This window comes from Panulirus ornatus, chromosome 43 (assembly GCF_036320965.1).
Source record: "Panulirus ornatus isolate Po-2019 chromosome 43, ASM3632096v1, whole genome shotgun sequence".
Lineage (NCBI taxonomy): Eukaryota > Metazoa > Arthropoda > Malacostraca > Decapoda > Palinuridae > Panulirus > Panulirus ornatus.
The window spans coordinates 20,112,171-20,184,259 of record NC_092266.1 but is presented as its reverse complement, the minus strand read 5'-3'; positions in this window follow the sequence as shown (position 1 = coordinate 20,184,259).

Below are 72,089 nucleotides of genomic sequence, written 5' to 3'. Positions count from 1 at the left end.
CGCCGCCATTCGTGTGCTACAACCCCTCACTTTACGAAGAGGAGGAGGAGGAGGAGGAGGAGGATATCATGTGCCTGTTATCAGAGCAACAGGATACTCTCTTACCCTTCTGCCTCCCTCAGTGAGGAAGGAGCTGCCAAGCACAGCCCACCCTGGCACTGTGGAGGTCAACCCCGTGGCTTGGCTGGCTGGCTGGCTGGCTGTCCTCCGTCAGAGCGGTCTTCGTGGTGTCAGCCACAGCAACGCGGCGCCGTGCCTGACGATGAGGCACGAGGATGAATTAGGCAGGTTACCTTCCGTGTCGTGTGGAGGACAAGGATAATACCAGCAGCCTTGGGTCACCGTAGCCGTGAGGCGCACCCAGACCTCAAACTGACGCTCCCCGAGGACTCCTCTCAGGGTCGCCTCACCTCACCTCTTAAGAAGACGGCAAGGGTCGAGGTTACCGCCACCCAGGGACGTCTACACCATATCAATCTCATCGACGTGACACCTCGCACCCGCTCGGCTATCAAAGGATGCCAAAGATAACCTTGAGTCTTTGGGGGAGAAGTTTGTGTCAACGATATATCCAAAAGCCTTAAAAACACGCGGTGAAAACATTCATTTAAGTACTTTTTTATACACTTAAACGTGACTTGCCTCACTTCAGGAGAAGTAAAAGTATCTGTGGACTGTAGAGATAAGGAGGATTATCGTCTCTCATAACGACGCTTATTCTAAGGAGGCTGTTGACCCAATCTCCACATGAATTGAAAACCTCATGGTCCGAAAAGTGCATTTTAAGTGTTTAAAAACGAATGTACGTACCGTATCTGGTGGGTGACGTCAACCCTGGGTGGCTGCCGTCATCGCCTGATCGTCCCCCCCCCACCCCACCCCCCCGTTCGTTATCCACCGCTGCTTCGTTCCGTCGTTGTTACCTCCTTCGTAACCAGTCGAAACGTGAGCCTCGGGAGGCTAATCCCGCCTCCTCCAAATGGACGTATAACTGCCGTGCGTGTGTAATTACCACCTCCCCAACATTTTACTCCACATTGGAGACCAAAGTACTGGATCACCCCCCCCTCCCTACCCCCCCCCCCCTCCCTTCAACTGCCCAACTATTACCAATGACGAGCGATGATTACCCCTCCGCCAAAATGTTAACGGGGGCGTCAGAGCAAAGTAATCACGCACGTGAGGAGGAGCGAGACTTTCCTTTCAAGTGAGAGGCTGGGCCTGAGGGAGGAGAGGAGAGGAGAGGGTTGTTGGGCTGGTCTTTAAGTCTTCCTGTGGTATCAAGAGCTTCACGGCTCCTGCCCGACGTAATGCTACTGCCGTGGCGGGAGGAACCTCACGCAAACCATCAATTCCATGATTATCACCCGCATCTGTGTGCCTCATCTGGCGAGGCAGACAGTAATAAGTGAGGTGTATTAGGAGGAGCGTGGCATGGTTTTTTTAAGGGCAGCGCAGGGTGTGGCTGTCCCGGGCTGTTTTCTGCCTGGGTGCCTGCCCGTCGTGCATCACCCGTGTCGTCACGCCGCCAATCGACCGTGAGAGGCACCGGATCCGCTTTCTATCTTCGTCCCGGTCACACACGATCAACCATACCCCCCCCCCCCTCTCCAAGAATGTCCGATGGTCTACACATGGACGCGAGATGAAACACACACCCGCGATCATCCTTAATATAGTCCATATCTGATGTGCGGTCCGTGGCCACATGCATCCTCTAACGCTGTGGTTTCTCTCGTCGTAACTTGGCCCGCGAGGAACGGGCCACACTTTCCACATCACCAGGGGTTAGAGGTAATGTCACCCGTCTTATTACAGGCAACCCAGGAAGGAAAACGGTATTTTACAGGGTCGTAACGTATCATTACCCAGAATCTAAGGTTACATACACCATGACAGCATTATACACTTTGCCCATTCACACACACTTCTGCAATCTTCACGACGCCTATTATGGGGCTCCTGCAAATTCGAGGCTGCGCTCCACTCGTAAGTTGGTTGAGGTGGGTCTCTTTTGGGGCAGGATGGCCCTAGACAATGTTGCACGCCCTTCCGTCCGGTGACGATGACACGTCGCAAAAGACCATTTTTCGTTTGAATACGCGCAGGCCCGCCATGGTTCGAATCCTGGACAAGGTAGTCGGCTCACAGCAAACCCCCCTCCTCCCTCTTGCTCATCCTCCTCTTGGGGCTGGTCAGTAGATGGCTGGGGACCGGGGCATCCATCCACATTCAGCAGGTTGTACCAAGTAAACCACATACATCAGCGTGACTCGGTCCCTACATTCACATCATTCACCGTCACCGATTCATCGCCAGCACCTACCACCTGGCCAACCATATCCCCCACCTCAACCACCCATACCAACCACCAGGCCCATCCACATCCCCACCTCAACCACCCATACCTGCACGTCTGATCCAATCATGTGGACTGAGCTTAGCCCTGTATGGTATGGCGGTGGTAGACGTGATAACAGGTTCCGTTTACTTTATCGACACGACCTCCCATATCTGTGGGCGAAGTGGGAGGGCAAGTAAAGACACGAACAGACGGAGAGTGACGGCCCAGAGAGAGAGAGATGGAACAAGCGGGAAGGCGGAGTGCTTAGTGGGAGAGATAGCGAGATAGAGAGACAGAGAGAGAGATAGAAAAGGAGGGAAAACGGAGGGATGGAGATGAGATGAGACGAATGTTTTGTGTTGGAAGGGAGAGACGGAGATAAGGGTAGGCGATAAGGCGAGGAATGAGATGAAAAGAGGGATTGGAGAGGTGGGAGAGAGAGGCACACGATAATAAGGGAAATGGACTGACAGAGGGAAAAGAGTGAGCGGCGCAAAGGGAAGACGAGTCAAAGGACCTGGCGTGTCAACGAAGATGGGCAAGGGCAGGGGGGGCAGCAAAGTAAAAACCTGGCCTCGTATACCCTGGGTTGTAGGGAAGCCTCACACAGACGCCCTCGGGTTCCTGTGTTCAACAAAAACCTCCACAACACACATTCCGTAATGATGGCACGAAGACGTGGCGGAATATGGGTTCTGTTACCCTTCATCGTCTCTTTCTTTACGAATACCCACTACGTACAACCACTACACATCCACACCCACCCACTCCACACACACACACACACACACACACACACACACACACACACATCACAGCGCTGGTGTGACATGGTTGCATTCTGAAGGGTGGGTGTAAACTTACGTCTTACAATGAGGTATGAGCAGAGAGCCTTGCAGGAGGAACTGAAGCTGAGCAAGTGCATGACATGATTCAGGATATGTGCAGCAGATGATTCAGTATGAGACCATCAGATAAATCACATGATTCAGTATGAGACCATCAGATAAATCACATGATTCAGTATACGTGCATCGGATGATTCAAGACACGAGTATCAGATGATTCAGGACACGTGTATCAGATGATTCAGGACACGTGCGTCAGATGGCTCAGGACACGTGTATCACATGATTCAGGACACGTGTATCACATGATTCAGGACACGTGTATCACATGATTCAGGACACGTGTATCACATGATTCAAGACACGAGTATCAGATGATTCAGGACACGTGTATCACATGATTCAGGACACGTGTATCACATGATTCAGGACACGTGTATCACATGATTCAGGACACGTGTATCACATGATTCAGGACACGTGTATCACATGATTCAGGACACGTGTATCACATGATTCAGGACACGTGTATCACATGATTCAGGACACGTGTATCACATGATTCAGGACACGTGTATCACATGATTCAGGACACGTGTATCACATGATTCAGGACACGTGTATCACATGATTCAGGACACGTGTATTACATGATTCAGGACACGTGTATCACATGATTCAGGACACGTGTATCACATGATTCAGGACACGTGTATCACATGATTCAGGACACGTGTATCACATGATTCAGGACACGTGTATCAGATGATTCAGGACACGTGTATCACATGATTCAGGACATGTGTATCAGGTGATTCAGGACACGTGTATCACATGATTCAGGACGCGTGTATCACATGATTCAGGACACGTGTATCACATGATTCAGGACACGTGTATCACATGATTCAGGACACGTGTATCAGGTGATTCAGGACACGTGCACGTGGGTCGTTTCCTACAGCCCGTATACCTGGACAAACGCCCTATCATCGTCCTCCTACACCTAGATCATCTTCTGCGGGTTTCCTCCAGTTACCCGGATTTGTTCAATGAATCTAAATTACGTGACTCTCTTTTTCGAGAGAAATTCTACTCCGCCATAGACTTCTAAAACAGCTAGATTTCACTGATTGGTGTAGTTCCCAACTTCGTTATATTTGATTTTAAGAGGGTGGAAGACCAGGTAGGTGTGGCACAGTTTAAACTGGGGCGGACGAATGAATTGCACGGGATGACGAGGGATTCTTATTTCTTCTCCAAATCTGGTGCCAGGTAAGTGTTCTGAGGGCGCTTCGTTTCATGTGCTGCTCTCGTAAAGTCTGACGGAGTTCTGAACCACTATCAACCGATACAGTCGGCCGGACATGGATGCGCCCCTTGTCATTATTATTCCCCTGAAGCGAGAAGAGAAACAAGATAGAGGGGACGAGAAAGTTGAGCAGTCACCATTTGCGCCTAAGATTACAACCTCCAGCCCTTCAGGACTCCATCTTCGAGGAGAACTATTCCCTCCCCTCAAGAAGAAAATTAATATATGAATGCGCGTGAATTAAGCTGGGGAGAGAGAGAGAGAGAGAGGAAAGAACCTTTAACGTTACGGTTGAACAAGAACGTCGTGAGTGGCTGAATGAGACATGACGTCACGCCTGACGGACGTCGTGAATGGATGAATGAGTTACGGCGCCGTATCTCATCATCAGACGCTGTTTATAACCTGTACGTATAAATGTGACGTGGGAGACGTAAGAGGAGGGTTGGGCGGGAGCGACGCCACGTCTCACGCGATGGCGGAGTGGGACGTGCTGGCCCGAGAGACGAAGCTAAGCCACTTGTGCCGGCTCGCTGCTCCTCGCCGCCCGCTGAAGGGAGGGGAGGGGGGGGGGGGGGGTTTGGTGAGGGCTGGGCCCACCAGCGACCACCCCCCTCCCTCCCTCCCCCCCTTCCCAAAGCGGGGTGTGGGGCGACACTGCATGACCCCTGACCTCCCCTCTGCACCGAGCACGCGCAACCTTACCAGATGTGTGGGAGAATTTACCGGTGGACGGGCAAGTCGCGCCTCGCCTTGCCTTCTTATCAGCCCAATCTTTAATCACGAGTCCCAGTTCTTGCGCACTAAGAGAGAGAAAAAAAAATAAATAATCTTTTTTTGCGTGATGGATGTCCATCCCTACCAATCTACCGATCGACTCACTCCATCACAGGAGGTCCTCTCTCTCGTGATCAGACCATTTAGCCATGGCCGGGTCCTCCAGCGATCAGCAGGCAATGATTGAAGCCCCTCTAATCACACGACTATTGAGGGCGTGCGAGATGACTATCGCGGCAGGGCGAGCCTAGATGCTTACCTTTACGAGTCGCCAATCACCAATCAGCAGGGTAGTCACCCTCCACACCGCCACTAATCAGACCTGCACAGAGAGATAAGTCGATGGTTTCAAAGATGGGGAAAGCCTGGTTGAATCTGACTGGCATGAGAGAGATGGCGAGATAGTGGTCTCTGATCCTGGAGGGAGAGAGGGAAGGGAGGCTGTGGGCGGACGGGCGGTCGGGAGGTGAGGAGCGGATGGTGCACGAGGAATATGGGTCCTGGCAAGACTTACAAACCTACGTGGAAGGCGGGAGACAAGACGGAGGCACAGCCAGTCTTGAAGAGCCTTCCTGTCCCCTCTGCGTACGTGAGGAAGGTCCAAGTGTTTGGAGACTGAAGAACAAGAGTTGCGGAAGGAGGGCTCCGGTGTTGGGGACTGTGTTGGAGGGGCCAATTAAATGGTGAGGGAGGAGGTCTAGCATGGTGCCTTACAAGAGGAAGTGAAGGAAGGTATAGCCCTGGTGAGGCACAGTTTCGTACATACAGCAATACGCAGCTCGTAAGGACAGTCATGCAGCAACACTGTGATCTACTGATCCTGTATCACACACGGAAACAAAACCTTCCTTACAATTATGCAAGATGAAATAATAAGAGACATCCATACGATGTACTTTAGGAAAAATAGCTGTAGTTTATATAGTGAAGGACAAGTATAAGTCTCAAGATCCATAGAGGTCAAATGCAAGGAAAGAAAAAACATGTCCACAAGAGGTTCGAACACTGTGCTAGGTACAAAGGAGTCGAGATCACAAGGTATAGGTTCCAGCAAGTGACCAGAGAGGATTTTCGTAGGAGCGATGGTCATGGTCGGAGATGCACAACAGGGAGTAACGAGATCCAGGATAACTCAAGAGGTGAAGCCTGGGCGTTGAGGAGGCAAAGGAAGGTCGGTCGAGACGTACCTTCCCAAATGTGGGGACAGTGAATGCTCCATGTAAGGAGGAACGTGGTTTTACCAAAGGTTGAGCAGTTGACAGTACGAAAATGAAAGCCAAGTTTTGTAGACGAATATCTAATAAGGAGTTCCAAGATGTGGTTTGTGACCAGCCTAAGAATGTCGGGGAGAAAAAAGTGTTGCCGGACACGATAGATACCTAAAAAAAACAATTTGCCTGGCCCGCGAGGAATGAACTAACATTGCTCGAGGTTCCAATACACCGACTGGGTAATAAGCAAAGGAGTTTCCCTTTAAGTAATGGATGCGAGGTAAAACCCGAGAGTACAGGAGAGGCCAAAACCTGCTGAGCAAACTGACAGATCACTGTGGTAAAGACTATTGTCGTCAGCAACAATTTTACGGTTTGTGCTTACGGAGTTCACCGCTATGAAAAAGACGAGAGGCTTTGGGCAAGAACAGACGACCCCCTCCAGGACACACATCATCACTGTGTGAGGAAAAAAAACACAGGTGATGCGCCTCCTCCTCATGATGCATAAACACTGTAAAAAAATCAAATTAAATATATCTGAAACAATTTCTTTTTCGTATGCTCACGTGTGTACATCTACGTGTATGAACGAATGAAAGATGTAAAATTATAGTGAGATGGTGGATGTGAGGTACTAGGGTCTACACCGCAAAGAAACGTACAATATCACGTGAGTACAGTAAACGTCTATCAATGCGACTAGAGTTATTTGTGTATGATAGACTCCATAATGTAAAGAATAAATAACACGAGAAGAACTCTAGTGATTCGCAATCTCTTGGGAGGACCTTTGATCATCATCATCATCAGGAATGGGAGTCGTCTGCAGGAAAGTAAACTTTCCAGAAACTGAGACTAGTAGCGACAGGCAACGAAAGTCTACAAAGGTTCAAAAGTTAACTATGAGAGGAGGAACTGCTCCTGAGGAAAGGTAATTCCATCCAGACACTAACACACACACCCTCTCCCTCCCTCGAGGCACTGTTACTGTGGAGGTGTCGGATCAGATCAAGCGGCGCAGACTTACAATTCCATGGGTCGGCATACAGCAGGACAGGTGTGGTTAGCGTGTGGCAAGAGATGATGATAACCTGGAGCAGGCGAGACCCGGGTTTTTGCAAGCTTTAAGACCCGGGGGATCTGCTTCCCTCTTAAGAGCTGCCGTTTGAGTGCTGAGGTCAAGGGGCGTGTGCAGTATAACTGATTAACTTACTGTCAATTGACTTGGCTAAAGACCAGGATTTGTTACTGTTGAACCAAGTGTGAAGAAGCTGCATCATGGAGCGCGCAACAGAAAATTCATCACAGGTGATGGCGCAATTAACTCGGGTTCAAGCTGTGATGTATGCCCTGTGTGTGTCGGGCTAGCGGTTACAAACTCCGGTGTTAATTTGTAGCTTGTTTGAATTATGCCACCCCCCTCGGGCGGGATCAAACAAGGAAGCAGAGGCGCGACGCTTTTCTTCTTTCTTCCTTTCTTTCTCCCCCAAGCCAGAACGGGAATAAAATGTTACCTCTTCCAATGACACCGGCTTCAGGTGTAATTCTGGCGCAAGTGGAGGATGAATCTGTGCGATTCCAGCGGGCTGGACAGCTGAGTTCATCATGATGATCAGCCCCACCGTCGTCTCGGGTGATGAAGGGTTTTTAAGCTGAACAGCGTGTGGAGGAGCCATGGGCCAAGCTGGAGAGCCCACATGCGATGGTCAGCGGACCCAGGGGGTTGAGAGAGACACAGGTAGCGTAGAGGCTTAGGCCAAGTGTGAGGGAAAGTTCAGGAGTACCTGGCTCATGTCCAGGGCGGTTAAGTACGAGGCGCTGGTTTGTCGATCAGGACAGGACTGGCGATGGAGAAACTGTCTCCATCTGCTCCTCCTTCAGAGTCAGCGAAAGAGAAAGTCTCGAGACCGTTAGACATCATGCATGGTGAAGTCGCCCAACTCGCAAATTTCTACATGCAGCGAAGGGGAGACAAATTGTGTCTGATTTTCACAGAAAAACCAGCCGGGAGGGAGAGACATGATGCTGAGGTGGCGATGCAGAGCGAGTGAGAGTGGATATTTGCAAGACAATGATGACTCAAAAGTCTTAATAACCAGATCGAAATGTACGAGGGATCCGATCCTTCCCTCACGCTCCAGAAAGCACAGACACGAGGAGTCAGAGTCGAGAAGAGGAGAAAGGGTATAAAACCAATCTGCAGAAACCAATATCATGAACCTTTCTACGAGGTAATGACACGGTATAGGATGAGGGTCTGCATGTGGTGATGTTAGTGCTCGTTATCTCTTATCATCACAAAACTCACATCACCTGGCTTGATGAAGATCAATGTCTTGCGGGGGTACCCAGGAACCAGTCTGACCTGCTGGCAACGTTACTCGATATATAATTGACTTCCATATTTAGGCTCGCTTAACTGTGGGGGGAGGGAAGGGGGGGTGTGGGGAAGGGGGGGAATGTGTATCAGCAGTAAGAGTCATCCATTCCATCTTTGTTCTGTATGGAATGGAAGTGATCAGCCTGGCTGGGGACATCCATCCCCCACCCACCCCTTGAAATCGATGACAAGGACACCATCCAAGTCGAGAGCTGCATTACCACCGTCCCACAGATGATTACGTGCCTCCTCCTGGGTGGACGACCTCCGCAAGTGCTAACATGGTGTCTGGGTCCGAAGCTGACAGCGTTTCAGTGTATTAAATTCTAAACCCATATTTTTCGACAGGTACGAAACTCCACCCATCACAGAACAGTGGGTGAAGATAACAAAGAGTTGAGCAGTGAGAATATGGTACAGACAGCTCTGTAAGGACAAACCACACAGCAAACACAGACGTTCGGAGCGACTGTATCCTCTGCGTGTGTGTGCGTGTGTGTTAGGTAGCGTGCAGAGGGTCTAGTGTATAGGTTAGGCCAGGGTAAACCACAGGCAGGAGGCGAAAGAAACAACAGTAGCGCTTAATAGATGACAATGGCATCCAGTCTGACGGAGGGGAACCTTACTGCTGGGGGAGCATTGGTGCGGTGTGGGTGGTGGTGACGAGAGGCCTGCCTGGCCCTGGGATATGAGACTTTCATGTGAGGATAAGTGGTGGTGGTGGTGAGGGAATGTATGACTCTTGAGGTAGAAGACTATCATGGAGCACTCCTAGGGAGGGACTACTGTCTCCGAAGCACGGGGTTGCTAAGGGTCTAATCTTTGAGACAACCATGAGTTACTGAGGCTGTCGGGGGCTGTCTTGTGCACGCTGATGGACGGTATAATGCTGGCGCTGATGAAGCACTGGGCCTTACAGCACTATACTGACAATGATGAAGCACTAGGGTTGGTGGGGAGCAGTGCTTTGTTGACACTGAGGGACAGTACTCCACTGACAGTAATGGAGTGCCAGATGTACCGAAGGAGACCAGAGTGCTAGGAACGTTGATGAAGAACATGCTGGGGCACAGGTGATGGGGAATAAAAGCCAGGTCCTGGAGATCATGTTGGGGCACAGGTGATGGGGAATAAATGCCAGGTCCTGGAGATCATGCTGGGGCACACAGGTGATGAGGCATGAAAGCCAGGTCCTGGAGATCATGCTGGAGCACACAGGTGATGGAGCATGAAAGCCAGGTCCTGTAGATCATGCTGGGGCACACAGGTGATGAGGCATGAAAGCCAGGTCCTGGAGATCATGCTGGAGCACACAGGTGATGGAGCATGAAAGCCAAATCCTGTAGATCATGCAGGAGCACACAGGTGATGAGGCATGAAAGCCAGGTCCTGTAGATCATGCCGGAGCACACAGGTGATGGGGCATGAAAGCCAGGTCCTGTAGATCATGCAGGAGCAAACAGGTGATGAGGCATGAAAGCCAGGTCCTGTAGATCATGCTGGAGCACACAGGTGATGGGGCATGAAAGCCAGGTCCTGGAGATCATGCCGGAGCACACAGGTGATGGGGCATGAAAGCCAGGTCCTGTAGATCATGCAGGAGCACACAGGTGATGAGGCATGAAAGCCAGGTCCTGGAGATCATGCTGGAGCACACAGGTGATGGGGCATGAAAGCCAGGTCCTGTAGATCATGCAGGAGCACACAGGTGATGAGGCATGAAAGCCAGGTCCTGTAGATCATGCTGGAGCACACAGGTGATGAGGCATGAAAGCCAGGTCCTGTAGATCATGCAGGAGCACACAGGTGATGAGGCATGAAAGCCAGGTCCTGTAGATCATGCTGGAGCACACAGGTGATGGGGCATGAAAGCCAGGTCCTGGAGATCATGCTGGAGCACACAGGTGATGAGGCATGAAAGCCAGGTCCTGTAGATCATGCAGGAGCACACAGGTGATGAGGCATGAAAGCCAGGTCCTGTAGATCATGCCGGAGCACACAGGTGATGGGGCATGGAAACCAGGTCCTGGAGATCATGCTGGAGCACACAGGTGATGGGGCATGAAAGCCAGGTCCTGTAGATCATGCTGGAGCACACAGGTGATGGGGCATGAAAGCCAGGTCCTGTAGATCATGCCGGAGCACACAGGTGATGGGGAATGAAAGCCAGGTCCTGTAGATTATGTCTGAGTTCAGGAAGCAAGTTATGCAACAACAATGGAAATTACAGAGGGAGAAAATTAGAGCACGCAGTATGGTGTGGCCAACAGCAACACAAGGGTGGCCCGCTGTGATGTCTATTCCTTCACTAACACTGCTAAACTGTGGATCTCTGGACCTCCTCGTGTGCTTTTAATCTTTCATTCATGCCCTGAATTCCTTGCCAACCTCAGGACATAATAAGAGCCTTTGGTATATCAAAAAGGAAAAAAAGAAATGATGGAGGACAGTAGGAGACGAGGCCAAGATTGAGAACTACGGTGTAGTAGCAAAATAAGTGAAAAGGAAAGCTGAAGGAACGGAAGGGAGGGAGAGAGGGGAGTGGGTCGGGTCGAGGGCAACTTGAGGTTGCGTTGAGTGTTGCCCTGCAGGGTTGGCCACTGGCACCGCGGCAGGTGACGACGCCCCAGGCCACGCACTCTGCCACACTTTCACACTAATTTTGCTGTGACTCACACCGCTGACGACAAGCATACTCCAACCTCTAGCTGGGGCTGACTACACGACCACCTCCAGGTGATCTGGTGCAGATACAATAGCACGGAGGGCAGTCCTGAAGTTAGGGACGCATGTACAGGATTGCTGTCGTACCTGAAAGCTGCATCACAAATCCAGTAAATCCGTGATGGATATAATGATATGAAGCAGTCGTCAGTCACCTCTGTCAGTGATTAATAACTCCTTTCTAAGAGTCCTATCTTATTCCAGTTGCTTGGCCACCAGAGATATTACGGCCACACACACACACACACACCACACAACTTTCCTCTACAGTAATGCTTCTCGCTGGCATATCATGTTGGAACACTGGGTAATGTCGTAACACTGGGTAATGTCGTAACACTGGGTAATGTCGTAACACTGGGTAACGTTGTAACACTGGGTAATGTCGTAACACTGGGTAACGTTGTAACACTGGGTAATGTCGTAACACTGAGTAATGTCGTAACACCGGGTAATGTTATAACACAGGGTAACGTTGTAACACTGAGTAATGTCGTAACACCGGGTAATGTTATAACACAGGGTAATGTCGTAACACTGGGTAACGTTGTAACACTGGGTAATGTCGTAACACTGGGTAACGTTGTAACACTGGGTAATGTCGTAACACTGGGTAATGTCGTAACACCGGGTGATGTTATAACACAGGGTAATGTTATAAAATAATTCAAACATCTGGCTGTCTACTGACAGAAACAGAGCACCAGACATATCAGAGTATCAGCCTCTCCGAACACCAGAATCTTAGAGCACAATTCTTAGAATATCTGACACTTAGAGCACCAGATACTTAGAGCACCAGAGGCTTTGAGCACCAGAGACTTAGAGCACCAGAGACTTAGAGCATCAGAGACTTAGAGCATCAGAGACTTAGAGCACCAGAGGCTTTGAGCACCAGAGGCTTTGAGCACCAGATACTTAGAGCACCAGAGACTTAGAGCACCAGAGGATTTGAGCACCAGATATTTAGAGCACCAGACATTTAGAGCACCAGACACTTATAGGTAAAAGAGCCTGAGAGAACATGTTTCTTTGACTGTGCTCGGTAACCTAGCATACATGGAGAGAGTCCAGGACATTCAAGCGTATCTCATTTAACAACTCTACCCAGAATTACTGCTGGAAGTCAGCCGCTGGCTCTACCACAAGAGGCATCAAGCTTCAGGCTCCGCCACTGAAGGAATATAAAGAAATTATGTTCCATTAACAAAGGTTTATGCACCAGGTACAAGGGTGTAACTGTAACAAATGCCATGATTCGGGAACAATGATTTAAGAGAGAACAAGGTTGTATTTCTCCCAAGTAATGACCTAATAACACGGGCTGTGCTTCTACACACACACACACACACACACACCACACACACACACACACGGGTAAACCCCGATGACAAGTGGTATGTACCATCAGCGTTCATGATAACGATAATACGAGTCTTACAACCAAGGAGTTGTCTGCTAAATAGACCACTTTACGTCCCTGGAACACCAGTTATGCTTATAAACAACTGAATGTCTCCAAACAGACAGGTTACGCCGCCAATAAAACATCGATATGCTAAGGTAAACAAGTTACCGTGGTCAGACAAATCTATTCAAAAGTTAGCGTAATCGTTTCATATAAAACATTAACCTTTTAACACTGCGAATCTGAATGCCAGTCACAGGCTGAACTTCAGTTTAATAACTAATAACATTTTAACAATGTTCTAGTTATCAGAAGGCTAGTTTCTAGACGTCTGGTCTACATAAGTTAGGTTCTAGTCGACTGTATAAAATTTTCTAGAAGTCTGGTCTGAAGAGAATGAGATGGACGTGTATGTCTTGAGTATACACGTACGTCATGGTGTATTGACAGTTGCCTCCCACACGCTCAGGCTACGCACCCCACACGCTCGGGCTACGCATTACCTACGCTCGAAATAATACCCGTGCCTCTGCTCCAGGACCGTGGTCCATGCTCAGCATACATAGCAGAGGCTCTTCAAAAAAAAAAAAAGTCACACACACACACCCTCCAAAAAAATCCCCGTAACTTACGTTCCAGCAATGGTTATCCTCCGTGTACGCAAAGTTGGCCTCGAGAATCACAAGTTGTGCTCAGAATACGTAAGCTGCCGCGCGCCCTCCAGCGTCACAGATCCGAACTACAGAATACAGCCAGCTTCATGGTTACAAAGAAAGACGTCTTCACGTACCAGCTAAAGGGGCCCAGGTTACACCTACCGTACCATACTGGTATAACACACCGCCTCCCTACTGTGTCCGGGGACACACACACACACACAAACACACCAGTGACCAGCCCTTACGTCACTCTCTGTACCATCATCTCATCTGTAAATCCCAAGCTTGATATGCTGAAGAAACTTCAAGCTTGAATGAAGCTTACGTCACCCAATCAATCCTTACTTATCATTCCTTAATGAAGCTTACGTCACCCAATCAATCCTTACTTATCATTCCTTAATGAAGCTTACGTCACCCAATCAATCCTTACTTATCATTCCTTAATGGAAGTACATTAGAGGATTATATCGCCCAATGTTCTTCAACGGAAGGGTGACTGACATGTTGTTATTTTCTTTTACGACTGAAGCTTGTAAGATGAATGCCACGCACCGGCTGGCTGGCTGGCTGGCTGGATGGTCCGTCCGGCTCTCTCTCTCTCGTGCTCGTAAATGGTACTCGCAGCACTAATTGCGACCCACTGGGTATCATGAGGCGTGTCATTCTTCAGTGGCAAGGATATAACAGCCCGATGATCGTCGCAGTTTTATCATACGATGACTGCAATACGCGTCAAAAACCAACACAATAGTGCTTCAATACGACGACAGCATCATAAGCTACGACACGCGAGGAAATGCTGCGTATGATAAGCTACGACACACGAGGTGATGCTGCGTATGATAAGCTACGACACACGAGGTGATGCTGCGTATGATAAGCTACGACACACGAGGTGATGCTGCGTATAAGCTACGACACACGAGGTGATGCTGCGTATGATAAGCTACGACACACGAGGTGATGCTGCGTATGATAAGCTACGACACACGAGGTAATGCTGCGTATGATAAGCTACGACACACGAGGTAATGCTGCGTATGATAAGCTACGACACACGAGGTAATGCTGCGTATGATAAGCTACGACACACGAGGTGATGCTGCGTATGATAAGCTACGACACACGAGGTAATGCTGCGTATGATAAGCTACGACACACGAGGTGATGCTGCGTATGATAAGCTACGACACACGAGGTGATGCTGCGTAAGATAAGCTACGACACACGAGGTGATACTGCGTATGATAAGCTACGACACGCGAGGTAATGCTGCGTATGATAAGCTACGACACACGAGGTGATGCTGCGTATGATAAGCTACGACACATGAGGTGATGCTGCGTATGAAAAGCTACGACACACGAGGTGATGCTGCGTATGATAAGCTACGACACGCGAGGTGATGGTGCGTATGATAAGCTACGACACACGAGGTGATGCTGCGTATGATAAGCTACGACACACGAGGTGATGGTGCGTATGATAAGCTACGACACACGAGGTGATGCTGCGTATGATAAGCTACGACACACGAGGTAATGCTGCGTATGATAAGCTACGACACACGAGGTAATGCTGCGTATGATAAGCTACGACACACGAGGTGATGCTGCGTATTATAAGCTACGACACACGAGGTGATGGTGCGTATGATAAGCTACGACACACGAGATGATGCTGCGTATGATAAGCTACGACACACGAGGTGATGCTGCGTATGATAAGCTACGACACACGAGATGATGCTGCGTATGATAAGCTACGACACGCGAGATGATGCTGCCAGGTAATGCTGACTACAATGTCTCCAGGTGATGCTGCGTATGATAAGCTACGACACACGAGGTAAAGCTGCGTATGATAAGCTACGACACACGGGGTAATGCTGCCAGGTAATGCTGACTACAATGTCTCCACATGACCAGTATTCGAATCAACATCCCCAGACTCATGGATGATGAGAGACTCACTCAGGGATTCACCCCATGAGTAAGTTACGAGCACCAGGGGGTGAAGCGAGAGTGAGCCCCGTGTCTTCAGTCCAGCACGAACCACAGACCACCGCCACTGCCAACCGCTTAGGTCGATTCGAACCCGGGTCTGCTAGTCTTAAACAGAGCGTAATGTCCATTGAAAAACAAAATGCAGTTACTTTGGACTAGGAAAAAAAATCAAACAATCCAAACTTCATCTGTATATTTCTGTGTTTTGTCAACGAGAGAGAGAGAGAGAGAGAGAGAGAGAGAGAGAGAGAGAGAGAGAGAGAGAGAGAGAGAGGGGGGGAGGGGGCGAGTCAAGTTATCAGGGTCGAATAGCCTATCCATGAACATCAAGGTTATAAATTAGCTGCTGAACAGCATGTATTCAAGATTAAAATGTGTTGTTCTGCTTATGATTCCTAACCAATAATACGTACTGTATCTAAAATAAGAAATATATATATATATATATATATATATATATATATATATATATATATATATATATATATGTATATAAAATAACAGACCAAGCAATGGATTCATTCAAACAGAATATGCATGCTGATTTGCATATCAGGTAAGCAAAATAAATTAGGCTTCAGGGCCGGTAATATGTAGGCACCTGCACCAGGTTTTGATTACGAAGGCTCCCGGGCAGAGAGGCGTGTGTTCAGAATGTCAATAAGGCCTATATGAACATCAGCATCCAAATAAACAGGCACATTGCAGACTATATAGCAGTCATACACTGCCATACACACGAGCACTCAGGCACACAGGCGAGCATGCACTCCAGCAGACAAACACAGGCATGCAAACAGACAGGACAGACAGACAGACAATGGCATAAACACCAACAGACAGACAGACAGACACAGAGACAAGCATACATTCCAGAAGACAGGCTGAAATACACTACAGCAGACAGACAGAGAGACGTACACACTAGCATACACACACACACACAGGCAGACACTCCAGAAGAGACAGACAGACGAGCACACACGCACACACCAACAGCCACACACAGGTGCACATTCCAGCAGGCAAAAACACAAGCAAACACTCCAGCAGTCCCACGCATACACGGGCATACTCGGTGTCTTCCCATCGGATGCCGACAAAATCCCCGATGGTTCGAAAGCCTAGTCCACGCTGTGAATCAATCGTCTACAGTGAGCTATGATATTAGTCAGGTAAAGCCGTGGTGACCCCCGTGACCTCTCGGGGGAACCGATGGTGTCTCACGAGAGACCGGGGAAGCGAAAGCCATTAGCGAGCAAGATGCCCGGGTCATGAATGGAGAAATATACAGCAGACACCTCCTCTCTCTCTCTCTCTCTCTCTCTCTCTCTCTCTCTCTCTCTCTCTCTCTCTCTCTCTCTCTCTCTCTTCGTGTGCATGCTGACGGCACGCGACCCCCCAAAGCACTTGTGGGGGGGGGGGGCGGCACCGTTCAGCAGCCTAGGCTCTCGGTGCCTGACTCACAGGGCTGTGTGTGTGTGTGTGTGTGTGTGTGTGTGTGTGTGTGTGTGTGTGTGTGTGTGTGTCATCAGGGAGCACAACACAGTATAGGTCTGGGGAGACCATATGGGCTCCTCCCTCCTTGCGCCTCTGTCTCCTCCCACCACCACCACACTGTCCTTCACATTACTATCCACTCAGTGGGAGGAGAATCGCACGACGGGTTTATCTACCATTTATCCTCCGCTTCCCAGAGGCGAGAGGGTTGTCGCAAGATTACTTTAGAATCCACGAAAGCAAACCACCTCACATGAAACATCTAGGATCCCTGATCATCCCGACGTCTTGCTCGGGGAATCTCACCAGCTTTTCTTTCCACAGTCGGCAGGTAAGGTAGGGAATCGTTCAGCCAGGGCGCTCCTCGGTAACTCGACCAGGACGCCACACTGTGGTAACAGTCATACCTCACTCCCCGGAGACCCGCGTCCCTTGAACGCCTACCTCACTGGAAATATTCCACCGTCAAATGACTCCCCTGACCTGCACTGATTCTGGAAGATGACGTCATCACTACCTTAGCTATAGTCGTCCTCGCCCCTTTTTCGTCAGGGACGTTATCCACTGAAGTCGCAATTTCTTTCCGTCCTCTCGTCTTCTTCCCAAGTTCTCGAGGCAAAACCCTCGCCTCCGCTGACGTCAAGCTGGTTGACGTCACTTCGAGAGTGTTCATCGCTGCATAAGCCGCTCAAACGCGGTGCTGACGTCAACGCCAGTGACTTCACCGTGGATAACGTCAAAGCGCACGATGTCCACCAAGCAAAGCAACGCCTCAGGTTCACCGGAGTTCACCAGATGGCCGGATAAAGAAAAAAAATTCCGATATTTACAGCGAGCGATGATGAATTGCATAATCTCCGGCTAAAGGATCCCTGGTGACTGGTGATGTCGTCCCCCACAATGCATCACCAAGCGACAGCTCTTGAGGCTGCCCACAGCCTTATACGGTCCCGTAAAATATATATATATATAATATATATATATATATATATATATATATATATATATATATATATATATATATATATATCGAAACTTCATTACTCGACAAGTTTGTTGAGTTTTTTTCATACAGAATGTGTATATTTGTGTGATTGGCGCCTCAATGGGAAGGAGGAACATTAAAAAACATATTATATGCCCAGGGAAATATTTACTCTGCCACAGAGCTGTAAACAGCCTCTTGCATTGTGATTCCGACGACGTCACCTGTTACCTCCTGAAGGCAGCTCACCAATATATATGTCTTGGCACTACCCCTGTACGTCCAGAATATCGGTAAAATAATGATATGCATCTGTTCCTCCCTCCTCCTCTCGCCGCCCGACACCTGCATCGTTGCAACTGTGTGAAACGCAAGGGTCAGTCAGCCTCTCCGAACATCTGCAGCTAAGCTATCCTGCAGGGAGGCCATGTGTTAACGAGGAACTATGTATACACATTAACGATCTACTATGTATACACATCAACGATCAAACATGTATACACATTAACGATGAACTATGTATACACATCAACGACGAACTACGTATACACACACATGTTTCTCCCGACCTGCAGCATCAGGGAAGAAGAAAGAAAAAAAAAGAAAGACAATTCAGCGAGGAAGAGAAAGTGCAGCGGCTTCCACCGAAACACAATATCGTCACGAAAACATATTTTGAATAAGATGTTCGTCTGGGGAACCAGTTTTTGCGGGAGGCCGCAAACACACGTCACTAGTGAAATGATGCTGAACACACACACACACCCACACACCCCCTTGTTGCAGGCGAGGCCCTGCTGAATTAATCCTATGATTCATGACACCTAATCAGAAGAGAGAAAAATCAGTGTCACCCTTTTTTTTTTCCCCCTCCTTCTAAGCGGCAAATACCAACTCAGTGTTCGAGAAAATCAAGCCTAAATTACGACATTGATAAACAAGCGTCGGGAGGAGGAGAGGGAGAGAGAGAGAGACAGAAAAAAAAATGTGTCAGCACAAAGAAATGTTATGTGTAAACACGACGAGGTATTCATTTATGTTTACACAAGAAGCGACCTGATGGTTAGCTCATTCGGTCCGACCTCTGACGACCACGCACGCTACGACCCTTGGCCATGACGACCTGATCTTTGTCTCGACCTTTATTGGTAGGTCACAGACCAGGCCATCGGAGCCAAGTGTTGCGCCTGCGCCGTCGTGGTCAAGGGATTAGGGGGAGGTGAACCATGACAATGACTTACCATAACACGAGAAGGATTTCCTCATGTAATCCTACTGTACACTTGGTGTCGACCTCATGTAATCCTACTGTACACTGGTGTCGACCTCATGTAATCCTACTGTACACTTGGTGTCGACCTCATGTAATCCTACTGTACACTAGTGTCGACATCATGTAATCCTACTGTACACTTGGTGTCGACCTCATGTAATCCTACTGTACACTTGGTGTCGACCTCATGTAATCCTACTGTACACTTGGTGTCGACCTCATGTAATCCTACTGTACACTTGGTGTCGACCTCATGTAATCCTACTGTACACTGGTGTCGACCTCATGTAATCCTACTGTTCACTGGTGGCGACCTCATGTAATCCTACTGTTCACTGGTGGCGACCTCATGTAATCCTACTGTACACTTGGTGTCGACCTCATGTAATCCTACTGTACACTTGGTGTCGACCTCATGTAATCCTACTGTACACTTGGTGTCGACCTCATGTAATCCTACTGTACACTGGTGTCGACCTCATGTAATCCTACTGTACACTGGTGTCGACCTCATGTAATCCTACTGCACACTGGTGTCGACCTCATGTAATCCTACTGTACACTGGTGTCGACCTCATGTAATCCTACTGTACACTGGTGTCGACCTCATGTAATCCTACTGTACACTGGTGTCGACCTCATGTAATCCTACTGTACACTGGTGTCGACCTCATGTAATCCTACTGTACACTGGTGTCGAGATCCCCCTGGACGGAAATCGTCTACAGACCACAACACCGACGCACGGAATTCCTTCATAAGAAATTCGTTTAGAATGACACGTCCTTCTGGCCGGGTGATTACTACATCAAAACTGTGGGTGGGAGGAACTAGAGACAGGAGGAGGAGGAGGAGGAGGAGGAGAAGGAGAGGGAGGAAGAGGATATGAGGAGAAGGGGCTCCCCCGCATGACTTGGATACATACCGTGCCATACCCAAACCTGCCGTGTGTTAACGAGCACATAAGCCTTTCCTGATTCCCTGGAGACTGAGTGACAGTCCGAGGTTTACACGGGTATACACCAACTGAAGTTTACCTCGAAACACTTGCTTCTCCATTCCTTGCTGTTCACCAACCAGAGGTGTGCTCAATCTTCCGAGGGACTCTGCCACTTGGGTTGTTAAAGTGCACGAGACACGATGTCTTAGAAGGTGGAGATCAATGTATATACTCAATACAACAAACACTCGTATACAACACCTACGACTCCAACACACCCAGGATAAGAACGCACCATAGGGACAAGTCACGTCCACTCAAGATTGTGTTTTACACACTTACACGCTTTGTTTACACGGAGGGAGAGGTCATTCAGCGAGCTGGAAAAAAAATATAAATCTCAAAATGAAAAAAAAAGAATATATATATATATATATATATATATATATATATATATATATATATATATATATATATAAATCTTCGGAGATTCGTGAGCTGCTTCTAATCAGCTTCACTGAATCATGAATTGTTAACGAGTTACACAGCTCATTACAAGGAGGACTCGAATCTTCTTAATGGGCTTCTCAAGCATGTTGCGTATTCTGCTCATGAAGTCATATATATACATAGAGAGAGAGAGAGAGAGAGAGAGAGAGAGAGAGAGAGAGAGAGAGAGAGAGAGAGAGAGAGAGAGAGAGAGAGAAATTACTTTCTTTGTTCACGAAGTAAAAAATATTTTCGTGGTATCTATGACCCAACAGATCATACCGCAGGTTCACAGGGTTCACAGGGTTAAGAAATCATTTCCTGATTGCTTCACTGGTTCGATCGTGGTCCTACCGCCGAATGCTTCAACGAACCACGGAGTCTTCACAGATGACTAGGGTGAGCCAACGTGTTCAGACTTCTTCGTGGTTTCGACAACTAGCAACTGGAATCTCTGTAAATCCTGCTAGCACCTGCAGCTGTGAAAGATTGCCCCACGTCGAAGCCTAGAGTTACAGGAGCTCTCTCTCTCTCTCTCTCTCTCTCTCTCTCTCTCTCTCTCTCTCTCTCTCTCTCTCTCTCTCTCTCTAACTCAAGTTAAAACTCAAGTTAAAGAGTCAATGAACGTTCTCTCAAGGAGGTGGGAGTGTTCTTGCAAGTCCTCCCTCTCAGAAGCAGAGCTCGACGAGGTCCGTAGTCGTCGGCGATGGTCGAGCCAAACGCCTCACGCAGTTCATGGGCTTCCAGGCAGGCAAGTCATACCTACGGAGCGAGGCGTTCCACGAGAGTCACACCGGGAGTTGACGTCGGTCCAGCTTGTCGTACGGCGCACCTGAGGTCGCCCAGCCACGCCAGCCTCCTGGGGCTGACGCAGACTCCTGTCGGTCGCGTTATGACTTCGTATGAGTCCTGCCGGATGGCTCAAAAGGGCATGGAAGTCCTGCCAACAGCGCATAAGAGAGCTCCTCCTGGATGTACCTGTTATTTGTTCCTTGATTTCGTAGGGAGGTCCCGCGTGTCGTACCTGCAGTTGGTGGAGGTCATGTCGGCCGTGGCACAAGCTCATGTCAACGTAACGAGCCAGCTCATGGGATCTATGTCAGATCATGTCACCAGTCCACGAGCACCCACCCACCCACCAGTTCAGAGCCCGTAACATTAGGAAGGATACATCGGGGATGTGGGTACGAGACAAGCGACGTTGATCTGACGGCATCGCAAGGATGCTGTGAGTACCGGGAGAGCCTGAGGGGCCTCTCTCACGTAACGTGTAATTATTCCCTGGGAAGTTCATGATCGTGTCATGACCAGTTATGACGTCATATTTTTCTCGAGGCAGGTGATGTAAGCGGTAACTTGGCGGGGGTGGGGGGTGGGAGGGACCATGAGACCGTTCATTGCGCATGTACTGTTCATGTGGGCGGCAGTGGAAACACTGAAGCCACTGTTACAGGGGGGACAAGACAGCAGCAAAACACTGCATACCACAGCGATCAGGAGGGAGACCAGGCCATGGTCATACGCAGACGACGTTAAGTGAAAGGGAGTTTTGTCTCGTGTGTGTGTGTGTGTGTGTGTGTGTGTGTGTGTGTGTGTGTGTGTGTGTGTGTGTGTGTGTGTGTGTGAGTGTACCAAAAAAAAAACATTTCCATCTACTGTATTTCTACAGCTTTGTTCTCCTTGATGTAGAGGACACGCGCTTGCTCTAACGCTGCTGCAAGCACTCCACGAAAGATCCAAAACTCGTCATCGAGGACTGGCGACGTGTCAATGTGTAAACGAGACGCGGGTTACCGAGGTCTCCCAGAACATCCATCCGTAAAGATGGGGGAATAATCATGAACATGGACGTGACCGCCACTGTCATAAAAGAAAACGAATAAAAGGTAACGAGCTCGTTGGTACTCCTGAGTACCATGACCTTATTAAGCCCACTGCTGCGTCCACCCTCCCACCTCCCCTACAGACGCAAGACCCAAAACGGCCCATGAATTTACGCAAAAAGATACATCGTACGAAATCATCTTTTCAAAAGTTCGAATAGCCTCAGCTGGCAGACAGGTCACCACCACCACCACCGCCACCGCCGCCTCCTCCTCGGCAACAGTACATGCGGCCGGCCGTCAGTGAGGCTCGGCTGATCGTGGCATGAGGACGACGCCACGAGACATGACCCCTCCCATCTATGGCTTGACGAAACCACACCTTCTTGCTGGAGTGATACCAGTTCATCTGGCACCTTGCTTCCTCACCCACATAGAGCCTCCCAGTGCGAGGAGTCAGCTGGGGGCGACACCCTCCCACTGACTGACATCATCGGTGTCAGCGTCGGGCCACTGGCGCCTCTGGGAGACCTACCCCGGATTGTGGATATCCCCGCCACAGACAGTTTAGTATGACCGCCACTAGAGAACGTCGCTTGGGGGTCGCGTGCCGGAGAACACCCATGGTACTGTCCTGCTCCTCCTCCTAACTGCTTCACGAACAGGATACCCACCAGCAGTGAGGCTGATAGTCCGATGATCATCCTTATCCCATTCCTATCAATTAATCGTGAGGTATTCCAAGCCCCGATTACATTCCTCTTGGTATTCACGATAATATTCCCGCCGATCTCCCTACTGTATTCGTAATGGCATTTCCACTAATATTCTCAACATTTCCGATGGTATTCCAGCAGAGGAACAGCTTCCTCTTTGGATTCGTTATGATATTCCAGTTGGTAATCTAGATATTCCTGTTGATATTCAAAATATTCTCAGCCATTTAACTCTTGGAGGTGGTCCATTAGCTTCCTGGATTACTCACACACACACACACACACACACATATATATATATATATATATATATATATATATATATATATATATATATATATATATATATATATATATATATATACATATATATATATATATATATATGTATAAGAATGAATGGCCACATCTTACTGGTACAGAAGCACCAGTGTCAGTGAGTTAGCCAAGAACGCACCACAAAGCGTCCACACCAGAGAAGCAAAATGAGCGCCGGAGTGAACGCGTGAGGAGCAAGCCAGTGTTGTTTCCGTGTACCCTGGAGGCAGAAAAATGCAGGGTTCGAGTCCGCAGTGCATGAAGGCTATTGGGAACACTACATCATGGGGCGTGGTCCATTCATAAGGTCTCCACAATTAACAAACCTCGCAAATCAGAGTCTCTGAAGCCAGGTGGCGTATCCGGTTACCTTCATCGCCACACACACACACACACACACACACACACACACACACACACACACACCCATCACATGTCCGCCTCCTATCCCTACACACGTCACGTCTGCGTAACCCAACAACATCGCCGTGGAGAGGTGCACAAGTGTGACACCAATTGGTGTCGCACGAGGGAATGACTCGCTCAATCCTCGCACTGTGCGACGTTTAGTGAGTGGATGGGCATAAATGTCTTCTCAGTGAGGAGGCATGCAGGAGAATGCAGAGGGCATGAGGCGGCAACACGAGAAACATAAACAAGGTGGAATGATAGGGGAGGATGAAGGAATGGCATGGAGTAACGAGGGGAAAAATAATGTGGTAAAGTCTTGAGTCTATAAGGCTGACCACAACATACGGGAATGCAAAATTAATGTGAACAATCAAAAGGAAGTCTCAAGAGAGGAAAAGAAGAATCTTTTTCTTCTTCCACCAAGTACTTCTGCCATGAGAGATTGCAACCTCCAGATCTTCCTGAGTCTTATTCGAGGATATCTCATTTTATTGTTCCATTCATCACAGTGGCAATCACTAAATTATTCTGATGTGGTATTGCATACATTCTTGCCGATAATCTCCGAGGCGAAAGGTAATCAAAATGTTTGACACGCCTGACAAGAGATGATCAGGAGAGTTTGGTGGTGCGAGGCAGACAACCTAGCAAAGAAATAAAAAATGACGTGTGCTTGAAGTTGGTGCGAACGGTGACACACACACACACACACACACACACACACACACACACACACACACACACAACATTAAAAGGCTCATGCACTCCACACTACAGAAAGGAAAATGTTCATCCACAACTCTTTCTTAAGACTTGTGTCAGCTGCTACGGTTCTCCTTTCCATTCTAGTTCTTCTTCGTCGGTGATGGAGGGAAGGAGCCGATAGCAGAGCTCAAAAGCTGCAAATAACAGGAACAGAATCCTGGATATGTTAAAGGATAGAGACACCCTTGCGGGTACTTCGTAAAAAGCAGAAGGACGAGAGAAATTTAAAAGATTAATCGGACCACACTAATGCCTTCCCATTGCCTGAGAGACAACATGAAAAAGAGACAGACAGAGGGGAAGGGGAGGAGACTGGAAGACGAGAGCCTCTGCAACACCAAACAGGATAACAACTCAAGATGGGAAAGGTCAGGTAGAACTAACTAGAAAGTGTCGGGACGAGAACAAATGAACAACGCTCCGATGATGTACCTCGACCAACAACGTCAGAAAAGGAAGATCTACCGAATGAGAATATATATATATATATATATATATATATATATATATCTGGTGCTTGGAAGGTCAAGGTAGATGAGTGTCCGCTGAGGTGGCCCATCAACCATGCTCACGCGCCACAACTCACAAGCAGGACTTTCAAGTCATGTTTACGGCCATATGCTCCAACGCTTTATCACGTTGTCTCTCTTTTGAGATAGATGACACAATCAGCATTCTTGAGACACGTATGGAGCTTCGTGGATGATAGGAATATCACACACGACGCCAGTACACGATGCAAATATTCATTCACACAACGACATCAACCCAAGCTCTCTCCATGCATGACTGTTTTGTGTTCTGTTCCTGAGGCATATATATATATATATATATATATATATATATATATATATATATATATATATATATATATATATATATGTGTGTGTGTGTGTGTGTGTGTGTGTGTATGGAAAAGATCACAATTTTGCGCGTGATCGAGTATATTCCTACGAGTCCACGAGGAAAATAAAACTCGTTAAGTTCCCAAGTGCACTTTCGTGTAAAAATCACATCATCAGGGGAGATACAAGAAATATAAGTCAGTTGACATACAACGAAGAGACGTAGCTAGGACGCCATTTGGTAAACAAGTGGTTGTCCTGTCTTGGAACTAATCATAATTGTCTTGAACAATGAAGTTTCGTAGTGGTGAGGTTCATCCTTAACTTTTTTTGAGGAATTAAGCAAACGTAATGGAGAAAGAGTCTAACTGTTCATGATTAACTTTTCAAGCGATACTACCATTTCTGTGAGAAAGACTAGAAGCTGCAGATGTCTTATGAATCAACTACAAGCAAACAGACTTGAGGGCAACAAGCTCACCAATAAATAGTTTGGGGGTACAGAGATGCTTAAACACGGGTTGTACAAGACTTGAGTAAACTGTAAGAAAAACCTTGCATGCATCATGCATCATTAAGCCAACAAGCATTGGACATGAGTTCTCTCGTTTTTTTGTTTTGTTTTGTTTTGTTCTCTAGCTGAGGAAGCGGAGAGGAACAGCCTACCGAAGCCAGGCACGGGAGGTCCGTGAAGGGCACCGTGTCCAGGAGGCCGTTATGGCCTCCCTGCCTGCCTGCCTCCCTCCTCGGCTGCTGGTGTGCCTGCAGTGTGGACCCCCCCCCCCCCCCCGACAAGGCTCCTCCGGCCACAACCTTGCCTGCCAACCGCACCTCATCAACAAGCTGCCTCACTAACACCAGCTGTTAAGCTCGGTATCGTTTCACAGCCGCACCTGTCGGCCTCCTCCCCTCCACGTGCAACGACAGCTTAGTGGGTCATGGAGTACCTCGCAGGGGGCATATGTTCACTGGCCTGATGACGCACCAGAAGGGGAACACGCCTTGCCAGGGCTCATGATCTGCTTCAGTGGTTCCTTGAGCAACCGTGGAGACACGAGTGAAAAGTGAAAGTCTGATGATGAACTGACTGAAGCGGAGACACTGGCATACTGATTCTCGGATCACCGTGTTCAACACCCTTCGAATACCAGCGTCGTGAGGTCACACGGGTCTCAACCGTCCTACAGACTCTTGCATGAGGCCCAGTCCTTCCCATTCTGCACTGAAACATTATCTTTTCCTTCTTGTCACCATCAGTCATCATCATCCTTCCTTCCATAACCTCTACCTTCGATATTTTGGTCCGGTGAAACTCCTTCCATTCAGCCTCTCGCTTCCAGACTCCCTCCCTCACCTCCAGGGACAGCAAGACAAGACCCCTGGCCCAGACTATCACCCATGGCGGCTGCAGCCACCGGTGGAGCACGGCTTGTCCCTGCACCTCCCCACCTATCCTGGACGGGGCACCTGCGCGGGGGAGGATGCGCCTGGCCCTGTACGTGATGTGATGCGCAACGCTTTGCCCAGGCGAAGGGGGATGGGGGTGGGGGGGTTGCGACGCCTTGACCCGCACACTATGAGAGGACCGGATCCCACGGTGACCCAGCCAACCTTCGCTGCGGGAGATCCTAACCTCCTATTGCTCGGAGGTGGGCCCAGCGCGCACGGACCCACGCATTATTTCTTTTTCTTTTCGTGCTTCTATACAACGCTGGCTCCGGTGATAATCATCGGATCATTTCTATCAAGGCTGTATGTGTGTGTAGCCCTTGCTGTACAGACGATATGCTCGCTTGTTTGCCACCTGACAAAGCTCTCTGTGAGTTATCCTGTCCGCTGTGTACGGCCGGTGTAGTCACCTGGCATGGCAAAAATGCTGTGTGTCAGTGAGAAACTGGGCGGAGGGCGTCCGCCAGCATGCTGCGGCTCCAGGAGGCTACAAGCCTGCCTTATAAGATCCAGTATGGTGCAGCATGTGGCGGGGAGGCCATGTGGGCAGCTGGCGTGGGAGATGCTCTCGGATAACAGGCGAAGGCGTAGTTGCTGGGGAGAACTGTAGGACTGCGGGGAGTGGGGTGTTGTTAGAGAAGCTAGGGAATGGGTAGCTGTAGGCCCGGAAGAAAGGGAGATTCGGGATGGTTCTGAGGTAATGGAGAAACGAGGGATCGTAAGGTAACGAAGAAGGGAAGGGTTGTGAAGAGCCACTACAATGGATAAAAAGATACCTTTAGGGCAGGAGGGACAAAGGGAACCGTGGTAAAGCTATTGTGGTAGATGGAGTGACGCAGGTGGAGAGAAGGAGCAAAGACATGACACTTGCCTTTTAAAGATGCGGCAGATGTGATGACGAGAATGATGTGCTGCACATGTGACACACAGAGAAGTACAAGAGGCGCGGCACATGTGACACACGAATGGGGTAGGGTCAGATATGTTGTGACACAGAGTGACGTATGAATGGGGTAGGGTCAGAAATGTTGTGACATAGAGTGACGTATGAATGGGGTAGGGTCAGAAATGTTGTGACACAGAGTGACGTATGAATGGGGTAGGGTCAGAAATGTTATGCGACAGAATGACATATGAATAGGGTAGGGTCAGAAATGTGACAGATCTATGCCTGCTTTAACAGAGATGTGATATCACCATATCAAAAATGTGCTGCTCATAGACACATAAAATAGTGACATTCGAATAAATGTGACGGATGGAATATCATAACAACTGTGACATTGTTTTGACATACGTGTCAAAGGTGTGTGACGTGACGCTGATGTGAAAGAAAACTAACCATTAGTGCTGGAAAAATATGTGAAACTAGACAAGGAACAGTGTTCGAACAGACATTGGATAGTATTGGAAGACATGGGATAGTGTTAAAGCAAACATGGGATAGTATTGGGACAGATAAGGGATACTGTTGAGACATGGATAAGTTTTGGGGCACTCTGGGGATGCTGCTGGGTGCAGACAAATATTCGTGATGTGAGACATGGGATAGAACTGGGACAGACGTGGGATAATGGTGGAACACGTGACACTTTTAGGATAGCCTTGGCCAAGAACGACATTTACTCCACTAAAGCTTTAGCGTTACAACAAAGGACACACAAGAAGTCCAGCTGGGGAATAACCCTGCCACTTCCAGGAAAATGAGATCACTTGTACGGTTGGACCCTCTTCCCACTGACGTCAAACTGGTGCGACACTATGGCATGTGCAACGCACGGGGTGTGTTGGTATGACCATGTGTAAGCCTGAGTAGCTATACGATCTGGTGTCCTTACCACTTGGCCTCCTGAAGACGAAGGTAAAGTTCTTTGACGAAACGATGAAACGACCCTTGATGGGACAAGCCTTGATGGAACGACCCTTGATGGAACGACCCTTGATGAAACGACCCTTGTGGGACGACTCTTGATGGGACAACCCTTGATGGAACGACCCTTGATGGGACGACCCTTGATGGAATGAACCTTGATGGGACGACCCTTGTGGGACGACCCTTGATGGGACGACCCTTGATGGGACGACCCCTGATGGGACGACTCTTGATGGAACGACCCTTGAAGGAACGATCCTTGATGAAACGACCCTTGATGGAATGACCCTTGATGGGACGACCCTTTGATGGAACGACCCTTGATGGAACGACCCTTTTATGTAACGGCCCTTGATGGGACGACTCTTGATGGAACGACCCTTGATGGAACGACCCTTGATCACTACGATTACGACATGCGGGTGCGATTGTGATCTCTGACCAATCACCCATTTCGGGACAAGCCAAGACGCCGTGCATATCGTACACACAGTGGATCGTACCGTCGCTTATCGTACACACGGTGGGTCGTACCGTCACTTATCGTACACACGGTGGGTCGTATCGTCGCTTATCGTACACACGGTGGGTCGTACCGTCGTGCTTATCGTACACACGGTGGGTCGTACCGTCGCTTATCGTACACACGGTGGGTCGTAACGTCGTGCTCACGGTTCGTGCCATAGTGCTCAGTGCCCATACCATGTTATGCTCGTCTGTTTCGATCACTCTGGATGCCTCTCCAACAAGTATACAGATCGACAACAACAACAACAGGTCAGACGCTTCACACATGTGAGCTAACACGTACTCTGCCCAAGGAAATGTGATTTGAAAGATGTGGCGCCATCTTCATCAACAATGGGGAAAACTGAAGGGAGAACGTGGAAGCAACTGTGTGAATATCACAGAACACAGTTTGTTGAGTCTCCTGCTTGAAGACTCGGCTGACTAATCATCATGAGTGTGTGTGTGTGTGCGTGTGTGTGTGTGTGTGTGTGTGTGTGTGTGTGTGTGTGTGTGGAACTCCAGCACGCGAGGTCCTTCAGGGACCATCTGTCATGCAGCAGGGAAAATAACACCACAAAACATGAGAGGCTACCCAGTACATCAGGTGAATGCAGTCGTCTGGAGTGAAATTTCAACTGGCTGTATCCCACAGTCGGGTTTAATTACAGTATCATTCGCGTGTTAGGTGGAGAAAGTCTGACACTCATGTTGCCCCGACTCTTCACCTCGTATAAATGTACAATGTCTTCACCTCATGCATACACGCATAGGTGTACGTGAGTGTGCATGTGTAATCAACCTTTTTGACAAAAAAAAAAAATGTAATACGTGAAGGAAGCTCTAAATTCGCGGAGCCCCATAAATAAATAAATGAAATAAACAAGCTACGTTCCACTGGGTTTAGACAGCCATTCGCTGTAAACATACAGTTGAGGTATTATAGATATTACAGACCTGGGAGGCTATGATAGCACGTACTTATCTAATCGCAGAAGAGCTTAAGATCAAGATGGGCTGCATGCGTGCGTGTATGTGTGTGTGTGTGTGTGTGTGTGTGTGTGTAAATCGAGTGATCAAGCTCATGCATCAGACAGGTGCCGTGCGGCGGGATGGAGTGTCCAAAACATGAAGGTGAGCAATTATGAGTCACGGAGCACGTTCACCGGGTAGTCTTCATTTACTCCCTCCTGAAACTCACTTGGGATGAAGAAGAAACATCAACGAAGACATTATGTCAGTCTTCAGCATGCGGCTATGGCGAGAATCCGCCAAGGACCACTGTTCTGCGTACGGCATCAAAGAGCATTTCATCTTCCCTGTGAGGCGAGGCACCTGTGAGGCGAGACACCTGCGAGACAAGTCACCTGTGAGGAGAGACACCTGCGAGACAAGTCACCTGTGAGGAGAGACACCTGCGAGACAAGTCACCTGTGAGACGAGACACCTGCGAGACAAGTCACCCGTGAGGAGAGACACCTGCGAGACTAGGCATCTGTGAGGAGAGACACCTGCGAGACAAGGCACCTGTGAGGAGAGACACCTGCGAGACAAGGCACCTGCGAAGCAAAGCACATGTGAAGCGAGGCACCTGTCGCATCCCTTACTTGAACCTTAAAAGACTTCTGTTCTTAAAGAAGCCATACGAATAAAAAAGGGGGTTTATTAACAACCCTATATACGACCGACTGACGGAGACGAGACCACAGCCTCTGCCACAGTTGAATGCTCTCAGCGTCTCATCCACCACGACTCAAAAAAAAGAGAAATACCACAGAGTTGAGAATGGAGGACAGGCCAGAGATTTTATCGTGTGTGCTGCTCATTATATTCACACGGAAATTATTGGCAGTTTCTTCCCTGCTGACAAAGAAGGATCGGGAACACGATTAAGAATTCCTAAACGGCTTACATCACGGCTGACTTTCACTGCTGTAAATAATCTCACGATTTTTTCCGTTTAATGCTTCTAAAAATCGCCGTTATTCATCTCAATACAAGAGAAACGGAAGAAACAGAAGTAGTCAACTGTTCTATTATAGCGTGTGAAAAGCAGTATAGTGTTGTATATGTTTCAAATGCTCTTTCTAATATCTATTTTCCATCGTGTTTTTAATCTTCCTTCGTCAACTTCTCAGAACAAAGAGCGTGTATTACGCACTGCCTCTTGAACAGGCCCACCTACCCCAGGTCATGCTATACCCCAGGCGAGTCCCACCAGGTCATCCTGACGAGTCAGTCACCGATGTAGATCGTCAGCTGACGATGTCGTGACGTAGGGTCAATGACGAGGCTTGACGCCACCTCCCCTTCCCTCCAGGGGGGGTCATCGCAAGGTCTTTTGGGATTCTCTAGGGATCAGATCACACGGGCCTGAGAATGTGTGAGAGAGAGAGAGAGAGAGAGAGAGAGAGAGAGAGAGAGAGAGAGAGAGAGAGAGAGAGAGAGAGAGAGCGTGCGCTGTCGGCGTAAATGGTTCATCAAGAGCCGCAGGAACCAGTCGTGCCGCAGGAACCAGTCGTGCCGCAGTCATGACGCCGGCAAATGGGTCGTTCATCGGTCGCAGGACCTGAGGAAGTGCTGTACCTTGGTCACGACCTGGCGGCATACAGAAGGGCAGCAGTGCCTCGGCTGCGGCGAGAGGTTGTGAAAGCGCGACAGGTATGGTCCTAGTTCATGACGGCCTGGAAGGGTCGCTCTTGGGTCAACGAGTCGTTCTGAGGGGTCACGAACTGCGCTGGGGGCCTCTCCTTGATCAGGAGATACACCAAAGTATTACTGCAACACGTAAATTGAATCTCTTACACGTAAAAATACGATCGCTCATGATATCTGAAGACCACACCGTCGTGTTCAAGCAAGGATTAAGAAGACTTGTTTGCAAAATAATACGCCCCTGCAACATGGCTGCAAGGCACTGTGTCATGTGAACCAATACAACGTCATGCGTACGTTAAAAAAAACCACAACGAGATCAGTCTCCACAATGCTTTTCTTTGAGGGGGCGCAAGGTAAGGCTGCCCTTAGGAGTCTGCTGGAATACGAGGAAGACCCCGGATACCTACCAACTGACGTGCGTACTACACAAACTCCAGAGAGACGCTGACCATGTGCGGCCGTGTGAGGCAGAGGTCTTAAATTCTAATTAGTCCTTTCAAGACTCCTGGCGGCTCACCGAATGGTTGGAGGAGGACCAGGCCAGACGGGCTAGTCGCCAGACACATTAGTAGTGCATGAGAACGAGGTCACCTGATCCCTCCTGAGAGATGACTGCGAACTGACCATTAGGGAAGTGAGAAACGTCAAGTCCCTCCACTATCAACTGGACACGCAGACATTCCGAGTCAAATACCCAGGCATGAAAACTGCCACAAGATTCACCTGATCAACTCGGAGCTGTTCGCACGTTCGCCGCGAAAAGAAATTCTTCGTTTATTAAAAGAGTTCTGGAAATGAGAGGGAAGAAGAAATGAGAGGGAAGAAGAAGAAGAAGAAGAAGAAGAAGAAGAAGAAGAAGAAGAAGGAAGAAGAAAAGAAGGAGGAAGAAAAAAAATGATTATCATCTGATTAAGAAAACGTGAAGGTTTTAGTGTAGTACACGCTCGCCGCGTGAGCCGGGCATCACAACGCTAATGAGCTGGCATTCCTGGGAGAAGAAAAGAGAAGGAAGAAAAAAAAGAAAAAAAAAAAAGAGTTTATCCGCAGAAAAATTGCCGATATCCTCCTAGCCTCCTTGATCTCCCCAGGGCAATGTCAGGCTGTGTTCATAAAGAAACTGCCAGACTGAGAAGTGATCTTCCATGTACTCCCTCGATTGAGCTGATCAAGAACCTGCATACGAGAGTGGAGCCCCCCTCCCTGAGACGCTGCATTGTGGAAGCGAGGCACAAACTTGAGGAGTGCGGCCTCAAACATTTCCAAAGCTTCCCTCTTAAGAGATGATCCAGAGTGAGTCTGATAATTAAGGGGTAGAGCATTAAAGAGGCACTAATAAGTTATAAATACAGGGTTTCCCAGGGCAAAAGTATGTGGTAAGTATAATGCAAGTGTTTTACATGGGACGACACTGACCCCCTTCCCCGTGGCTGACCTAAGATAACCCCCCCACTGCCTCTGGGATGCATCACCACTCATGTGCAAGAGATTCAGGGCCGACCCCAGAGCGCGAGTGCAATCCACCGCAGTAAAATGACCGTGGGAGGACCAAGTCCCCTGATGCCATTCGGAGGTAAACCCATCCTGCTGGGTGAGGATTACCTTCACGTAAGTGGCGATAGCGTCCTTGGCCACTTCTGTGCGCTCGCCCTCAACAAATCATCTTACAAACACCTACACATAACTTAAAAACACATTCTCATACTTATACTTTACAGTACATGTTCTCAGCCATTCGCCATCACACTCATCACACTTACACACTCTCTTAAGAACCAGGTCCATTTTCCCCTGAAGTCAATGAGCTCGAGCGCTGGACCAAGGCGTTCGAAGTCACGGGTGGGTTCGTTCGAGTCCCGCGAACGCCGACGACGAAATGCGAGACCCCGGGTCATCCACCATCATCAACTCCAGACCTCCGTCGTGCGACTAGGGAATCAGAGAAGGGGAGAGGTAATGATGGCCCTGCCAGTCACATCATTCCACCCGGACAGGGGTGAGCTCTAACCTCACACAGAACGGGGAATTGGAACCTCGTAAAACAAAATTTAGACGAGACAGCACAAACAAATGAATGCCCTAAATGATGGCTGTCTCGTTAACGCTATGACAGGTACCCATTCTATCGACCAACCCTACAGAGAGGATGAATAGCTGGGTTGGCTGTGGACCGACTGCCTGAACCAGGATTTGAACCTATGCGCTCGACCTTGCACGGCCTGTGAATGCGTCGAAGTCAGCGACGCTAACCGATACATCACGAAGGTCCATATACATAAATACATATATATATATATATATATATATATATATAGAGAGAGAGAGAGAGAGAGAGAGAGAGAGAGAGAGAGAGAGAGAGAGAGAGAGAGAGAGAGAGAGAGAGAGAGAGCGTACGTGTATGAATTCTTGTACAAGTACAGTATCTAACACAGTGACGAGAGTATTAATATGGTTGTGTTCCGGTGGTTGTACGCCCGCCTACAGACAGCACGAGCTACAGCGTGACTCCCTTGTTGCTTAGGTGCGGTAGAGGCCGCGGACTGTATTCGCTGGTGGCGTTATCACATTCTTCACCGGCATCATCTCCTGTTGCGGTGCGAGGAGGTGGGAGAGAGAGAGAGAGAGAGAGAGAGAGAGAGAGAGAGAGAGAGAGAGAGAGAGAGAGAGAGAGAGAGAGAGAGAGAGAGAGCGGCGGGATATACAAAGGATAAACATGGGAGGACGCCAGTGTACTTCTGCTACTGTCCTACACTGCGAGCCAGTCCTAGCGTTGTGATGGTGCTCACGTGGGTCTAGACGGTTCTGTCGCCGGGTCCACAGTCACCGAGCCGCGCAGTACGAATCAATTCTGCGCACAGATTTGCAGGAGCGATCATCGCAACCTACCAGATAATCATCACAGGTCTTTATCTAAACGTCACCCTCTGAATACAGCTGAGGCTTGGATGAGCCTGTCAGTGATTCCAATGCTGGACTGTGACTACGTAAGTACCCACTATTCGTCGTATGTATCACCCTCAAGCGTTTATATTATATATATATATATATATATATATATATATATATATATATATATATATATATATATATATATATATATGCTACGATTTAATGATTTTATTACAATAACAAGCCCGAAAAATCAACATTTAGCCTTGCCCCCCCCTCACGCACACGCCCACTACCCTGGCATCGGCCGGGTCAACAGGCAGGTTGGTGACCGGGTCACGCCAGGTGAGAGCGGAGGTCAGCCGGCGGCCGGCCACCGATCACCTCGATCAACCTGAGGATACCTGCGGCGTGTGCATCCGGCTCCCTCCCTCCCTCCGTCCCTGGCTAGCCGGGGCGGGTGGCGATGATGACGTGTTACCCCGGGTGTTGATGCTTGGGGTCAGGCGAGCCATCCTCTGGGAGGGTCACTCTGGGGTCAGACGCGGGTCACGCAGGAGGGAGGGGAGGGGGGTTCATTTGGACAATATTACTGCAGGAAATTGTATAATAAAGCGGGATGAACTCTGGCCAGACAGCATCAGTGGGCGGCGGAGCTGGCTGGCTGGCCGGCCGGCCGCCCGCTCCCACGACGTGACCTCTGGCGACCGGGCTATAATGGTTAGCTAATAATTTGGTAATGGCGGGGCGCGCGGGTTGTAAAGAAGACGATTTAAGAGATTCTCGCGGAAAATATTTGTTTAGAATAATGGACGATAATGGAAGTTTTTTTTTTTTTCTCTCTCTCTCTGCTTTGCGTTGCTGGCCAGTTGGTCTGTGGGATCGACGATGACCCCCGATAAGACCCAACTAAATGCTGGGAATGGTGGCTCTCACCCAAGGCGGTGCCTGCCAGCTCAGACCCCCTCCTCCTGCCGCGGCTACTCCTGTCGCTCGTTGGCGGCCCCCTGGCGACAGGCCCAAATTGCCAGGGGGGGTCTACGACCACGTTCACAACCCCGCACGATGAAAACCACATTCACGTACGCTGGACAATACCCAAGTGCTTGCACGCGGAACAATATCCACGTATACACAGGCTAGACCATAGGGACGTAACGCTCAACACCATCTAAGGACATGCACGCCGTCCCGTGTCCACGTACGAGCACAACGGACCACATCCACGCCGATGGACACACAACGACACACGATGTACACACACGCGACACACCGCTACATCCCTACACAGAAGGATAAACTGTAACCAACAGAGGATCATTAAGCCAACACAGGAACATCCAAGACACCACCCGAGATGCTAGACGGCAGTTATCATTGGACGAAAGCTAACAACTACCATCCGTCATCCCTAATTGGCCTTCGCCTCCGACAGAACCATCGCCTTCCGGACCAGTCCGTCATCACCAAGAGGGCATCGTGCTACTGAAGAAACGCGGCCGTCTGAAAAGGGCTTCGAAGGCACTCCTGCAGGAATATGGCTAGAAAGAGACCATGCTCCGGCGAAGACACACCCAAGCTTACATGGTAAACACGAGGCTGAAGACCCTCCGTTACAGGTACAACACATTCAAATAGACCCCCTCCAAGGACCAACGTTGCCTGAGGGGTCACCCTTAAACAGACAACGTAAACCCGAGAGGTCACTCTTTTAAGGAGAGGACGTACACCTGAAGCGTCGCCCTTAAAAGGACAACGAATTAATGAAAGATCACCTTAAACGTGACCCTTAAACGTAATAAACCTATACCTGAAGGGTCTCCCATGGACGGATAAAACACTCACCTGAATAGTTCATTCCAAGGGGAAACGCCATTTCCCTGCTAGGTCACCCTTAAAGACACAGCTTGTCCTCGAAGGAGGGTCACTGTTACACAGATTGCTCATCCCCTGAGAAGTTCCTGCTCACTCTCCACGGGACTAATCATGATTCAAGAGAAAAAAACATGGCAGCTCTCAAAGAGTCAGTCAGTGGGCGTCGGTCAGCGGACGTGGGCGGTAGGAGCAGTATAGGTAGTGAAAAAAAAAAAGAAAAAAAAAGAATGCTAATGCTAAGGAGTAGACGTGGGAACGGGAGGCGTGGGGGTATGAGAGGCGTGGGGTTGAGGGTAAAAGGAATGTCCGACAGAGCCCGTGTTCCCACGAGTGATGACCCTGTGGTCAGCCACACTCCACCAGCGCCTGCATGAGGAAGAAACTAAAAAAAAAATTACGTTACAGAAGAAAAAAAAAGAAAAGCGGCCAAAATAAACATACAGAAGGTACGATTAGCGACTTGTAAGGCGCACATCCAGCGCAACGCTACGCTTGCCGCCTCCGTCTTCGTCAACCACTACCCAAAAAAGTCGTCATCTACACAAGAGCGATGACTGACAAAACCAAGGTAGAGAGTTCCCCCTGGTGGTCCGTGATGGGAAGTGTGACCTAAAGTCACTTCGGACCGCACGACGGAGCGCATAATTCGAGCTTTCATCCCACTTCGTAAAAATCATTTGGTGAAGACCCACACTTCGAGGACTGTCTTAATGTCACCACGCTGTCTCATTTCCTGAGTAATATTAGCCCTCGTATGAGAGGTAATTAGAGGCTAATGTTGCAGATAATCGTGGGTCAGCTGGGGGGGTCAAGAGGTCACGTCGTGTGCTGTCGTGGGTGTGTCCCCCCATGCATCACTAACGCCCTCCACCCCCCTTAATCTCCCACGCATCCCACGGGCATATTCTCTCACACATCTCCCCCAACACACTCGTCCCACCCCTAGTCTCACACACCCTTCCCCAAACAATCTAAACACACACTCCCCTACAGTCACACGCACCCTCCCCTACAGTCACACGCACCCTCCCCTACAGTCACACACCCTCCCCTTCAGTCACACACACACACACACACACACACACTCCCCTACAGTCACACACACACACCCTCCCCTACAGTCACACACACACCCTCCCCTACAGTCACACACACCCTCCCCTAAAGTCCCATACACCCTCCCATACAGTCCCACACAACCCACACAACCTACCCACGCCAGAAAGCCAAAACGCGACTCATTTAACCATCCTAAATGCTTATATTCAAGACTGAAAATATGAAGACTCTGTAAGATAAGATGGACCAGAAACTACACGAAAGATTCTGTACGATAAACAGTGAGCAAAGACCTTACACGGAAGACCATGTACGATAAGAGGGGGGGAAGAGACACCTCACGAAGACGTTGAGCGGAGTTAAGACCACCAGGTATTAATCCTGCGTACATAACTTCAGGCTGTAGGCTGCCAGCGTTGGGGCGTTGTAAATATTGTACAAGTGGCTGCTGCGTCCCTCAAGGACACACTGGTGTGTCTGTGTTAGGAAGTGTATTAACGGCAGGCTAGGCTGTGCTGAGCCTGGCGTTCGGTGAGAGATCCTGGGGAGCATAATGCCTGACCCAGGGCAAAGGTCCTGACCAAGGGGAGGGAAGGAGGACTCGGGAATGTTCAGGGAACTTCAATGGGGCAAAACAAGGACGGAGTTCTGAGGACGTCAGAGTGAGGGCAGGGGCTGTAATTGGGGGGAGAGCAAGGGCAAAGGTCAAGAGGAGTACGAAGCCAGGTAGAACATTTAGACAGAGCAGAGCAGAGCAGGACACAGCATGAGGAAGGCTGAGCGGGTCAGAGGTCTTGGGCAGGGCACGCTGGGCAGGAGGTCTTAGGCGGGCACAGAGCGGAGGAGGGTCTTGGGCTGAGCATCTTAACAGGGCAAAGTAGGGAGGATATCTTTAGAACGGAAGAGCGGGGCAGATATCTTCAACAGAGATAACCAGGTTAAATCAGATCAAGAAAGAGGTCTTGAACATGACAGACAGACATGGAAGTCTGAAGCAAGACAAAGAAAGGCGGAGGTCTTCAGCAAAGAAGAGCTGGGTTGAGCCTGGTTACAGGTCTTCGGTAGACAAGAACAGAGGACCTCAACAGAGGAGCAGGGTGGAGGTCTTGTGTAAGGTAGAACATGGCAAAAGTCTTCAGCATGGGATAAGTCTTCAGCAGGATTGAACGGGGCAGACGTTTTGAACGAGACAAGGTGGGGGAGGACGGGGGTATTAAGCAGGAGGGACTAGAGCAGAGGTCTTGAGCAGGGCCGAAGAGAACAGAGGTCTTCAGTAGGGCAGAATTTGGCAGAGGTCTTGGGCAGGGGAGAACGGGACTGAGGTCTTGGAAAGGGGCATAGTGGGGCAAAGGTCTTAAGCAGGGCAGAGGTCTCGAGCAGAGCCGGGTAAGGTCCCGCGACTATCAATTAAGTGTAGTCCGAGGCAGCCGTGCTTAGCTCATCCGTCCCATTGTTGGCTACGTCGACCATTGCTATCTCAAGCTTACACATCTACTTGAAAACCAATGTTAATCTTTGTTAACTACAGTCAAGAGCGATCAGTTCTGTTGACTCTCACTTGGACTCCCTCTAGACCACCGTAACGGGGATGAGAGGGAACTAGCAAGTGTTGACTACAGGAGTAAAGTGAAGGATCGCGTGATGGCACTACCTGGGATGAGTTACGTCCCGGCCGTGCTGTGAATGGCAAGCGTGCGGCCTCCCCAACCCCCCTATGCCGTCCTCCCTCCTGCTGCAGCGCTTCCCTCCTGCCTCCTGTACCTTCCTCTTCCCTCCTGTGCCTTCCCGCTACCCCCTCGTACCTTCCTCCTTCCTTCTGTGCTTTCCTCCTGCCTTCTGTGCCTCTCCCTAACCCCCTGTGCCTTCCCACAGCCTCATGTGTTTTCCCCTTGCCGCAAGTGCCTTTCTCCTGCCTCCTGTGCTTTCCTCGTGTCCACCCTAACGTACTTCAACGCGCTTCAGCATCCTCCAACCCAACTCCTACCCTCTGGCCCACCAGACCACATTTCTTTCCTCACCGCGTCTTTCTCCTCACCAGTAAGACTTCTCCCAGTCCGCTGTGCTTTACCCCTGCCTCCCGTGCCCCGTCGTGCCTCCCACACTACCACCAAGGACTAGCATTATCTTCCTCCCCCCAACCAACCCTATGCCGTCTTCACACCAACTGTGTTATAATCCTTACCACTGTGTCATGCATTACCCAGTCATTTAGCACGATGAACTAATACCTAGTACACCGTTCTACTACCCAATCTCACTTCCTAGTACAGTGTCTTACTGCCCAGTGCCCACTCCTACAGCCTAGTTCACGTCCGTCTGCCCAGTTCGACCTCCTACTGCCCAGTACACCGTCCTAATGCCTAGTGCACCGTATCACTGCCCACCATACCACACTACTCCCAAGTACACCGTATTCACTCTCTATTGCACCGCATTACTCCCAACTGCTCCACAATATAGCCCAGTGCATCTTATTACTATCCAGGGCGCCGCATTACAGCCCAGATCTCCATATAACCGTCCAGAGGACCATATTACTGTCCAGTGCACCATATCACCTCCTCAGTGAACCTCACTACTGCCCAGTTCACCATACGACTGTCTATTGCAAACGAATGCTACCCAGTGCATCATACTACTGTCCAATGTGCCAATGTTCTGCGTCACAGGTGGCCATCGTGCTCGCTGCGCCATTTCCACCTCCTAGTCTACTGCTCCCCCCGCCTGCTGCGCATGTCTTACATCCTCTAGTCCCCCTAGTCATCCTCCTCCTGCACACTCTTCCTCCCTCCAACTCACGACGTCATGTCCTGGTGTCCTGCCGAGAGTGACAGCACTGTCTTACCTCCTCCTCCTCCTCCTTCTTCGTCTCTAACCACTGCTGTCTCCTGTCCTCCCCTCCCAGCGCCTCCTGCTGCTTCCCCCATCGTCCGTATATCATTTCGTCAGTTTGTTCTTACTCCTGCCACCACATCCTCAGGTCCCCTCGGTGAATGCTCCTGCTTGGGTTGGGTATTTCTCAATATACGTTATACATCCGTTGCTCATCATCATTCTCTAAATCAACTCCGCTTCATCCACGTTCACTCTTCTTTACAAGTGGTATTCTTCATCCTGATTAATCTTCGTCGTCGTTCTCGGCCTCTCGCTGTTCCTCTCAGTCTCCATCTGAACTAACAGCATCTTCCCCCCTGCTCTTCGTTTTACTCTCCACGCCATCAATCCTTCCATTCCCCTCATTACCTTGTCACTCAATTTCACGATCCAATCTTAATATTCTTTTCCTTTAATCACCAACTCTCCTCTCATGCCTCCCGTCCCTCGTACGCCCTGACCACCTCGGGTCGGGCCGCAGTGTTATCTGTGGCCACATCAACCAAAAACCCTTCAACTACTCGCCTACCTTTTCACTTACGCACTTTGTGCTCCTCGGTGACATCTACCTCATTCTCGTCTCTCGCTGTTTTCATTTTGTTTAAGTAGTACGTTCTCACTTACATCCTTCGATGAGAAAATATAAATACTTTAATGTTACTAACTTTGTGTGTGTGTGTGTGTGTGTGTGTGTGTGTGTGTGTGTGTGTGTGTGTGTTCTTCCTCTGTATGAACTTCTCTGCAGCATCAATCACTCTTAATGCCACTCCATTCTGTACCCGTTCACTTCCTGCTTCAAACTAGTTTCCATTCCTCACTTCTGCCTCATCGGATCCTCCAGCTTTCTTTCCTAACCAGTTCCTTAACAACATCAAAGACCAAAAACTCGTTTCTGTCAAACGCCACAGGAAGTTATCAAGGCCAAAATCAAGCAAATTATGATGGAAACATCGCTCTCATGGTCACATACACCCGTATAAACTCCACGAGGGACGAGGTGGAGGGGTGGAAGGTCCTCAGGTTGTTGTGTGATTATGATTGTCACGTTCATCAGGTTCTGGTGACTCATGAGTCAAGAGAAAGAGGAAGGAAGAGAGAGAGAGACATGACATGAAAATACAGGAAAGACCTTTAACCAGATCTGACTCACATGACAGTGTGGTCTGGTGTCATTACAGTCTCCGTGTTCTGCAGACCAACACGGTGCTCCACAGTGGCTCAGCAACTCACAGGCAGTGATCAGGGGAGTGTGAAAACAGGAGGATAAATACGACTGACTGACAAAAGGTAGAAAATACAAGGCTGAGGGGATGATATACAGGGACGAAAAGTTATTTAAGAAAAATAAGAAAGATACATCCCTTTCAAAGACAAACAAATAGCCATTGTAAATCATGGGCTAACGGATCTCGAGGGATAGCAGCAACATACGCAAAATGCAACTTACCTTCAGTGAACACCTAGTAGGTACTGTTACACGAGGCTCAACATGATGCCTTTGTTACCGTGGCTGCAATCACACGCCGACGTTCGAGGCAACGACGGCACGACACTTGAGCACGACGTTACGACCCTCGGGAATGATACGACCCTTGAGCACGACGTTACGACCCTTGAGTAGGACATGTTACAGCCCTGGAATAGGTCATGTTACAGCCCTTGAGTACGACGTGTTACAGCCCTTGAGCACGACGTTACGACCCTTGAGTACGACATGTTACGACCCTTGAGTACATGTTACAGCCCTTGAGTACGACGTTACGACCCTTAGGCATGATGGCCTAGCCTCCGACCTACCTTTTAAAGGTCAAGTCAGGTTCCAAGCCATCATATGCAAGAGTGGAACCACTCCTGAAGGGATGCACCGTCGTGCTCCATGGGTGGAAACATTGGCAGTCCTGAGGCCTCCTGCCTCCAGACCCGCAGGCTGTCAAACGGAGGGACGCCAACATTCGCAGGGACTGAGGTGCTGCCTCCTTGATGATTGTGACACCGCACGCACGCGCTACCTACCTACCTGCAGCAGTGCCACACTCGGCCTCAAACCAGCTGCTGGCTTGCTTGGATAAAAGTCAACCCTGGTCGCGGGTGGAGAGACATATAGAAAAATCCACTACAGAATGCGAGGAAAAGTACTCCTATATTCATCGGATGGACAGAGATGATATTTTGGACGAAATACGGGAGATACTCCGATAATCTGGACAGACTCAACGAACCAAGAAGCATGAATAATCATCCCATAATTCCTGATGGTAAAGACCTACCTAAGAACCCAGACGAAAATTAAGGGAGGGTCATTTTGATGAGGTGGGGATCCAACGAGAGGGACCCTAAGTCTGCGTGAGGACGGTCGCCATGCACTCAAAGAGGCCGCCAGACGGAGGGAGGTTCCCTGGCCGCGTCTGGAGACGACACGGGAACCGCTGTCACTTGAACGTCCGGGGGAACATTACAATGGAGCCACCGTGCACTGGTCAGCCGTGACAGAGAGGCACTAATGAACTGGTCCGGAGGAAAAGAAGGACTAATGGGCTGGTCGGGTGTGGTAGAGAAGGACCAATGGACCGGTGAGGTGGTACAGAAAGGGTCTAATGGACTGGTCTGACGTGGCGGAGGGACGAACGGATTGATCGGGTGGGACGGAGGGTGACTTATGGACAGGTCGAGTACGACAAACAGTGAGTGACTTACTGGTCGGGTAAGCAAGAAGGGTGACTTATGTACTGGTCGAGTGAGGAAAAAATGGGTGACTTATGGACTGGTCGAGCGTGACAGAGAGTCACTTGAGGACTGACCCCGATGTAGCGTCCCGAGTCCCGTCAAGGATCATGTCTGCCTGGAGAGGTACGGCCGGCAAGTGTCTGGTGGGATGCAACGAGGACAGGCAAAGTGTGTTACCCACAACTTGAGCAACAATCACGAAACCCTGTCGAGTTTATAGGACAGTGAGCGTCACCTTAACCTGTGGGGGGAGGGGACATGTTATGAGAGGCTGTGTGGGTGTCACGACCTGAAACAATCGTCAGATGGTAGTGTCTAACGGTGCCAGGCATGGTGCTAAGACTAGTCAGTGAGACGAGTGATATGTCAAACAGGGGATAATGAGGTGCTGTGAGGGAGAGAGGCTGATGAGGGATCGTATGGAGCCAGATGAACTGTCATTAGAGGCCGGTGAGGTGTCGTCATGAGGAGTTGGTGAGGTGTTCTGACGGTGTCACACTAGGGTTTCGTGAGGAAGCAAGAGCGTTGACTGCCTCACGGATACCCAACTCGACCCCCGGGGTTGGACGGGATGTGGGAGGGGAGGGAGAGGGAGTCGCTCCTTCTTGTCTAGGCTGGGGGGGGGGGGGGGGGTCACGGAAGGTCAGCTGCCCGCCCTGATAAGGTCAGGCATTTACGTAGTTTATGAATGCAGTCGCCCGGGTGCAAGTACGGTGAAAGTTGGAACCTTTCCGTAAAGAACGCCCGTCAGCTTCACACTCGAAAGCGCAAAACTACAAATTTGGGGTCGTCTCTGGCGTCATGGAGCCTCGCTAACGTCCTGGACACCTCACGGCTCGGGATCATCCCCGGTGTTCCCGCCGCAAGATAACACCAGCAACTTTTTGTCACCTTTTATCATATTCATTTTTCAAGCTGGTCTCCCGTAAGCAGCTTACCCACTCTGCCCTGGCCAACCCACCTCCTCCCTCCCCCCCGCGCAGCACAACCTTCAAGAAACGCGGAGCGCACCAGTCACCTGTGACCCGACATCATAGTTCCTAATTGTCGTCCCACGAAAATGGATTGTCGGATTTCGAAACGGGTGAAAGTTGTACAGGACCAGTGGAATGGAGAGAGGCGAAGGAAAAGCCCATTCCAGCTTTGCCCTCCCGTACAGGAGGTGGGTCTTCGCTGTGACAGAGGCGAGGGGGTGTTGCAAGTGGTTCTGAGAACGTACATTTTCACACCGTTCCGTACGCCACCTATACCTCCGTACTTATTACGCCCAGAAACTCGTACAGCGTACCAGCCAGATCAAGGCGATCTTGGAGATAATTAAGATCATAAGGGCTGACACGAGGTCATCACTTCAGCAGGGATGGCTGCTCGCCTTGTCAAGAGGGAGGGAGGGAGTCGGGGTGTTCTTGCTCAAGAAGACATGCTTGGAAGTGAAGGCACCAGTTCCCGGCATCATGCACACTACATCAGCCACAGTACTAACCACTACATTCACATTTTCCGTTCAGAGTCGCAGGTCCGAGTACATCAAGACGACGCACTACGTACGGGGTGGTGGATACACGACGCATCCCTGTGTCCTCCAAACCCGAACGTCGGGTTCGGCGCGGCCCTCCTGAAACTGGTCGCCGGATAAGATATTGTGAAGTGATCCGTGGACACCCCCGGAGTTTCGCCCTGATACTCCGTGCGGCTCCCACGGTCGTGTCGTGTCACTGGGAGAATGAAAGGTTTCCCCACAGGCTGGGATCAGCAGGTGACCTGCCAGAGAGGGTCACCTGGGAACACTGTCCCGGACCTGTTTGATCTTTATCCCGCACTGGTTAACTGCGACATACAGACCCCGACGCTTGTGAGAAATCTACACGCGTCACCCGGGACGAGCTGTGATATTGTGCACATGACCTTCCCCCTTTCTTTTACATGCCCGAGCTGGTAACCTGGCCAAGACGCGCGACACGTACAGCCGGCGGCCCTATACCACATGAAGACAGTCCCGCCACAGAGAGAGAGAGAGAGAGAGAGAGAGAGAGAGAGAGAGAGAGGAACCCCTGTCATAACCTAATGAACTGAGGTGCTTGATGTCTCCAGACAGAACAATATCCCCCCCAAGAGGTACTCCCATGATTTATCATCCTTTTTAAGACGACCTCTCAAATCGCACTTGAATTGGCAAATTCAATTACTCGCACACATGCATGCATTTGCACACACACAGACACACACACTGGTTAGGTTAGTGTGCATGTGTGTGTGTGTGTGTGTGTGCGTGCGTGTACAGTCACACGAGTAAAGACACGGTTCATATACACAAGGTTAAGAGACGGGGGCAACACTCGTGTAAAACTCCCTTCCCGTAACATGCAGATTGTAATCACACACACACACACACACACACACACACACACACACACACACAGTAACATATTCCCCATGACACAGAGCTGGCATGATCATTTTTTGATATCAAACTCGACTCGCCACAGCAGCTACACAAACATCCGACCATCTGGTTCAAACTTCTCGTCAACTAACGCTGTCGGCTTCGTTGTCTCGACCCAATCAACAGATTATCGTCACGTAGAACCTGACAGGTAAATTTCAGATCCCTCCCCCTTCCTCATACAGACAGAGGTCTGACGAGAGGAGACCCGGCATGAAAAGCCTCCTCAGCATCTCGCTCTCTCTACAGCTCCTGGTAACAAGTCTCGATGGCTCCGTCAGGTCGTCTGCAACACTAACGAAACAAACGCAAAAAAAAAAGCTAAATGAAAAATATATCCAAAGACACTATAACGTTATGGACTCTTACAGTATTCATAACACCATCAGTTACCAGAACAAAGAAAAAAAATAATAATTCCGACTTGTCTTCAAATTAGGATGATAATAATAAACACGTCATCCTATCTGGCGTGTGGAGTAAGCGGTGAAACAACAAGGTCCAGACCAACTTTTGGGAAGTCGATCTGGTCGTACAATATTCATTTTCCGGTCCCCCTCTAACAGCCCACCTTACGATCTGTCCTCGTTCCATCATATTCTTTTTCTCCTACATCCTTTTCCCCCCATATCTCTCTCTCTCTCTCTCTCTCTCTCTCTCTCTCTCTCTCTCTCTCTCTCTCTCTCTCTCTCTCTATCTATCTATCTATCTATCTATCTATCTCTATCCCTCTTGCTGATGTATCACGCCTTACAAAAAAAAAATATGTGGAGTCCATGAAAGCTAACTCATCGAGATGACTAACGTTACATATGATAACACGGTAACTGTGTTCAACATGCTGCCTCCAACAATATGTGCGGGGGTTAGAAATAAAATTTGCATGACTACGAGGTGGCAAAATTCAAGTGAAGAAAATATTCAAATATCCAAAAAAGTACAAATGCTAGTGGAAGAATATGTTTCAGCAAATACAACTAATGAGCTTGAAACGTGGCCATACAATCACAGTAAATAACGACAGAATAGTTATGTGTTGATGGTTGTGATAAAACACGAATGAGGTAGATAAAATACAAGTGATTAGGGAAGAGCACCATTGTAAACAGAAAACGAGCAGCAGGACTGTCCAAGCTTGGAAACGTAACGGCAATAAACAAAAACAATAAGAGAGAGAGAGAGAGATGGTAGGGAAGTGGGCCAGCACTTTGAGAGAAGGTAGGTGCAACTGAGGCATAATGTAAGTGGAAATTGCATGTGTACATGCTAATTACAGCGAGAAATCAAACCGCATTTCAAAAGGCATTTCAAAAGGCATGTTACTTAATACAGAACACTATGAACGATCATTTGACAGACGCACTGACACGACCAACGAAGTATTGCTCCACATCTTCAGTAAACGCAGCCTTGGAAGATACACCCAAGTATTTATTCCATGTTAAAACTCGGGCACGGAATGCATGCATCATTTTGTATTTATTCAAACACACTTGCCCTCACTCCCACGTCACCAGTCAGTCGCTGCCGCCTGTGACACGCAGGACGCACGCAATCAAGCAGACAAGACCAACCACGACACTTAACAAGTGGGTGAGACCTGCCTTATACGTCGCAGTGTGCTCTGGAAACCAAGGCAGGCACGGACGGACGCACGGATCCCTCCGACCAGCCTAGCCTCAATCAATGTACCTGAAGAGATAGAAGATGATGTTTAAAGCGTTTTGCAGAGACTGTAAATATATACTGATGCTACGATACTCATGCATACATGAGTGTGCTTATATACACAGGGAGACGAAAGCACACACAAAAAAAGTCAAAAGAGGAATGATAACTACGTATTTTGAAGGTTTTGAAATGTATTTTCTTAATTTCTTCAAGATCATCACAAAAACCGTTCAAAATGATTCTCAAACTGTAACCTAAAAATCTTTTTTTATTACTAAATAACCCACGAATTCGTTGCTTACGAAATTTACAGGTTTTCGAAAGTTACACAACTTACACATATGTCATGTAACATGTTACCAACAGTTATGAAATGGAAGATTACATTATCCTGCTCTCTCTCTCTCTCTCTCTCTCTCTCTCTCTCTCTCTCTCTCTCTCTCTCTCTCTCTCTCTCTCTCTCTCGTGTTGTGAATATTTAGTGTTCAAAATGAAGCGTACAAATTTTGACTGGACAGAAGTGCGTGTTCTAAGAGGTTTGTTTTAATCATCAAATAAACATTAAATCATTATATATATATATATATATATATATATATATATATATATATATATATATATATATATATATATATATATATATATCCATTATTAGCGGGATTTCCATCCATGTCCACAGTTGTCTGTTGGGAACAAAGACTCACTTTTCCCCATCTGGGCGCAACGTAACCAGCGGGCCCCCCATCCTGCCGGTACCCAAATGTGAAAAAAAAAGAATTGATATTCCTGTTCGTCCTTTTTTCTCTTCAATCCCATGATTGATTATTCAATTCCAGAGATAAGTTATATATTCTTAGATAAACATACCACTTTTGATATTTTCTTTCCCTCAGCGTTATTTCCATGCACAGTAATAAATACCATAATCATCCAAGGAACTACTGATCCTTTGACTTTTCTAACTTTCATTAGGAACACATTCATCATGAAATGCTGAACCTTCAACAAGACCATCCGAATCTCTATGACTTGATCACACGGACGAACCCCACAAGAGCATCGGGGTCGTCTGGAGTGTTGAATACTTTACCTCAAGTTGGAAGCTACATATGTAAGGACACCTTCGCCATATGGGCCACATGCATTCTAAGAGTGTCTATGGTCTTATAATCACCCCCCAACACCTACAGGTGTTCAAAGAACAAGAAAAATCAATTGATTCTTGTAGCTGGACGGGTGACAGCTTTAATGACCCCCCCGTCAGACGAGGAAAAGAGAGAGAGAAAAAAAAATGTTTGAATATTTACAGAAAGACATTACACCACAAAGGAGACATTAATCTTCAAATGCCCATCCGAGTTTAGACTCTGGTTGAGTTCGTTCATCATCGGCTCATTCGTTCACACTGCAGAGCCAGGTACACAAGAAACTCCATCTACTGCCGCAAGGGGAAAAAAATATATATATATATATATATATATATATATATATATATATATATATATATATATATATATTCTGTTGTTCTGACCCACCACCTGAACGACTTAATCCGCAATCGAAACCTTGGGTCTCTAAGGGAATGAGACAAGAAAACCTTAGATCTCTGAGGGAGTGAGACAAGAAGCCCTTCGCTCTCTGAGGGAGTGAAACAAGAAAACCTTCGCTCTCTGAGGGAGTGAGACAAGAAACCTTCGCTCTCTGAGGGAGAGACAAGAAAACCTTCGCTCTCTGAGGGAGTGAGACAAGAAAACCTTAGATCTCTGAGGGAGTGAGACAAGAAAACCTTAGATCTCCGAGGGAGTGAGACAAGAAGTCCTTCGCTCTCTGAGGGAGTGAGACAAGAAAACCTTCGCTCTCTGAGGAAGTGAGACAAGAAAACCTTCGCTCTCTGAGGGAGTGAGACAAGAAAACCTTAGATCTCTGAGGGAGTGAGACAAGAAAACCTTAGATCTCTGAGGGAGTGAGACAAGAAAACCTTAGATCTCTGAGGGAGTGAGATAAGAAAACCTTCGCTCTCTGAGGGAGTGAAACAAGAAAACCTTCGCTCTCTGAGGGAGTGAAACAAGAAAACCTTCGCTCTCTGAGGGAGTGAAACAAGAAAACCTTCGCTCTCTGAGGGAGTGAAACAAGAAAACCTTCGCTCTCTGAGGGAGTGAAACAAGAAAACCTTCGCTCTCTGAGGGAGTGAGACAAATGACAAGAAAATGATCATTACTGAGACTAACATTTCACAATCCTGAGCCACTGTTACAACACATCTGACGACAAGTTCTTATGAGGCTATCTTTTTCCTCGAGACTTTCGACAATAACAATCGATCCACTTTGCTTTACTTTGCTCACACTGTATCAAAGGATTACTTAAGAATTACTTTGCTCACACTGTATCAAAGGATTACTTAAGAATTACTTTGCTCACACTGTATCAAAGGATTACTTAAGAATTACTTTGCTCACACTGTATCAAAGGATTACTCAGCTTTACTTTGCTCACACTGTATCAAAGGATTACTTAGCTTTACTTTGCTCACACTGTATCATAGGATTACTTAAGAATTACTTTGCTCACGCTGTATCAAAGGATTACTTAAGAATTACTTTGCTCACGCTGTATCAAAGGATTACTCAGCTTTACTTTGCACACTGTATCAAAGGATTACTCAGAATTATTTTGCTCACACTGTATCAAAGGATCACTCAGAATTACTTTGCTCACACTGTATCAAAGGATCACTCACAATTACTTTGCTCACACTGTGTCAAAGGATCACTCAGAATTACTTTGCTCACACTGTATCAAAGGATTACTTAAGAATTACTTTGCTCACACTGTATCAAAGGATTACTCAGCTTTACTTTGCTCACGCTGTATCAAAGGATTACTCAGCTTTACTTTGCACACTGTATCAAAGGATTACTCAGAATTACTTTGCTCACACTGTATCAAAGGATTACTCAGAATTATTTTGCTCACACTGTATCAAAAGGATTACTTACAATTACTTTGCTCACGATGTATCAAAAAGATTACTTACAATTACTTTGCTCACGATGTATCAAAAAGATTACTTAGAATTACTTTGCTCACACTGTATCAAAAGGATTACTTAAGAATTACTTTGCTCACACTGTATCAAAAGGATTACTTAAGAATTACTTTGCTCACACTGTATCAAAAGGATTACTTAAGAATTACTTTGCTCACACTGTATCAAAAGGATTACTTAAGAATTACTTTGCTCACGCTGTATCAAAGGATTACTCAGCATTACTTTGCTCACACTGTATCAAAGGATCACTCAGAATTACTTTGCTCACACTGTATCAAAGGATTACTTAAGAATTACTTTGCTCACGCTGTATCAAAGGATTACTCAGCTTTACTTTGCTCACACTGTATCAAAGGATCACTCAGAATTACTTTGCTCACACTGTATCAAAAGGATTACTTAAGAATTACTTTGCTCACACTGTATCAAAAAGATTACTTAAAATTACTTTGCTCACGATGTATAAAAAGGATTACTTACAATTACTTTGCTCACGATGTATCAAAAAGATTACTTACAATTACTTTGCTCATGATGTATCAAAAAGATTACTTACAATTACTTTGCTCACGATGTATCAAAAAGATTACTTAGAATTACTTTGCTCACACTGTATCAAAAGGATTACTTAAGAATTACTTTGCTCACACTGTATCAAAAGGATTACTTAAGAATTACTTTGCTCACACTGTATCAAAAAGATTACTTAAAATTACTTTGCTCACGATGTATCCAAAGGATTACTTACAATTACTTTGCTCACGATGTATCAAAAAGATTACTTACAATTACTTTGCTCACGATGTATCAAAAAGATTACTTAGAATTACTTTGCTCACACTGTATCAAAAGGATTACTTAAGAATTACTTTGCTCACACTTTATCAAAGAATTCTCTCCATTTCACTATATTTAGAAGGGTTATCATCAGAGCATTCCACAACAAAACTGAGATGCAATATATATATATATATATATATATATATATATATATATATATATATATATATATATATATATATATATATATCTGTCTCATAAAATGGTAAGTTGGCTTGTAAATCAAAGGTTCATCTGTCAAACCTCACGGACAGATTGACATTGTAATATCTCGTCTCGTGGCTTTGGGCCGAACAGTTCAATTAAATCTTTATAAGATCTTATTTATCGTGTCTCCTTCATTTGAGGTAACCAGTAATCCATTATAAGTTTGATTTATCACGGCGATTAGCAGAGACGATTACGTTTTAACCTACTGGTGTGTGTGTGTGTGTGTGTGTGTGTGTGTGTGTGTAACTATGAGGAAACTGTCTGTGTTCGGAGACTATCCCAGACCAGGGTTTAAGCGCGCTCTGATACCGTGCTCCTGCGTCCTTAACCTGTGTTTGATTCCATAAGTTGAAACTATGCACCTATCATTCCAGATACTGCGAATACTTTAAAGGTCCTACACGTCTTGCTGTGTTCTGAAGTGACTCATCCACATACCGACGCATCTTAAGCCTGCTCGGGGTGTCATATCGTCATCAAAAAAAAAACTTTTCTCTCTTCTTTGACCTGGTCTCGTCCTTTACCATCAAAACTAGATTGGTTGGAGAGCTTCTATCAACCACTGCTGCACACACGGTGAAAGTCCTCTCGAGTGCAAGTGACCCTCCCCCCCCCCCTAATGCAACCAAACACACACACGTGCAACACTACATCATGCAACTGGCTCACCCAAAACTAGACGTCTGTTGTCACTCTAGGAACCCCCTGACGACCGTCAATTCAACCTGCATCCCTTCCCACCGTGAAGAGTATGTCACTCTTACCCAACTAGAAACCAACTTTTTTAAACACACACACACACACACACACACACACACACATACTGACACACATCTCTGACATTCACCCCCCCTACGTTACAAACGTCCACACCAAGGCAATAAACACAATGAGCGACCTCATTACACTTAACTAGTACCATATATGGGCGAGAGAAAGACTCCCGTGCTATCCTTCACAAATAATCCATCCATTTAAAGCATGTTTCGCCTGACCTGGTCACCCACACTCACATGAGCAAGTACAACCCACACAAAACGAGCCACTTGGCACCATCAGCAGCTGCCTCGCAACCACAAGAACACTCAAACACTTGCACAACGAAGACAAAAATTACGTCCAGTGCAATATGGACGTGCTCGGCACTCACTTCTCTGCAAGAGCACTAGGCATTTCTCTTCAAATCACTCCATGACCAACCACCAACCACCACTGAAAAATAAAATAATAACCCCTGCCTCACACTTCCAGAACCTATACTCATAGCAACCCTTCCTACACCAAAAAAATAATAACAGCGACAATACATATATATGCACACTGAAGTGACCTGACAAGTACTTAATCGGTGCCCTTCCAAACCTAGTTCTTGAACCACATTCACCCCGCTGAAACAACATTCCCCAGACATGCTCGCGCCATCCTTTCCCGTCTGCCATCTTAGACGCCAACCATCACTCCACCATTACAAAATAACGTTTCAACACATCACACGACCCGACCCACTCACCCCAAACTCTCGTATCCAAGGTATGACTTCCACAGTGAAGACAACCGAACACACACACATATTCCATAATTGCCCTGCGCTCACCCCCACAAAGACACAAGATCACCACACTTTATGACCTGTGCTCCTGCCTTCTGTCCGGAGGGGTGGACGTGACCGGCTTTCTGAGCACAACGAGAGCCCCATAGAAGGAAATCCTACGGCAGGTAAGAAAAGTGAGGATATATATATATATATATATATATATATATATATATATATATATATATATATATATATATATATATACACGTGTGTGTGTGTGTGTGTGTGTGTGTGTGTGTGTAGAACATTCAAACACCTACTCATTTTAATGAGGAAACACTGCTACATTTTCGGCTTTGGGTTTTGAATTCTATATGAAGTACGGATTCACCACGGTATAAACCCCGTGAGCATTAGATTTGTAAATTCATGTTAGTCCAATATAACATTATTCAAGTGCCGTGCCGGTGGCTAACATAGTGAAAGCAATTATTCACATGTTTTCAGCAAATTCTCCTCTGGTTTACAGAATTACGGGGAAGATCTTATTCACCTTGACGCTACTTTCCCCTACGGTGAACAAACTCGCCTACGAAATGACTTACTTCAGACAGCCAAAGAGCTACACCGTACATCTGAAATAGATACGAAGTTCATTTGTACACGACGTGAGAGAAAAGAAAGGTTAACATTCCGCACGTGGAGTGAGAGACAACCTTACAAAAAGGATCTGTGAAGTATACAGTGAAGGGGTCGCCCGATGGGGCTGCAACAGCGGGAGATATAGACAAGACTATAAAGGAGAGCTTTAACTCAATTAGCCAAGGAAATGTGCTGACGTACTATGGAAAACAACATACACACGATATAGAAAACGAGATAGAAAACGGTGTAGAAAATTAAATAAGTACATAGAATAAAAAAAAAAGAGGAAAAGGAAGTCTGAATAAAAAGAAAGATGGAAAAGGAACAGTCTCTTGTAAGGACTAAATCTAACCATAAAAACCATAACAGCCACAACCATCTCCGCATTTCTAGACCCCTCCAGGATTCTGAACCCCTTACAAGAACCAGAACCCATATAAAAACAAGTGTCTGAGCACATCTGGAACCCCTAGTAATCATCTAATGATGCCTGAACCTTCTCCACCAACAAGACAGTCACATGTGGGTTCCTGGTACACCACCATTATTTCATCCACATGTAAACACCTGAATCCCCCCCAATACCACAGCCACGTCTACACTCCAAAGCACCTCACGACCACCTATGGGTTCCTAAGCCCACCAGCACCACAACCTCTCTCTCTCTCTCTCTCTCTCTCTCTCTCTCTCTCTCTCTCTCTCTCTCTCTCTCTCTCTCTCTCTCTCTCTCTCTCTCTCCAGTGTCATTGTTACCAGTGGATTCCCGATCCCCTGCCTCGTCTCACGATCACCTATGGAGTCCTTAGCCCACTAGCACGAAAACCATCTGTGAACTAAGGCCCATCACTACCACATTCCACCTGTGGCCTGAAACCCTACCAATGCCGCTACCACCTGCAGAGTCCTGAAACCACACCAATGCCGCTATCACCGGCATAGTCCTGAAACCCTACCAATGCCGCTACCACCTGCAGAGTCCTGAAACCACCAATGCCGCTACCACCTGCAGAGTCCTGAAACCACACCAATGCCGCTATCACCGGCATAGTCCTGAAACCCTACCAATGCCGCTACCACCTGCAGAGTCCTGAAACCACCAATGCCGCTACCACCTGCAAAGTCCTGAAACCACACCAATGCCGCTATCACCGGCAGAGTCCTGAAACCCCACCAATGCCGCTACCACCTGCAGAGTCCTGAAACCACCAATGCCGCTATCACCGGCAGAGTCCTGAAACCACCAATGCCGCTACCACCGGCAGAGTCCTGAAACCACCAATGCCGCTATCACCGGCAGAGTCCTGAAACCACCAATGCCGCTACCACCGGCAGAGTCCTGAAACCACCACCAATGTCCCGTCATCTGAAGGCCTGGGATTCCCCTCTTCACTGAACCAGGGAAGACGTGCAAAAGGCAGATCACAGAGATGGGAACAGCACATAATAAGGCTAGTTAAACTGCATTATATGGGTACAGTTAATCACATGAATCAGTTGGACGGGCTTGCTAAACTTGGGTACGTGAATTGAGCACATCATCAAGTTCGTCAGTGTCAAAGAGAAGGCCTGAAGTCGGTGGTAGAAGGGGGATACTATTATGAACTGTTCCATCACACGCTCGAAACAGTACATCACAGAGCTGGGCACAGCTGAGGATGACTTGGTGGATTCCATACCCAGAAGATACACACTCTCTCTCTCTCTCCACCATTTGATAACACTGTTTCAGCTCCTAACTTCTAACACAAAGAATCTCTCGGTATTTCAGCATGGAGAAGCCATCATGGGGTATACCCAAGGGACGCAGATCGATCCTCAGCACACATCTGTACGTCAAACAAGCATCAGTAGTATCTACGTAGGCTGATCATCATACCACGTACAGTGCACCTGCGACATCGACTGAGCTGGGCGTTGTTGAACCGTCTAATCCAAAGTAAAACAAAAAAAGAAAAAACGACCAGTAATTCGTCAATCCATCTGTGATTTTAAGCCTAAGGTGCACACTGATGGTCTTCACCCACATCAAGTGCATCTTCCTCGTTTGTAACAGAACACACACACACATGTATACATCTGTAATCCCTCCACATCCTTCCCCAACCACCTTCCAAAAAAAAGACCAATTGAGGAGCGACTGGGCTCACAAGTTTCGAAAGTGAGATGGAACGTTCAGTGGATAATACTGCAATATGAAAAGAAAAAAAAAATTATATTTGAACGACGTGAAAAACAGCAGATATAAGATCCCTCGCAATCAATAAAAGCTTCAACTGGTTTACGATAAAGATAAACGTTAAGTCTGTAATACACTGGAGCCAAGACAGGAGATACTTGAGAGGTTTATTATCTCTTCTCCCTGACATACCATAAAGACCTGCTGGAACCCTCCTCCTCCTCCTCCTCCTCTCATCCACCCACAACACCGCCGCCTCTCCCACCGGGCCAGACCAGCCCCCGTGGTGCCTGTATTAGAAAACTCTTTGTTAATGAAGGGCGCAGAGCACTTGCGCACCGGGTCTGTTATTGTCTAACGAATGATTGAATATCTCGAGAGAAACTTTTACAGCCAGGGCGCAGCTCCGGCCGCGTCACGCTTATGGAAATTTACAAGCTTTTGAAAAGTGGCAAAAGTCACCCCCCCCCCCTACCCCCGAGAACGACCTTTATATCATGAGCTATGATTATGGAAGTCTTTATCGCAGCCGTGTTGTGGCGGGAACTAAACGACACGTTCACAGGGGAGACGTTTCTACCCCAGACCTAACCCTCGCTCGACTCCCCTCCTCGCCTCCCTCTCACGCTCCACTCCTCCTCCACTCTCCCTGCCCCCCCATTCTCGTCTTACCCTCCCTCCCCACCTTCACCCCCACCAACTCCTTATCCACCCCTCTCCGGGGGCGGGCAGGCGGTCATAATCACGTGACTGGTTCGTGCAAGGGTCAGCAACAAGTCACGGAGAGGCAAGCAGGAGGTACACTGCCGGACACATTAGCCCGTACCGTACGACCAGGCGAGCTACAGCCAAGGTACGCTCGCCAAGGGTGACGGCTGTGGGAGAAGAGTGGCGATGCCGGTTGTGGGGCAAGGAGTTGTGATGTACAGGCTGTGGGGCAAGGAGTTGTGATGTACAGGTTGTGGAGCGGGGAAGAGGAGGGGAGGGGGGAGATGCGGGTTGTGGGAGTGGGTGGTTACAGGCTTCGGTGGATGGGGTGGAAAGTTGCTGAGGGCTGCCTCTGGGGAGGATGGTGACTGCGTGCAAGAAGGTAAAGGGGTGATGGTTGTGATGGTGGAAGGAAGTTATACTGGAGGAGGAATGATAGGAAGGAGATGATGGAGAAGTCTTGGCTATGTTGGAGTGTTAGAAGAATGGGGGAATTCATTGGCTGTGATAGAAAGGAGGAAAAAAAAAAGTGTAGTAAATACTATGGCAGTAATATGGAAAATAAAAAGGGTTGCGTGGTGGAATGGAAGGGTGATGGCTGTAAGGAAGAGGCTGGAAGGAGCCTGTCTGTAAGGGAGGGTATGACTGCAGGCAGACTGGAGGAATTCTAACCATGGGGAAGGGGACGATGGGGGTGCAACCTGCTGGGGTGAGGATGCTAGTTGTTGAGGAGGGGATGTTGGAGTGTTTGATGCAAGGGAAGTGTACGGATTGAGGGAGAGTGGAAGCTTAATGTATGGAGGGGTCGGGCTGGTGGCTACCCATACACTGGACTAACCAGGACGCAGACTAGGCGCCTACTGGCGGATCTCCCCATTCTCGTGCACAACGGCTGTTAACTCTAAGGTACACTTACTTATATTTCCAGGATCATCATCATAAGTACGCCATATATAAACTCATGGACCCCTTTTATGGGAGTTCTACAACATCGAGGCTACGTTACAATCTGGAGCAGGGATAGGATAAGACTCCTTTTAAGTGAGAAGGTCCTCAACGAGACATTTTATTCCTAACCGGCCACTAAAGATGATACGGCTTCACCGAAACAGACTCTTCCCTCGCGGCGAACTTATATATATATATATATATATATATATATATATATATATATATATATATATATATATATATATATGTGTGTGTGTGTGTGTGTGTGTGTGTGTGTGTGTGTGTGTTTACCAAATGGCGTCCTAGCTTCGTCTCTTCGATGTATATCAACTGACTTATATTTCTCTCTTGTGTCTCCCCTGATGATGTGATTATTACACGTAAGTGCAGTTGGGAACTTTTCGTGTTTCATTTTCCCCGTGGACTCATAGGAATATATATATATATATATATATATATATATATATATATATATATATATATATATATATATATAGAGAGAGAGAGAGAGAGAGTACATTTAGTCATCCGAGGATGATCGTTACCGTTAGCTCTGGTCCTTGTCCTTGGCGGAGGCTACCACGGTCCTTCTCGCCACCTGGGCGGTGTTGACCACCTCCCGTCGTCCAGGCGATCCTTTATCTGGTACATCAGCCTTCCTACGTGGCCTGCCCGCCCAGCTCCCCTCTTCACTTCAACCTTAAAACCAATAATATAATAATTTTACTTCAGGAGAGGTATGCGGTTTTGGACAATATATATGTATAAAAAAAAAAGATACGTGCAAGTATTTCTACATAAAAAAAAATCGACGATAAAATACAATCTACAAAAATGAGATAAAGACTAATAATACTAATCATCAAACCATTCTTTTTTTTCCATGGTTGTTACAACAAGCTTTTCATAAACACTGACCACTGACCCGTCTCGTACGGGTGGGGCTGAATTTCCACCACCTTCCCCAGTCCCAGTGTTTCCAGGGGTGTGTGTATCAAGAGTTCAGCTACCTGCCTCTCGAGCCATCAGTTCTGGCTCTGTAGCCTACAACTCCCAACCCCTGCAGGTCGTAAAACTATCACAAAATATGTAGTGACACCTGCTTCTCTGTCCAGACCCTGAGAGCACCTCCTACTAATTTGGGTTTTATGGCCTCCACTACAGACAAGAGAAGAAAAAAAAAATACTCGAGGTATCTGCAAGAGCTTGTACCGTCTGTTTTTGCAGCAACAGTTTATAGGCAGTGTACACCACAAGCGTATAACGTACCCGGTAACATTCTACCAGAGTCTCAAGGTCGCCCCAGATAAGTCTCCTTAACACTACTGAGTGGCGAGCGCACCAAACAGATATTTACCTTCATTGTGTAACCATCGCACGTACTGTGTCTCGATCAATACTTCAATGTCAGCTTCGGCTCCTCGCAGAATTACAGCCCCTACGATCGCTTCTCTCTTCGTGTGATGCGAGGTGAAATTCCTGAGAAAAGAGAGAAAAGACAGTGCAATTAGTTCAGCAAATTACCTCCGCAGAGCAAACCAATAAACTTTAGAAATAAAAAAAAAGAAAAAGACAAGTGCCCGCGGTCGATATGTTGACCCCCATAACAAAAAACTGATCTTAAGCCCTTGAGTGCGACGGTAGGAACCTTGAGTGCGACGGTAGGAACCCTGAGTGCGACGGTAGGAACCTTGAGTGCGACGGTAGGAACCCTGAGTGCGACGGTAGGAACCTTGAGTGCGACGGTAGGAACCCTGAGTGCGACGGTAGGAACCCTGAGTGCGACGGTAGGAACCTTGAGTGCGACGGTAGGAACCTTAAGTGCGAGGTTGGGAACCTTAAGTGCGACGTTTGGGAACCTTGAGTACGACGATTGGGAACCTTGAGTACGAGTGTGCGGTCTTCGAGTCAGTGGCCTGACTTCTAACCTGACACTTAAGTATAAGGTTATGGGTTAGATCACCATACCATTATGCTCAAGGACCACCCTACCGTCGCATCCAAAAGATCAATGTTGTCTGTGAGAGCCGGGGATGGACGGACGGAGTTGAGGCTAGGCTGTGGCCGACGGCCAGGGGGACGACACGCACGGACGCCCATGATCGCTAATGTCCAGCTTCCGCCCCCGACCCGGCAAAACACTGGCAACGATGTCCCTTCCTTATACTTAGTTGCTAGTTTGATCCTGTGTTCCACAACAGACAGAAGAAATATTGAATTTCACCAATCCCCCCCCCCCTCCGCCAATAGATTTACCCACAATACACACCCTAACATCTCTACTAAAAAAAGAAAAAAAAAAATCACCAAATTCTTAATCTGTTCACAGAAGAATAAGGATCTTTGGTTGTTTGGAACACGCAATATCATAATCTCTTCAGATATTCTTTGACACAGAAAAACACACGTTATTTACTGTTCCCGCTTAACCACGCTCTCAGGCAGGCGATCGCGTTCATCCGATGCACCCTTCCCCCCTCGTTAGTTGAATGATGTTATTAACTCTGGTCTTCACCAACGCTTTTATCTGGTCCATTAGTTTCACACTACAAACGAGAACGGTCATTATACATACTCGGACTGCGTGCTAAACCCCTTGAACACGTCAGCACGATGCTTGAGCAGGTCGGTGCGAACTATGGGCATGACGATAGGCTTTTAAAAGTCGGTTCATCATACCCAAATGAAAGCAACCATCGCGTTCAAGGATCGTATCGTAGGGTTTAAGGGGTTATCGGCCGTAAGGAAGGTGTTCAACCCCCCCTAGCTACCATGTAAATGATAGTCTTCTGGCCGAGCACCGTTAAGACTAGCGCTTATTTGTAGACGGGGAGGGTGAACATCCTCCTCCCACACCATACGACTTAAAACCATAGGTTTCGCGACCTCAATAAGTAGTTCCAGCCCCCACCTAGCCGTTATGGATGTTAAACTTGGTCCACGCTACAAATTACTCCCTACCATTACCAAAGGTACTAGAGTGAGCGTATATACACTGAGAAAGAAGGTTATTACCTCAATGTATCCCACCGTAATGAGACTTCCCTTGCTATCATGAATTACGACGACTCTAATGAAATTTAAGATTACAACCTTTATAGATATTTACAAACATCCGGTGACCGGAGCAGAGAATATCGATAATGTTATCTTTAAGATAATGCTCATGTTGAAATAGTACATCAATTTTGTAATATTGGATAGAGAACAAAGCTTCATATGCTTGTAATATAATCCAGTCAAATGAAGCTTCATATGCTTGCAATATAATCCGGTCATGCTTGATATGGTAATTGTGATATAGATTATCTTTAAGATGGTTATTACATTTCATCGATGCAATAATAAAAAAGTACGTAATACCTATGCATTACTCTTACTGTCTATCTCACCATAAAACATTTGAAAGCTTTATGTTCGTCCAAAATTGACTCTTTAACACTTGTGTAAACAAAGTAAATAGTTTCAACACTACTCACTAAAATATATATATATATATATATATATATATATATATATATATATATATATATATATATATATAATATATGCAGGAGGGTGCCCCTAGCAGTTAACATGGTTTATAGCAAGGAGATAAAACACTCATGCAGCACTCGACGGATTCTTCTCTCTCACCAGCAGCAATAGATGACATGTGAGAAGCACCCAAAGAGCAGCATCAATCGACCATCTTCGATGACACGTGGGAATCACCAACAGAGGCAATGATCAATCATCTTCACCAGAGCAGGTTTCATGACAACTGCAACTGTAACACGGGAAAGGTCCGCACATGAATGCTCTTTGGGTTAACACAGCGAACAGTTTACAACACAGGCAGCGTCCACAACTGTCGCGACAGTTCTCTTCGTCTCAGGGTCAAAATCCATAACGGCCGATATAACTGCAAAGTCCAGCCACAACAGTCGAAGCAATCATCGTTTTCCCAGGGTCGGCATTGTTAATATTCCCCGGATGGGACCATCATCCACAATAAGGAGTATCGTCTGCCGTTAGCGCCACCTCCATAGGAACTACCGGAGACCAGTTTCGGGTGCAGAAGGTGTCATTTCTACTGTGGTTGGACCTTCGCAAGTGGTATTATTCTCCTCTCAGACTCAGCAGTTAGTTCGTCTCTAGGATCTTTTTTCTTTTCTTTTTCCACTACAGAACTATCTACAATTGCGCCTTCTAAGTGTACTAAAAGCTGTGTTAACTTCTGTATCTGGATCTCTGTACTTCGGTGGAAATGACCCAGCAAGAATTCGAGATGACGGTCTTTCGCTACCCGTTATTCATGCCCACATATCTAGCATGTTCATTTCTATTTTACTACGGACGGACACAAGTTTCCACTCATCCAACTTCCTTTACAGAGATAGATACAGGACGGATTTTGATGCTTTATATCCATCTTGATATTTCTGATGCCGTTTGTATGTGCATTTTCTTTTGTCACATTTTCTTCTGCGCACAGCAGTAAAATCACGTCAAGAAAAAAAAAAATATATATAAGGCACTCAATTCTAAGTATTGTTTAAATTAGTAATATATGTAAAGGTGTGCGAATTCATCACTTGTCACTGGCTTCCTTCTAACCTTACAGAAGCGCTGGCATCTCCCAGTGTTTCGACTTGTCTGCACAAACTCGCTCGACATACTGTAAAATCGTATTTTCTCATCCATCACGAATAATGTTCCCTTCTGGGTATACACCACAGTTCACAACGTTTCTTCGCACATATCATAACTAGATCAACACAGAAAGCGTCCTTAATGCACTGCAGGGAAATGAGTGAGGTTTAGCGTCCAAATTGTTGGTCCTGCGATGGAAGGGAGGATCTGAAAGACCAGTGAACAAAGCGATCTCTGAAAAATTACTGACAACTTCAGTAATTGTTTCATCTAGGTTATGCGCAGGAATGTCCGGTAGAGATCAAGTGGCAAAGGAGTGTAAGTCAGTATTCAGTACCTTGTTCATGTATTACCATGTATTTTTGGTTTGTAATAAAGGAGGTATAGGGGGCAAACGCATTAAAATCAATGTGACATTATTTTCCTAAAAAATTTTAGGAAAAATGTCACATTGATTATATATATATATATATATATATATATATATATATATATATATATATATATATATATATAGAGAGAGAGAGAGAGAGAGAGTACATTTAGTCATCCGAGGATGATCGTTACCGTTAGCTCTGGTCCTTGTCCTTGGCGGAGGCTACCACGGTCCTTCTCGCCACCTGGGCGGTGTTGACCACCTCCCGTCGTCCAGGCGATCCTTTATCTGGTACATCAGCCTTCCTACGTGGCCTGCCCGCCCAGCTCCCCTCTTCACTTCAACCTTAAAACCAATAATATAATAATTTTACTTCAGGAGAGGTAAGCGGTTTTGGACAATATATATGTATAAAAAAAAAGATACGTGCAAGTATTTCTACATAAAAAAAAAATCGACGATAAAATACAATCTACAAAAATGAGATAAAGACTAATAATACTAATCATCAAACCATTCTTTTTTTTCCATGGTTGTTACAACAAGCTTTTCATAAACACTGACCACTGACCCGTCTCGTACGGGTGGGGCTGAATTTCCACCACCTTCCCCAGTCCCAGTGTTTCCAGGGTGTGTGTATCAAGAGTTCAGCTACCTGCCTCTCGAGCCATCAGTTCTGGCTCTGTAGCCTACAACTCCCAACCCCTGCAGGTCGTAAAACTATCACAAAATATGTAGTGACACCTGCTTCTCTGTCCAGACCCTGAGAGCACCTCCTACTAATTTGGGTTTTATGGCCTCCACTACAGACAAGAGAAGAAAAAAAAAATACTCGAGGTATCTGCAAGAGCTTGTACCGTCTGTTTTTGCAGCAACAGTTTATAGGCAGTGTACACCACAAGCGTATAACGTACCCGGTAACATTCTACCAGAGTCTCAAGGTCGCCCCAGATAAGTCTCCTTAACACTACTGAGTGGCGAGCGCACCAAACAGATATTTACCTTCATTGTGTAACCATCGCACGTACTGTGTCTCGATCAATACTTCAATGTCAGCTTCGGCTCCTCGCAGAATTACAGCCCCTACGATCGCTTCTCTCTTCGTGTGATGCGAGGTGAAATTCCTGAGAAAAGAGAGAAAAGACAGTGCAATTAGTTCAGCAAATTACCTCCGCAGAGCAAACCAATAAACTTTAGAAATAAAAAAAAAGAAAAAGACAAGTGCCCGCGGTCGATATGTTGACCCCCATAACAAAAAACTGATCTTAAGCCCTTGAGTGCGACGGTAGGAACCTTGAGTGCGACGGTAGGAACCCTGAGTGCGACGGTAGGAACCTTGAGTGCGACGGTAGGAACCCTGAGTGCGACGGTAGGAACCTTGAGTGCGACGGTAGGAACCCTGAGTGCGACGGTAGGAACCCTGAGTGCGACGGTAGGAACCTTAAGTGCGACGTTTGGAAACCTTAAGTGCGACGATTGGGAACCTTAAGTGCGACGTTTGGGAACCTTGAGTACGACGATTGGGAACCTTGAGTACGAGTGTGCGGTCTTCGAGTCAGTGGCCTGACTTCTAACCTGACACTTAAGTATAAGGTTATGGGTTAGATCACCATACCATTATGCTCAAGGACCACCCTACCGTCGCATCCAAAAGATCAATGTTGTCTGTGAGAGCCGGGGATGGACGGACGGAGTTGAGGCTAGGCTGTGGCCGACGGCCAGGGGGACGACACGCACGGACGCCCATGATCGCTAATGTCCAGCTTCCGCCCCCGACCCGGCAAAACACTGGCAACGATGTCCCTTCCTTATACTTAGTTGCTAGTTTGATCCTGTGTTCCACAACAGACAGAAGAAATATTGAATTTCACCAATCCCCCCCCCCCTCCGCCAATAGATTTACCCACAATACACACCCTAATATCTCTACTAAAAAAAGAAAAAAAAAAATCACCAAATTCTTAATCTGTTCACAGAAGAATAAGGATCTTTGGTTGTTTGGAACACGCAATATCATAATCTCTTCAGATATTCTTTGACACAGAAAAACACACGTTATTTACTGTTCCCGCTTAACCACGCTCTCAGGCAGGCGATCGCGTTCATCCGATGCACCCTTCCCCCCTCGTTAGTTGAATGATGTTATTAACTCTGGTCTTCACCAACGCTTTTATCTGGTCCATTAGTTTCACACTACAAACGAGAACGGTCATTATACATACTCGGACTGCGTGCTAAACCCCTTGAACACGTCAGCACGATGCTTGAGCAGGTCGGTGCGAACTATGGGCATGACGATAGGCTTTTAAAAGTCGGTTCATCATACCCAAATGAAAGCAACCGTCGCGTTCAAGGATCGTATCGTAAGGTTTAAGGGGTTATCGGCCGTAAGGAAGGTGTTCAACCCCCCCTAGCTACCATGTAAATGATAGTCTTCTGGCCGAGCACCGTTAAGACTAGCGCTTATTTGTAGACGGGGAGGGTGAACATCCTCCTCCCACACCATACGACTTAAAACCATAGGTTTCGCGACCTCAATAAGTAGTTCCAGCCCCCACCCAGCCGTTATGGATGTTAAACTTGGTCCACGCTACAAATTACTCCCTACCATTACCAAAGGTACTAGAGTGAGCGTATATACACTGAGAAAGAAGGTTATTACCTCAATGTATCCCACCGTAATGAGACTTCCCTTGCTATCATGAATTACGACGACTCTAATGAAATTTAAGATTACAACCTTTATAGATATTTACAAACATCCGGTGACCGGAGCAGAGAATATCGATAATGTTATCTTTAAGATAATGCTCATGTTGAAATAGTACATCAATTTTGTAATATTGGATAGAGAACAAAGCTTCATATGCTTGTAATATAATCCAGTCAAATGAAGCTTCATATGCTTGCAATATAATCCGGTCATGCTTGATATGGTAATTGTGATATAGATTATCTTTAAGATGGTTATTACATTTCATCGATGCAATAATAAAAAAGTACGTAATACCTATGCATTACTCTTACTGTCTATCTCACCATAAAACATTTGAAAGCTTTATGTTCGTCCAAAATTGACTCTTTAACACTTGTGTAAACAAAGTAAATAGTTTCAACACTACTCACTAAAATATATATATATATATATATATATATATATATATATATATATATATATATATATATATATATATATGCAGGAGGGTGCCCCTAGCAGTTAACATGGTTTATAGCAAGGAGATAAAACACTCATGCAGCACTCGACGGATTCTTCTCTCTCACCAGCAGCAATAGATGACATGTGAGAAGCACCCAAAGAGCAGCATCAATCGACCATCTTCGATGACACGTGGGAATCACCAACAGAGGCAATGATCAATCATCTTCACCAGAGCAGGTTTCATGACAACTGCAACTGTAACACGGGGAAGGCCCGCACATGAATGCTCTTGGGGTTAACATAGCGAACAGTTTACAACACAGGCAGCGTCCACAACTGTCGCGACAGTTCTCTTCGTCTCAGGGTCAAAATCCATAACGGCCGATATAACTGCAAAGTCCAGCCACAACAGTCGAAGCAATCATCGTTTTCCCAGGGTCGGCATTGTTAATATTCCCCGGAGGGGACCATCATCCACAATAAGGAGTATCGTCTGCCGTTAGCGCCACCTCCATAGGAACTACCGGAGACCAGTTTCGGGTGCAGAAGGTGTCATTTCTACTGTGGTTGGACCTTCGCAAGTGGTATTATTCTCGTCTCAGACTCAGCAGTTAGTTCGCCTCTAGGATCTTTTTTTTTTCTTTTTCCACTACAGAACTATCTACAATTGCGCCTTCTAAGTGTACCAAAAGCTGTGTTAAGTTCTGTATCTGGATCTCTGTACTTCGGTGGAAATGACCCAGCAAGAATTCGAGATGACGGTCTTTCGCTACCCGTTATTCATGCCCACATATCTAGCATGTTCATTTCTATTTTACTACGGACGGACACAAGTTTCCACTCATCCAACTTCCTTTACAGAGATAGATACAGGACGATTTTGATGCTTTATATCCATCTTGATATTTCTGATGCCGTTTGTATGTGCATTTTCTTTTGTCACATTTTCTTCTGCGCACAGCAGTAAAATCACGTCAAGAAAAAAAAAAATATATATAAGGCACTCAATTCTAAGTATTGTTTAAATTAGTAATATATGTAAAGGTGTGCGAATTCATCACTTGTCACTGGCTTCCTTCTAACCTTACAGAAGCGCTGGCATCTCCCAGTGTTTCGACTTGTCTGCACAAACTCGCTCGACATACTGTAAAATCGTATTTTCTCATCCATCACGAATAATGTTCCCTTCTGGGTATACACCACAGTTCACAACGTTTCTTCGCACATATCATAACTAGATCAACACAGAAAGCGTCCTTAATGCACTGCAGGGAAATGAGTGAGGTTTAGCGTCCAAATTGTTGGTCCTGCGATGGAAGGGAGGATCTGAAAGACCAGTGAACAAAGCGATCTCTGAAAAATTACTGACAACTTCAGTAATTGTTTCATCTAGGTTATGCGCAGGAATGTCCGGTAGAGATCAAGTGGCAAAGGAGTGTAAGTCAGTATTCAGTACCTTGTTCATGTATTACCATGTATTTTTGGTTTGTAATAAAGGAGGTATAGGGGGCAAACGCATTAAAATCAATGTGACATTATTTTCCTAAAAAATTTTAGGAAAAATGTCACATTGATTATATATATATATATATATATATATATATATATATATATATATATATATATATATATTTGTCAAGTATGTACTTGGTAAATATTTTGTGCGCTGCTATGGGGTTATGTAAGAACAAAGAACGGGTTAGCCTAGCCACTATACCTGGAGAAAACGTGTTTCGCAGAGCTCGCGCTACGTGTTACACTGATGGAGCGAGCGAGGCCGGCTACACTGAAATAATTCTACATGAAACACTATGAATGCAGAGCAATTACTGGTCCACAACCCTGACTGTAATTACTGGTGTACATAATGAATGTATATACCGTGTGATTAGCGAGATATAACTGCATATCATACACTGGTCCGCTGCTGTAGAAATTGACTAAAGGCATAAATTAGTCCACAAGTGAAGTCCCCAAAGTGTGGTAGCTACCACGTACAGTACTACCTATGGATCACCCCATCCCTGAACTCACCACCTCCACAACATAACCACTCATGGTAACAGCATATGGCCATGACCACCGTCAACAAGGAACACAAACTCTCAAATCACAGTTGGTGCCACCTTAATAATGAAAAAATGTAAGAACCCAACCTACTCAAGTTTTACTTAAAACAATGAAAAAAAAGGCTATTTTTTTTATATATATAAAGTCCGGTTACTTTTTCGAAACCTCGGGTTCTAAAATTCAGCTCTATGGACAGTCCAGTATTTTGCGAGTCCTTAAGCATAATGAGTAATTTCTATATCAAAATGTTTCTTGGCTTTTCAATAATCTTAAAGATAAAAACGTTCAAACGTGATATTAAATGCCGGTACTGATCTATGCAACATTACCATATGGTCCTGTTTTGCACAGTGACACTTGGTTACTGATGAAGTACTTTATCTGTGTGTGTTCATTCATCAACTTGTTTCTGTTTCTGTAAAAACTTGAAATACTGGAATCGGATGTATGAGTATCCGTATTCAAGGGAAGATTTTTCCTCTTTTAAGTCTGATACAATGGACTATCGGACTCATCTTACATCTGTAAAAATATGTATTATATCAGTGCCAAAGCGTTTAGTGTAGCACTATTATCAGGGTGTGACAACTGTGCATTTTGCTGCCCATCAAGAAATCAAGGATAATCAAATTACGAAAGGCGTTTGAGCAACACCACCACAAGAAATCTATTTTGCTCAGGGAAACTGAATTGCCTCTACTGCAGTCGAGCGTTGCCTTCAGAAGATACAGAGGAGGAATACTTCACATCACCGCCAACCCCAAAAGAATGGGATTTACCAATTCGTGCAAAATGGTGGGAAGTTATGAAAAAACAAGACTCAAAAGTCAAAAGCAACGGTGACAGCAACAGATTTTTGTGCTCTCATAGAGAAATGTGGTCTCTTCCAGCAATCTCAGCTTCGACTGTGCTTTTTTTATTACATCTGCATGTAACTATAACAAAATTTTCTGAAATGTGTTGAGGGTAAAGGCAAAAAAAATTGCACGGTTCCGTCAGCTACTAAAGATTAAATAATGCTGGAAAAAAAATATAAAGACTGAAGCTTTTTAATGGAATATTAGCCTGTAACTTGTTTAAATTTACAAAGAGTTTTGTTTATCTATTCCAAGAAAATTATTTCCAAAGCTTAACTGTATTCAGTATACTTTTTCAAGAAAATTATGTAAAGTTACTCAGCAGTGTAGGAACCATATTGTATTCAAAGAATATCAGTCATACATTCAACTTCTTGACTAGTGAATTCTAGCCATTTTTCCTTGTGGTGTAATTATTTCAGCTCCATCCCAAAACTTATCTAGAATTTCCATTTGAGTTCTGACTGCTACTTCTCTCTTATCTCTGTGATTACTCTTATAAAACAAAATGAGACAAATTTACTTCTGGTAAAAACCACATTAAAATGGCAGTAGTTTAGCCTGAAACTACAATAGCTGAAAATAATTCTTTTTCCTTTACAAGATATAGTTCTACAATAAACTATGATTCAGAACTAAGTACATGAAACATGTATTACATTTTTAACTGTATTCTGAAAATATAAACAAGTTGAAATTTCATTTGAGCTATGGCTACATCCACTCACAGGGGACTGATATTTTTTTATTTAGAGTCAAACAAGCAATATCCTAATCTTGAACCCATCATGCAAAGAGAAAAAAATCAAATTGTTAAAATTCTTGTAAATATGTATTTTCAAATTACATAGGTACTTGAATTTTTTTGCATTTCATATTTTCATAGCCATTTTGCAAAGCAATACTTAAGCAACAATAGCCTGTGTTTTGCTAATCTCCCATAACTAAAAAAAATCAAATTCGAATAAAATGAAATATCCCAGGAGTCAGAAGTTAAAAAGGTCGGGTTAATTTATGGGTAACCAGTGAACTACAACCTTGCAAACCCCTTTTCCACCCATGGGAACACCAATCCCATACCACACACACTACCATCTGGCTTACTAATACCAACACAAAAATAACCACGGCACTGTTAACTACACTATCACAAACACAACCAAGGCACCATTAACAACACCATCACAAACACAATCAAGGCGCCGTTAACATCACAAACACAACCAAGGCAACGTTAACTGCACCATCACAGACACAACCAAGGAAACGTTAACACCACCATCACAAACACAACCAAGGCAACGTTAACTACATTACTAAACCACTACACCCACAACTAATTACCATCCAAACCCACACCACCATCCGGGTTGTTACCTTCCTATGCCACTATCGAAACTACCACCATTCCTTGCACGAGAGGCTGCAAAACAATCGATGCTGAAGGTGCCTTGTTTGGACTTGAGCTGTGGCCTCCGACCGTCGCAAGTAACTGAGCCCTGTGAGTGTGATGCCTGCAATTTTCGTGATGGTGAGCCGTGATAAGAGATGAAGAGAGGCTGACGGAGACGAAGATGCGTGGCGTGATAGCCTATGAACATGACGGGCCCCGGCAGGTGAGCCAATACCAGCCTCCCCTGAGTGAAAACAGACACCCATAAACTATGTTTGATATTAGGATGGTGGTTGTTTAGTGATGGGATCATGACGGCATACTGATTACTGCCTCCGTCACGCTGCCAGCTTTATGTGTTAATGCCGCCAACTTCCTATTATTTCTGGCTCATAGTCTTACTAACAATAACTCAGCAACATGCTCGGCTACGGTAGCTCAGCAAATTTGAAAGTTCGTAGAAGTAATCAGATCAACGAAAGATTAAATGATGTAACTTTGATATTCCCATATCGACTTCATGACGAATATATCACAACGATACGTTGTGGATACCAGCCACATGTAAGCACAGTTTACATCGATTTCCGTTTTCCTTGCTAATTCCTACAGATCTCTTAATACATGAATAACCAAATTCATTCTTCGTCTATGAACAATACATCATTACCGAATAACCAAATAAGGATAGAGACAGGGCCAAGTAACTACACCTTTTCTCGAGGTAAGAGCTCGGAGCTCTGGTGCCATCACTTTTGTTTCTCGCTCTCCTTGGTGTACCAATCACCTACATCGAGCGAGGCTGGTGCCCCCGTTAGCCGTCACCTGACGAGCGTGCCCCAAGTGATAAACGAGTGAGCGCTTCAGAGGTTAGCATTAGCTTATCTCTGTCCTTATCTGTGGGACTGTCCGCTTTTTCACACTCGAGAGCACTACACTGTCACGACCACTTGAGGTACGAAAACCATGTGATGATATATTTTTCTCGGTCAGACCGAGTTACATACTTGTGGGCATGGTTTAAAATCACCTAATAAAATACTCAAACTATAAACAATACATCCTTGATAACACTATTCTGAAGATGCATATATACTTTCAGCTATGATTATCACGTATTGTGCAAAATTCAAAATAAACTGACCAATAATAAAACACAATCTCTATCACAGAACCGTGATATAAAAAGCACTCGCGGTCACGACACATGCCAAACCTCTGACTATATCTTTCTATTACATGTTAGTATGTGTCATGAGCCTCGTAAATTGTTAGTCTATGTGATAGTTAAGTCGGGATGAGAGCTTGGGCATCCCTTCCCGAGAGTGTGGGAGAACTTGGCAAGATTAATCCCGAGGAAAATAGAGAAATAAGCAGAGTTCTGGCAAGAGCAGAGGAAACGTAAAAACGTTCACACAGTTACACGGATTCAATTTGTATTCCTAATAACGGGCTTGTACTGAGATACTGAGCTGTAGTCTTGGAAAGGGAGTGGTTATATAATGTGGCGTGTAGCAACAGTGTATATTATTTACCAAAGGTATCTGAATACATTAAAAAAGAAAATTAAATTATGAATAAAATTCGATACCCTATATCATCTTACTTCTTGTTATGACGTTTCAAGATATTGTAACAATCTACAATAACCAAAATTAAAGAGTCATGGCTACTTGTTAAAATCATTGTAAATGTGAATAAATTAGTTCACCCTAAAATGAAT